Source organism: Nuphar pumila, chromosome 7 (genome assembly GCF_984573655.1).
Source record: "Nuphar pumila chromosome 7, dmNupPumi1.hap1.1, whole genome shotgun sequence".
In the NCBI taxonomy this organism is placed as follows: domain Eukaryota; kingdom Viridiplantae; phylum Streptophyta; class Magnoliopsida; order Nymphaeales; family Nymphaeaceae; genus Nuphar; species Nuphar pumila.
The window spans coordinates 8,487,133-8,559,221 of record NC_143255.1 but is presented as its reverse complement, the minus strand read 5'-3'; the positions used below and the strand labels follow the sequence as shown (position 1 = coordinate 8,559,221).

General features: G+C 37.8%; 2 protein-coding genes across 3 annotated transcripts; one reads left to right on the top strand and one right to left on the bottom strand.

Moving 5' to 3' along the window:
- Positions 1–26,269: 26,269 nt before the first annotated feature.
- On the bottom strand, positions 26,270–38,984 carry LOC149831045 (TMV resistance protein N-like). 2 transcript variants are annotated; one of them, XR_016433258.1, is made up of 5 exons: positions 38,398–38,984; positions 34,479–35,586; positions 31,685–31,947; positions 29,741–31,333; positions 26,270–26,773 (listed from the first exon to the last, which is right to left on the bottom strand). XR_016433258.1 is itself a non-coding variant. In XM_090013633.1 (3 exons), exons 1-3 carry the CDS (start codon positions 38,895–38,897, stop codon positions 31,810–31,812), a joined length of 1,746 nt encoding a protein of 581 aa, XP_089869759.1. In that variant the 5' UTR covers positions 38,898–38,984; the 3' UTR covers positions 26,270–31,809. The 2 variants fall into 2 exon arrangements, 1 of the variants encoding a protein (XP_089869759.1); XM_090013633.1 differs by having other exon boundaries at positions 26,270–31,947.
- Positions 38,985–56,021: 17,037 nt separating this feature from the next.
- On the top strand, positions 56,022–58,870 carry LOC149831044 (uncharacterized). Its single transcript, XM_090012921.1, has 3 exons — positions 56,022–56,433; positions 58,563–58,638; positions 58,753–58,870. Exons 1-3 carry the CDS (start codon positions 56,022–56,024, stop codon positions 58,868–58,870), a joined length of 606 nt encoding a protein of 201 aa, XP_089869047.1.
- The last annotated feature ends 13,219 nt before the right edge of the window (positions 58,871–72,089 follow it).

Genomic DNA, 72,089 nt, shown 5'->3' with positions numbered 1-72,089 from the left:
AAGCAAGAAATATTCTTATCCAGATGAGGGCCCACCAACCGAAAAAATGATTTATCCTATTTCCAATCTCTTCCAAGCATCCTTATCTAATCAAGTCACGAAGCATTCATTTCTCAGTAGAACTTTGACATAGAGACTGGATGGCAGTGGACGGGGGGGGGGGGGCACCTCGCCCCATTTGGAAACGGGGATGGTAGATAAATCAAAATCAGTGCAGGGATGGACTTACACTTTCTTCTGCCTCGCACCCGTCCACATCCCAATCTCCGCCTCCAATTCTTCTTGAGGGATGGCAATGGACCTAGAGAAAATAGGGCTCTGCCCTACCTTGGCCCGTTTGGACTGGGAATGGAAGACATGAAATGGAAATGAGATCGTTAAAATCAAAACCCATGCCGGAATGAAGGCAAAAATAGAGGACGAGATTTTGAGACTGAGCGGGGGTAGAGACCTTGTCCCCCGCCCCTTCCCAGTCCAATTTCATTCCTAAGATTGTGGTGTAAACTCATCTACCATGTTTGAGGTACGTATGATATAGAGGACACAATCAAAATGATCCTGTCCATTGATGGACGTAGGGATCCTCAAAGAAGGGAGGACACGCCCAACTAGGACCTCGTCAGTATTCAAGATATTGATAAGTCATAATTAAGTAGGGGTGTACATCGTCGTGTAGGGTACTATATTAGTCAGGTACTCAAATGGAGATTGGCTAAGTTTGGACTACCTCAGCAGCGTGAAGCCCAACAAATTTAAGACCTAACCCAGTCCAAATGGTACTGACCCCGCTTATTTGTTTGAAGAGCCCAACTCGACTCATTCTGAATGCAGATTGATAAGACTTGGGTTCAACCCAAATCTGACAAGAATCGGGTCAGACTTTTGGCAGCTCAGACGATCCTGTCAGGTCTCATCAGGCCTCGGGCTCAATTAATCAGGGTTGGGTTAGCCCAATCTTCACCATAGTAGTAATTGCCTCATGATCAAATGACGATGAAAAATATGCCACTCCACGAAATGAAATTTATCATCATCATACCTCTCAAGGGATCTTGTTGTTTTGATCAAATTTAACCCCATAAATGTGATCTGCATAGTTTGTTTAATGAAGCAAGATCCGTATTTGAATTGCTCGAATCCAACTTGTGTGTGGTATTTTTGGGTGATTAAAAAATCAACAGCCAAAACAACATGAAATTTTTATGATTAAAATCACGTCTTTCATTGAAAAAACAAGATTCAAGAGTCGATCCCTATGAAGTCAACAATGTCATAAAAATGAGATAGATCTCATTAAAACTCATAAAAATGAGATCTTATGAAAGGGGTATGACAATAAGGATGATTACGGGGATGACTGGATCCCGTTGTCACCGCTCACAGTCTTTTTCCGGGCTGTCCTAATCATAAAGAAAGAGAACATAGGTCCAGACAAAAGGAAAACTGACAAAACTTCTTTTTAACTTTAGAATCCGCTGATTTGCTTTATTAGAAAAAATTTGTCATCCTTGACCGTGCAGTGGATGCAATGTTGAGATATCCAACCACTTTAAGAATTAAGTACTATGCTAAGCCTATGGATAGCAGTGGATCGGAAACGGGTTCTGCCCTGCCTTTCCTTGTTTGGACCGAGGATGGAGAACATGACACGGAGTTGGAGGCGGGATGAAGGTTAAAATCAAAACCCGTGAACGGATGGAGGCGAGGATGGACTTATGCTTTCCCCCGCCCCATCCCGATCCCCGCCTTGGCCCCCCTTGCCTCGTCTCGTCCTCAATCCTTCTTTAAGAATGACAATGGCCCTAGGAGAAATGGATCTCCACCCCCACCTCATCCTGTTTGGACCGGGGATGGAGGACATGAACCGGGAATGGAAGTTAAAATCCAAACCCGTGCGAAGATGGAGGTCTGAATTTTGTGACAAGGCAGGGGTGGAGACCTTGTCCCTCACCCTGGCCTACTGCCATCCCTAGTTAAACCACTTTTTTCCTTTTCCTAATCTTACAGGAGCCATGTCCTTTCCACCACGGCACCACCTTGGGAGCTCCTTTTTTTTTTTGAAAGAAAAATATTGCTTCGTTTCAATTCAGATGAGAAGTATTACATCACAAATAGATCAAAAGAACCGTATGTAAAGAGGGACATTCAGATAAGCTCATTTAAATTTACATCAAGTAAGAAGTTCACTAAAAGCGGCTCTGGCGATGAGAATGTGATGATGGTTCCCCATCCATGTGCATTCTATAGTTCCGCTGCAGTCATATGAGACGCTATAGAATTAAGACAAAACATCGCCAAGCAAAGATGATTTTTTTTTGCCCCGAATTTGGAGATGTGAGGCAATTAGAACCTTTGGAGCTCCTTTACTTCATGATTATGATCTCTGTCTGTGATAGAGACTCTTTCAATTATTTTACTCTGTGACTTAGTAGGTTTTCCCTGACACAACCATAACATATAAAACAACATGGCTGAAAACAAATTGTTCATTGCCAGCCTTAAGGGTTGCAGCACTCGCAGCATGATATTCACATCAAATAAATTTGGGGCGCTAGAAGCATGATATTTAGTCCATGACTTAGTGGGTGTGAATTGTGAATTTGGTACCATTGATTAGAATCTCATTGCTCATGCATGTCTAGTAAATCTGAGTAGAGAAATGGACTCATCATAGTTCATTTACTTTAGAGCACATTCCTAACCAATAAATTTTACTATTAAAATGTATCCAAGGACAGTTCAAAAAGAACAAACTAGATTGTACCAAAATATAACTAGAAAAGAGCTTTTTACATCCAAATTGTTTGACAAAATAGATTTAAACTAAAGAGACCATGTTAAACCCAGTGGGTCTCAAACTCACGTCCCATCAACTCGATAATATTTACAAGCGAAAAGAAAAAGATTACTTGCTATTTGATTATCACTACAAGAAAAATGCTAATTAGCGACATAAATTTGTGACGAAAATAATTCATCATAAATTAACGATGGATTAGCGAGAGAAAGATATTCGTCGCTAACTTTTATGAAATTCATGATGAAAAACATTCTGTCAGTAATCCGTCGCTCATTAGCGACGGATAATCGATGAAATTTTTTTCGTCTCAATATCCATCGCAACTTAGCGACAAAACTTTTTCGTCTCTAGGTCATCGCCAAGTAGCGACGACCTAACTACGAAATTTGGCCGTCGCGAATCCATCGCCAATTTCTCCGTAAATCCCTAATCTGAACCCCTTTCTTTCTCTTTTCTGTTTCGTCTCCACCACTCGACGCCTTCCTTTTTCGCCGCCCGACGCTCCTCGGCCCGCCAGCCATCGCCCCCCAAGCCGCCGCCCCACGACCGTCGCCTAACGCTCCCCTTCGCCAACCTCTCCCTTCACCGACGCCCTCCTCTCAGGTAACCCCTGTCTCTTTTTTGTCGACCTCACCCTTCGCCGATGCCCAGGAGTTTTCGCCAACCTCCCCCTTTGCCGGCCATTACTGCTTTTGCCAGGGAGGGGCCGAGCCCCCTCCCTGTGTTACGGGAGTCGCGGGAGGGGCTTGGCCCCCTCCCTATGTTTTTTTCGTCAGGTAGGGGCCGAACACCCTCCCTGTGTTACGAGAGTGGCAGGAGGTGCTCTGCCCCCTCCCCTTTTTTTTTTGCCAGGGAGGGGCCGAGCCCCCTCCCTGTCTTACGGGATGCCCAGGAGGGGCTCGACCCCCTCCCCTTTTTTTTGGCCAGGGAGGGGTCGAGCCCCCTCCCTGTGTTATGGGACTCACGGGAGGGGCTTGACCCCCTCCTTATGTTTTTTTTTGTCAGGGAGGGGCAGAGCACTCTCCCTGTGTTACGGGAGTCTCGGGAAGGGCTCGGCCCCCTCCCTATGTTTTTTTCGTCAGGGAGGGGTTGAGCCCCCTTCCCGTGTTACGATAGTCGCGGGAGGGGCTCACCCCCTCCCTTTTTTTTTTCCAGGAGGAGCCAAGCCCCCTCCCTGTCTTACGGGAGTCGTGGGAGGAACTCGACCCCCTCCCCTTTTTTTTGCTTTTTTTTCACCAGGGAGGGGCCTAGCCCCCTCCCTTTCTTACAAGATGTCCGGGAGGGGGCTCGGCCCCCTCCCCTTTTTTTTCCCGTCAGGGAGGGGGCCGAGCCCCCTCCTTGTCTTACGAGATGCCCGGGAGGGGCTCGCCCCCCTCCCCTTTTTTTCCCTGCCAGGGAGGAGCCGAGCCCCCTCCTTGTCTTACGAGATGCCCGGGAGGGTCTCAGCTCCCTTCCCCCCCCTCCCCCCACCCACCTTTTTTTTGCCTTTTATTTTGCCAGGGAGGGGCCGAGCCCCCTCCTTGTTTATTTTTTTGCCCTCTGTCTTGCGACATGAGAGGGAGGGGCCAAGCCCACTCTCTTTTTTTTTTTTGCCAGGGAGGGGTTGAGCCTCCCCCCTGTATTGTTTTATATATGTGTTTTGCAGGTACATTGCTGAGCTAATTGTGCGATGCTTAGTACTAAGCATCACATATAATTAAAAATGCAATGAAAAAAAAAAAAAAAATAATGCAAAGGCAAAAGCAATTAAAATATGGTAAATACCCGTGGTGAGTAAGTGATGCAAGCACATCACATGTTATTTAATTTATTAGATACAACACTTTTTTGTTCACACACTCACTTAGTTGTGGATATCTAGAATTGTTTTGATGGAGTTTGAAGATCATGGTGAGCATGATTTTAATGTATGAGAATAGATGTGTTCTTATTTTTAGAGTATGGATTCCATGCTAGGCATGGTAGTAGTTAGCAGGATATTCGAGTGCGTTTGCTGCAGGTACATATTTGATATTGTTTTGATATGAATGATTTGAATGTATTGCAATGTTTGATGTGTCTGTATCCATGCTTACATGAAGTTATTTTTTATTTGATTATACCTTCCATGTGAAATTGTATCATAAATTTTTTGTTCAAATGAATGTATCATTTTATGTAATATGATTTCAAATTTCTAAATATCCTCGTTATGTATATAAATATGATGTAATGGTGTATTGCACACGAAAATCTATTTATTAATTTAAACAAAAAATTGCTCACAAATAATCACCAAACAAGAATTAATAGATAAATTGGATATTTGTTTCATCATAGCATTATTAAGATTTTCTTTTAACTGATTATGATAATATCTGTAATTTTATAGGACAAAATGACAGCAAACTGTGAATGAATGTACCGTAAGATAGTTGATAATGAGGTATCGCATGAATATATGAATGGTGTTGACAGTTTTATTGAATTCGCAACGACAAATGAATGGTGGGCAGTTTGTAAGGTGAAATCTAAACTATATTCCGAGTATGATCAATTACAAGAAGACAAGATTGCTGAAGAGGGTGATTACTATCAATAAGATGATATGTGTGACTTCTCTTATGGTCACGATGTCGCACATGGTATGCATGTCATATCTCCATTGTCCGATGGCACATGAATGAAATAATGTGATCCAAATGATATTCAAAGTGGATGGACGCTAAATGAAGAAGAAGATGATGTCGAAGATGAGGAAGAAGAAGAGTATGAAAGTCAAACAAGTGATGATGAATCATTCACGAGCTAGTGAAATACATCTTGTAATACATACTTGTATTTGATCTGAATGATTTGAATATATTGAAATATATTGTAATGATTTGAATATATTGCATGAACTTATTTTTTGATTTGATTATGTATCTTCGATAGGTATAGAGTTATGAATTAAATTTATTGTAACATGTTTGAATTATTTGAATGTATTGCAATATTTGAATGTCTTGTATGAAGTTTTTTTTATTTGATTATGTATCCATGAAAATACAGAGTTGTGTAACTGATCCAATTGTATTATAAGTTAAGGATAAGTTATCCATGATTAGCAAGTGATTTCATATCTTATGTTTTAATGTATTGCAATATTTGATGTGAATATATTACAATGTTTAAATGTATTGCATGAACTTATTTTTCGATTTGATTATGTATCTTCGATAGGTATAGAGTTATGAATTAAATTTATTGTAACATGTCAGAATTATTTGAATGTATTGCAATATTTGAATGTCTTGCATAAAGTTTTTTTTGATTTAATTATGTATCCATGAAGATATAAAGTTGTGTAACTGATCCAATTGTATTGTAAGTTAAGGATAAGTTATCCATGATTAGCAAGTGATTTCATATCTTATGTTTTAATGTATTGCAATATTTGATGCGAATGATTTGAATGTATTGTATGAACTTATTTTTCAATTTGATTATGTATCTTCGATAGGTATAGAGTTATGAATTGAATTTATTGTAATCTGTTAGAATTATTTCAATGTATTGCAATATTTAAATATCTTGTATGAAGTTTTTTTCGATTTGATCTGATTGATTAGAATGATTTGAATATATTGAATTTTATGTTCATATATACGTTGCAACAATTGTTTGTATCAACATCTCATAATCGCTTATCAACATATATTGTTGGATGGATTTTGCCCGAACTATACTCATTCATATTAGTATGGAGAAACTTCTACTTCATCTGAAACTACAAATGAGAATGTAACTTTTGAAACAAATTCAAGTGATATGCATGACATATTACACGATGCATTTGGAATTCCATGTTAAATTGATCAAACAGATGAACAAGAAGATAAATCTATACATGAATCATTGAGAGAAGGCTGAAATATTTTTACAAGTTATTAAAAAATGTTGAACAAGAATAGTATCCAAGATGCACAAAGTTCTAAAGGATCTCTTTGTGTGACTATTTCATATAAAATGTCTTGGTGGATGGATTAACTCACAATTCACTATGTTACTTGAGCTATTAAAAAAAGTATTACCTGATGGGGAAAAGCTGTCAAAATTATTTTATGACACAAAAAAGATGAAAGGCAATTTGGGTTTGGAACATAAGAAATTCATGCTTGTCCATATGATTGAATGCTTTGTTAAAAATAATAAGTTGATAAGGAGAAATGTGATGCTTGTGGTACAAGATAAAAAAGTAGATAAAAATTGTTCATATCAAGATGAAAATGACTTTGTTTAAAATACTAGAAAGGTTCTTGCTAAGGTTCATCATCATTTTTCTTTGATTCCATAGTTGCAAAGATTGTTCATGTCATAAAAAATTACCCGTTACATGAGATGACATGATGAGAGTCACATTTTAATCATCGTCGATCCAACTTAGATAATTAATTAGAACCCTTTATTTGTTACCAAAATACACACACACACACACACACATATATATATATATATAGCATTTACTACCCTCATGAGTAAGAAACCTCCTAGTTTGAACTCAGCTGAAGATGTTTTGACCAAATCTGGCCTCATGGATGTGTTCAACATGGTCAAAATAAAAAGAATTGACCCTTGGATCAATAGTTTTTTTTTATTTTAACATACGTTTCTTTTGAAGTTTGAAAATTTGGTATGTCCAAAGCCATTGATTTTTTCAACCCTCATAAAATCTAACATATACTTCAGAAAAACATGACCAAAGGTCCGTTTCTAATTACTTAATATGTAAATCACATCTCAAAGGTCAATGCAAATAACTGAAAGAAATAAAAAATATTACAATTTTTTACTAAGAGGTTCCTTACTACCAAAGTAACAAACATTATCCCTATTATATATATATATATATAGTAATGGGTAGGTGCTTACTTAAAAATTCTGGTTTTGCCCCTAAGTATAGACCATCCTAATTCCAAGTCATCTTCCTCCTTAGCCAAGAATATGTTTTTCATTTTTTTTTAAAGAAATCAAGTAAAAACAAGTATTGAAGGAAACCAAGCACACCGGGGGAAACATTAGCAGAGTAGACTCAGCAACGATCAGTCTCAAAGCTTACGAATATCTGGTCACCCTTTATAAAGTAGTACCAAGTACAAGAAACTTAATAGAATACTATAACACAAACTAAAACAAACAATACCTACATAAAGCTAAGACCGATCAGCTTCTAGGGAGCCTACCAGTCACCACCGAAAGGACCCACACTACCCAGTGGGAGCCAAATATGGGACGAAGGGGTCAGCATTTTGTTCCCAAGCTCGCTACCACTTGGGCGACTCGGGCAGGTGTCAAAACAGAGCACCAAATGGATAGTGCAAAAGGCACGGCCAACAAAGAAGCGACCCAACTTGGACAGGCATCCGTTTGCTAGGCGTCATGACCAAACGAAGACAGTTGAACAAAGGCAAGAAAGGCACACGAGCAAGAGTGTGAGCAGAAGCCATTGAGATATCCGTTCAGACGGTTGCTTAACCAGCGATGGACAGTGAGACTAACTGCCAGCTAAGACGTACCAACAGGCACGGTGACAGATTTTTTTTTTTTTTTTGAAAGGCAAGCTGGGTTAGGCTGACCCCATCAGTTACACAACATACCATTGGGTTTTGAACTTGCAAGGTCCCAACATATGGTCACATGCAGTAACAGCTCCTACCAAGCAAGCAGAGTCCCGTTGGTGACCGTGAAAGGATTTGAAAAAGCTCTTTGGAAGCCATCTGACTTAACCATTGTGACAAAGCTTGCCAGATTTATGAAAATCGCTCGAAAATACCGTACCGTGAGAAATTATCTAAAAGTTAAATACAGTAATTTCTTGCGATATTTTTAATTTCTCACTATTTTTCATCAGAAACATAAATATTGTGTATTACACACAATATTTATGTTTTTATTGGCTATTTATCATAAAAAATGTGTGTGTTTTACTTTTAAGTGTTTTTTATTTATATTTCTATAAAATTTATTTTTTATATTTTTAATTAATTTTTTTATTACTGAGATTTTGCTTAAAAATACAAAATTTTCAAAAAAAATCTATTATTCACGAGTTTTTGGCTGTCAATATTTGTCGTTTTTAACTTTTGTCAGTATGGATTTAACATAGGAAGCCAGTAAGAAAAATGTTTTCAATAGAAAATTCCCAAACAAGAAACAAGGCAACTAATTCAGTACAAGTCCAGAGACAAAATTTTACAGCATTGCTAAACTCGTATTCCCTACTCACCCCCTTCCAATTATGACGTTACCCGTCCTCAACTCGTAACCATTATATGTTGTTGAAACCCGTATCATCAAAGGTCCTTTATCTAAGTGAGTATTTATGGTATACTCCAATAAACTTGTTGGAACTCGGAAGTAGCTCCCAGTCTCCCATACTCCTTGTAGCCATGTACCTTGATAGTCGACCTTTCCGTTCACCATGAGTTCGAAACACACATCAATGGGTGATGTCTCGTCAAAGTTTGGACTGGAGCGCGACGCCTCTGTCAAATAAAAAATGGAATTCCGTATGTCGGCCATATCTGATAAACCTCACGGCTTCGGCTGGAATCCCAGATACCAAGTGGGGAACCACACGGAAAACCCGACAAATGATAAAAATGACGCCTGCAAGTCAAAGAGTTAAGGCGTTAATCAGTCCAAATACATATCACGAAATGTGCTACATATACCAATCACTAGGATGGCAGTGGATCCGGGTGGAGGTGGGGGGACAAAGTCTCCAACCCCTACCCCGTCTAAAACTTGTCTTCCATCTCCACCTTCACCTCGGCATGTGTTTTGATTTTAACCTCCATCTCCTTCCTCTATTCTCATTTCATGTCTTATGTTCTCAGTCCAAATGGGGTGAAGCCCAAGCAGGTTATATGTCCCCCTGAAGACGGCCGCTAGCTATATCTCATGTTCGGGGTTTCAATGAGCGCCACCACGTATGTAAGTATGTATAGCTCGTATCCTCATGTTTGTCAGCATCAGAAAGCGTCATAGTTGCAAAGACTTAAATACCCTTTACTGCCATTCTCGTCATGGAACAGACAAAAATGCCCTTCATATAGAAAAGTGAAACGCCGATTCGAGAAAAGGATAAAATTGCCCTCCATCTAGAAAAACTGAAACGACGGTTCGAGAAAAGGATAAAATTTGCAGCGATTTGAATATGGAGGTTGATCTTAAGGATTTAAAAAGTCCAAACATTCCGTTTTCGCCCTAAGCAGCAAAGTCTACCGGAGCACCGTTTGTCGTCGTTTGCTGCTGCCGTCGGAGCATCCTTTGCTTTCTTTTGCTGCCGCCAGAGCATCCTTCTCCGTCGCCTACACAGTGGCAACATCGTTGCCACCATCGACTGCGTCTACCTTCTGGGTGTTTCCCCTCCACTGTCGGATTACCAAAACTCATATCGTTTCAGTGACTTTCGTGTAAGGTTTTGTTATGCAAACCAATCGATTTGTAAATCTGAATGCTAAATCTTACAACTGGGTGGTCGTCTTCATGCTAAATAACACCTATTATCATACAAAAATAAATCGATTTGTACCTATTCACCTTGTGGGCATTGAAAAACTGTTAGCATGATTGGTTCTTACGAAGGCCAAACATTTCAACAATATGTACTTAAACTACAAGAAATCTATGGATTAGTGATGACCTCAATCCGTCACTAAACAATTTAGCAACAAATTAACATCGACTTAGCGACAGATAGCTTCCATCGCAAAATTATAGTCACTAATTAGCGATAAAAACAATTTGTCACTAATTTGCGATAAATGAGCGAATGACATGATTCATCGCAAGGCCATCGTTAATATACGAAGATTTTGGTTTTGCGACAGATTAAAATCCGTCGCTATAATAGCGACGAATTAAAACCCATCGTTAAATTGGACGTCGGTAGTAAATAGCGATGGAAAATATCTGTCGCTAATCCATCGCAAACAAGACAAAAATTTTAAAAAAATTATTTAAAACATAAATATCAAAAAAAAAATCTCATGATACAATTTATATTTCCTGTACAATTTATATTTTTTGTGTATAAAAAATAAAGTACACATAAAAAATACATATAAAAAGCAACTAAAACAATTTATCGATCTACTATAATTTTCGCCAAGTTTTAATTATTTATAAGTGAATATTTACATTTTTGAAACAACAAAAAGGTACAACAAATTCAACACATGAATCTAATCATCGCTAAGATTCTGTGCGTCATCTTCTTCATTCTCTTGATCTGCCCTTTCAGCTCCTCTACACTGATTATCTCCAGCAACCTACAAGAGAAAAAAATGTTAGTATTGATAAACAAAATATAATGAAATAAATTATATGCAATGCACCTAAGTTAAGGCAATCAAAGTAACATGAAATCTAACAACATGCAATACATCACATGAAACTTTCATACCTGAGAGGCACCTGCAAACGAAGTTCTCCTGTCCCGAAAAAAATTGCACAACTCATTATGAACAACGCTGAAAATTGCTTCATGTAAATAGTCACACATTATGTCCTTAACGAGCTGGCGTACACCATCTCAAGAATTAGGCGGGTCAGTCAGATGCTTGGAGCTAATGCTAACAGGAGAACTCTATGAGTCGTGACTGAAGGAAGCAACGATTGGTGAAGTGTTCATATTACTCCCAAACCCGAATACACGACCCTTTTTGGGTTTACCTGTTGTAGTCACCCATGTTGCAGGATCAAAATGTGGATGCTGAGTGGAGTCATCGTCATATCGCTCTACCATCTGTTGCTCATATGACTCCTATAAAGTAATGATTACAATATGAATTAATAATTAAGAATTACAATATTTATGATAACTTGTATATTACAATTTTTATTAATACAATAAATACATACCGTTGTCGTTCTTGCCTTCTCTGATACAAACTCTCTCATGATCTTACGTTTATGTGTTTCAACAAACACATTCTTGTATGGCACAATGTCTCCTTTTTCTGCTTCCTGCGAAGTTAAATGATAAAAGAATTATTTAATAGGTTTGTAACAATACGTATAAAATTGATAATATATAGATTGATGAGTTACCATTTTCTTCAGGTGGCTCCCAAAAGTCCTAGATCCACCTATGTGTAGATAGGCATCGAGCATTTTTGCTCGGTTTTGTGCAACCTTCGCTAAGCAGTTTCGAAATTCATGCCCCGCCCACTTATCACACATTGCATCCCAAACATCTGACCGGATAGTAGGAGGTCCATGGCTTTTCCACTGCAGTAGATCATCTATCCTGCCAGATATTTTTTTTTGCTGCAATCTTCATATTGTGCAACATGTCTGTAAATTGATTGACAGTCACCTTCTGCCACACCTTTCTTGCATCATGCTCTTCCATCGTAGTCGCGAAGCGATTCAAAGCCTACAAATATTTTAAGAAAGTTAGTAGACATGACTATAACAAAAAATTAAATATGAAACACATTAACTATGAGAAATGATTGTGTATCATGAATGAGGACCACAATCTGTCCAACACCTCCATCTGGTACTCTTTCTATTGAGCGACCGATCCTGGTAGATGTTGAACTAGTGAATTTTTTATCTCTCGTATTACTTCTTGTGGCTCGAACCTCGCGTTACAAATGAATTGATACACATTAACTATCAATACACAATATTTATAAGATAAGTATAGGATAAGTAAAAATGAAATACTTATGGTCGATTATCGATATACACTATTTAAATGAGTCTTCTTATGTCCGACTAAGAAGACCCTGCATCTAGCGTTGTCTCGTGACTTGTATGAACAACTAGTGTAGGTGGGTCATGTGCAGACGAAACATCATCTGTAGAAAAATGAGTTAGAAATTCATAGAACGCGTATTTAAATTAATCAAGTATATAATTAGTTAAATGATATACCTATCAAAGCAGCCCGTGAAGATAAAGGTTGAGACTGGCTATCACTGGGTGATCGACCACTGTAACCTCCATGAACCATATTCTAACAAATAAAAAATGTCATGCAATACAATCAAACATTGCAATACCTTCAAATCATTCAAATCATTGTAATACAATTCAATATATTCAAATAATTCAAATCATTCACATCAAATATTGCAATACATTCAAATCATTCAAATATGTTATAATACATTCAAATCATAACTCTATACGTATCGAAAATACATAATTAAAGAATAAAAAATGTTATGCAATACATTCAAACATTACAATACCTTCAAATCATTGTAATATATTTCAATACATTCAAATAATTCAAATCATTCACATCAAATATTGCAATACATTCAAATCATTCAAACATGTTACAATACATTTAAATCAAAACTCTATACGTATCGAAGATATATAATCAAAGAATAAAAAATGTCATGCAATACATTCAAATATTGAAATACCTTCAAATCATTCAAATAATTGCAATACATTTTAATACATTCAAGTAATTCAAATCATCTACATCAAATAGAGGTTTATATTACAAGACTTATTTCACTAGCTCGAGAATTCTTCCTCATCACTTGTTTAACTTTCATATTCTTCTTCTTTCTCATCCTCTTCTTCATCTTCTTTTTTTTCGTCATTGTCCGCCCATCCACTTGGTATATAATTTGGATCACATTCTTTTATGAATGTTCCATCGACCAATGGAGATATGACATGCATACCATGCGTGACATCGTGACCATAAGAGAAGTCATACATATCATCTGATTGACAGTAATCACTCTCTTTAGTTAACTTATCTTCCTGTAACTAATCATACTCGGGGTATAGTTTGGACTTCACCTTGCAAACTGTCCACCATTCATTTCTATCTGACTTCTTTGTAATCGGATATGAAGTATAGTAAACTTGTTGAGCTTGCGAGGCTAATATGAATGGTTCATATGTTCCAAACCTTGATTTATGATTCACCTCCATAATACCTGAGGCTTTGTCGACTCTTGTTGCAGTGGGATCAAACCAATGATACTTGAATAAAGTTACCCTATTATTTATGCCTAAGTAAGTCAAAACAATTATTTCTTCTATAACACCGTAGTAATAATGTTCATTTTCAGCATAGCTGCTACCCTTGACACACACGCTACTATTTATTATTGATTTGTTTACACCATAGTCTTTTGTATGAAATCGATAATCATTTAGGACGTACCCGTTATAACATTGCACAACTTTGGTCAAACTACTTTTTAAATCACATATTCATTGATCTTTAACATCACCATGACGTATCTACAAACATAAACAATGATTATGATCACGACCAATTAAGTAACTTATTGTTGTTTACATTGATACAATTTATGCAATCGTCCTTACCAACTCTTTCAACAATGCCACAAACTTAGTTTCATGTTCTTTTTGTTCTTCTGCATCTGTGAGATGTGAAAGTTCTCTTCGCAACTTCAGATCAAATCGTCTGCACTTAACAAATACTTATATTACTGAACCATGTATGCACATATAAATTATAAAAGGATATATATTTGTGTTGCGTCTACATATACTTACTCGATGTATGGATTGATCGTTGAGCAATTAAAAAGGATATCGATTTATGCTGCGTCTTGCTCTCGATCTTCCAAGAGTCTTGACCGACAACTGTCAAAGGCATGCCCAAGTGGTTGAAATATCGACAGTTTGTCAGCTACAATAAATTGTTCTCCATCATCGTTGCAAGGTAGGCATGTGTAACGTGTTGGAATGTGAGGTTCAAAGTACATAGATGAGAAATTTGAAATCTCTTCTGAAGTGTACGCCTCATAAATAGAGCCCTCTACTCTTGCTTTATTCCAAACCTTTTTTTTAGGTCAAACATACATCTGTCAAAAATATACATCTCGGATTACAATAAATTTCTCAATAGCATTGAAGAGACAAATATAAGAAAATATATACCTTTCAAATAGGTACATCCACCAATATTGCACAGGACCACCAACCCTTAGTTCATATGGCAAATGTATGATCAAATGTTCCATAATATCGAAAAATGTTGGCAGAAATATCTTCTCTAACTGACAAATAGTAGTGACGACAGAATCCTCAAGATTTTTTACCTCAGATACTATGTCTTCCGATGCGCACAATGTTCTAAAAAATCTACTTAACTTAGATAATACCCCCATATAGGTTTGTCTAATATATCATGAAATGCTAGGGGCATCAATCGTTGCATAAAGACATGACAATCATGGCACTTCAACCCATATAATTGTCCATCGTTTATCTTCACAACCCGAGCAATGTTAGAGACATATTCATATGAAAATCTCAACTGTCTCAACCATTGACATACCTGCTTTATTTGATCTGGTCTAAGCATATACCTTACCTTTGGTTTCAGTACTTTGCCATTGTACTCTTTGACTTCTAATTCTGGTCTTTTATATATTACTTTTAAATCCATATGAGGCTTCAGATTATCCTTCGTTTTCTCTTTAACATTCATTACTATATTGAACACATTATCAAACACATTTTTCTCCACATGCATCACATCCAAATTATGTCGTATCAATATGGTTGACCAATATGGTAGTTCTCAAAATATAGGTTTTTTTATCCAATTATGATCCTTCCCAAATCCAAGAAAGGGCGTCGGGCTACTGACGTCAGTCAGTCCATATGAAAAGTATCACAATCTTCTTAAAATCTTTATGCCAGACAATCTTGTGGGTAGACCTTCCATTTCAGTTGTACCTGCTCGAAACACATTCCTTTGTCATTGGAACAGATGGTCGTTGGGTAGAAATCGATGGTGACACTCAAACCAACATGGTTTTCTTTCATGCGTCAATCTAAATGATTTTGTATCTTCCATGCAATACGGACATGCCAACCTCCCATGTGTGCTCCAAGCAAATAACATACCATATGCAGGGAAGTCATTGATTGTTCATAGAACAACAACCTTCATATTGAAATTTTGTTTTTTGTGGGCATCGCACATGAGAACACCGTCATCCCACAATACTTTTAGTTCATCAATCAATGACCTTAAATATACATCAAGATTTTGGCCCGAAGAGGTCAGACCAGAGATCAATAGAGACAAAAAAAGATTTGGACGCTTCATACACAAGCTTGGGGGGAATGTTGTATGGAGTTACAAATACTGGCCAACACGAGTATGAAGTTGATCTACCCCCAAATAAATTAAATTCATTTATACATAAACCGAGCCTAATATTTCTCACTTCCATTACGAAGTTCTGATGAGTACGATCAAAGTGCTTTCAAGTTTTTGCGTCAACAAGATGCGTGATCTTGTCTTCATCATGTCGAACTTTATTTGCATGTCATCTTATGTGTTTAGTTGTCCTCAAAGACACATACAATCATTGCAATCTAGGGGTGAGAGGGAAGCAACAGAGCAACTTGTATGACACTTCTTTTGACCTTATGCTACCATTGTCTCTTGTCTTTGGCTTGAACCAAGGATGCCCACATGACGAGCATGATCTACTATTTTTCTGATCTTTGAAATACAACATGCAGTGATTTGGACAAGCATCAATCTTTTGATATATCATACTTAGATCGTTGATCATAACCTTCGTACGATAGAAATTTTGAGGCAATTTCTCATCTTTGGGCAACATACTCTTCACAATAGAGCACAAACGGTCAAGACATGATTGACTCAAATTAAACTCAGACTTCAAATTCAGTAGTTGAAGAACAACAAACAAGATAGTGTGACTCACAAACATTTCAAAGTGGCTCATCAACATATCTAAGTAAATCATAAAATCTACTAGCTGCATCATTTGGTGCTTCTTCCTCTACTCCAGTTGTTACAACACAGGGACCCATAGCAAAACCCAGTTTTGGTCCTGCAGTATCAAATATCAAATCCATATATGGATTATCGTGCACCACATCCACCTGTGTTAAAATTGTTCCTAAATTCTTTACCATAAAACGTCCAATTCTGATAATTACTCACAAAACCCTCCCTGTATAGGTGATGTCTAACGTCATGAGGTTCTACAAATCGATTGTTCTTACAAATCTTGCAGGGACACCTAATCCGACTTGTGGGATCCACTATACTGATACTTGCCATTGTAAATTCAATAAAACTTTCAACATCATCTATATATTCAAGCGATACCTCATTGCCAACTATCCTACGGTATATCCATTCATGGTTTGCAGTCATTTTGTCGTATGATATTATGAATATTATCCTAACCAGTTAAAAGAGAATTATCAAAATGCTATGATGAATAAAATATCAAATTTATCATGCATTCATGGTAGATGTAATGATTTGATATATATCACACATACAAACACATACACACATATATAATGTTATACAATCACAAAAACTATGATGCATGCATTGATAACTTAATATTTTCATGTGCAAACTATTCATAACACAATACATTCATTTGAAGCATGTTTTCATGATACAATTTCACATGGAAGTCATAAACAAATTGAAAGTAACTTCATGCAAACATGAATACAATTACATCAAACATTGCAATACATTCAAATCATTCTTATCAAAACAATGTCAAACATGTACCTGCAACAAACACACTCCAATATCCCGCTAACTACTACTATGACTAGCATGGAATTCGAACTAAAAAAAAAATACTTCTATTTTCATACATTAAAATCATGTTCAGCATGATCTTCGAACTCCATCAAAGGAGTCCTAGATATCCACAACTAAGTGAGTGTGTGAACAGAGAAGTGTTGCATCTAATAAATTAAATAAATGTGATGTGCTTGCATCACTTACTCACCATGGGTATTTACCCGATTTGCAGTTTTCAAAGTCCTCGTGCGGTTTTCCCCTACCTTGTGAGGTTGCGATGCGCTCGAGTGTCTAGGAGTGTAAATGATACGGGGCTCGGGCCGCAGAGTCAAAAGGCGGATGCTGCGTAAAATTGCAAAAGTGTGAAGTCTTAAAAGGTTGTATCTATACTAAAGAACAAAAAGTGACACGAGTACAACCCCTGTCCGCCATTCTACTGTCGGCCTCCCAGCAACCACAGAGAGAGAGAGGGGGCAGGGGGCCACCCGCCTGGATTTGCTAGGAGAGAGAGTGTCGAGTCCCCCCTCCCACCACCACTCTGCTTTTTTTCCCCTGCCGACCTGGTGCGACAATTGAAGCCGCAACGCACCCCCTTCTACCTCCTATTTTTTTCAGCCAAGAGGAAGCGTCGTCTGACTCTTCCCCTTCTTCCTTCACTTTGTGTGAACATAGTGGCCGGACGCCATTGTCCCTTCTCACAGAAGCCCCTCACCTCTCGTCCCCCTCAATTTTCTTTCTCCCTGATTTATGGCAAACCCACTTGTCGTGGGTCATGCATGTCCCCTAAGTCACCCTACCGAGCTGAGCTCAGTTTGAACCGAGCCCAGCCTGGTTCGCTTAGCTGAAGAGCTCAAGCCCATTTGAGATGGAGCCCTTCGGCAACCACACAGAGAGAGGGGGGCGGGCCCTCCGGCAACCACACACAGAGAGAGGGGGTGGGAGATGCGACAAGGGGCCACCGACCTCCTACCGGCCTCCCATCAACCACAAAGAGAGAGAGGGGAGGGCACAACAGGGGTTGTTGACCCTCCGACAACCCAAGAGAGAGAGAGAGGGGGGCGGGCCCTCCAGTAACCACAAAGAGAGAGAGAGAGGGACGGAAGATGCGGCAGGGGTCGACGGAAGGAAAAAGAAAAGAAAAGACGAAGAAGATAGAGGGGTGGGGGGTCACCTGCGATTGTTGGACGGAAGGTCGACGGGCGGCGGGCAGGCGACGTGAGGTCACGGGGCGGCGGGCGGGCGACAGGAAGTCGACGGGCGGGCGGGTGACAGGAGCTCGATGGGCGGCGAGCGACAACAGAAAAAGAAATAAAAAAGGGGCTTGCATTAGGGATTTATAGGAAATTTAGCGATGGACAAATTCCGTTGCATACTCCGTTGCAACTGTGCGACAAAGTAGCGACAAAAATTTTTTGTTGCTGAGCTAATGTGCGTTTGCGACAGAGTTTGAGAAAAAATTTGGCCGTCGCTAACTCGCGATGAATATTTTTCGCTCGCTAATCCATCACAAACGGACGACAAAAAAACCCACCACAAATATCCGTAGCTAATTGGAGTTTTTCTTGTAGTATTATGAAGGTTGTGATTTATACAACAATTTATAAGTTTGAAGCAACAACGATTTATACATTTAAAACAATAACGATATGCATTTATGAAGTTACCTCGATTTGTACTTAAGTTTGTTAAATCTTACAATGATGTTTACTTATGAAGCCAAATATTACGATGATTTGTAATATTGGTGATCGTTTAACAAATGAGATAATTTGTATTATTATATACTTGGAGAGACGGTTGTAACGTATAATGATGCGGTTAAATTTATATGTTGTGCAGGTTAGCAATATTTGCAGCTCGTCAGAGAAGAAATACCTCAGCATTCTTTGGGATTTCTATTAGAGAAGTTATCCGCCAATCCCATCTATATGAGCGTTATGAAAGGTACCTGTAATCGTCGCGAAATTTTTCCCGTCTTCCCTTCCTTGCGGAAGAGAAAGAGGGAAACGCTTTCGCGCTTCAAACTTGACCGGATTTTGGAAATTGTTTTGAAATAGTCGCCTCCGTTTTGAAAATTGCGGGAAAATCCATGGGATGGGGCTCGACCTGTCGGTACGAGGTTCGACCGTTCCTGCCGCCTTTAACAGGGGTAATCGAACCAAGGACCAAAATTGTGCTTGACTTAGTTAAATCATCAAAATCATGTTTTATCCTAAATGCACAGAGAATTCAGGCATGTGTTATGAAGTTTTGCAAAATGTAACTTGGAAAGACATGATGTATGCTCAGAAAACGGTTTTGGAGTTGGAAATAGTTCTGAGGCAAATGATGAAAATCAATTTCTCAGGAAACTCATGTGAAAGAGGTTTTGAAATCACGAGAAAGTTCATAAAGATGTGGGAACATCATGAATGGATGAAAATCCTGAGAAAATGGAAAGAATTCTTGAGAAAAGGTGATCATTTGAAAAGGGAAACACTTCTCAGAAAAACTTGGACTTTGAGAATTTTCTTAGGAAAATGATGGAAAATTTATAAGAAAACTCATTGGAGAAGAAAAACTGAACTTGGGAAATTGAAATCCTGGAAATCTTACCATGGAAATCGATTTTGATTTTTGAGGAAGATTGGAAATTTCTTTTGGAAAATCTTGAGAAAATAACCCTTTTTTATGGAAAACTGTGAAAAACTTGACTTGGGGAAATTGATTTTGAAAAATTCTCAGAGTTTCTTGAGAAATCGATTTCTTGAGAAGGAAACTTTCTTAAGAAAATCACGAGAAAACCAATGATTTCATGATGCAAATGATATGAGTGAATGAATGCACTTTGAAAGATTTTCTAAGAAATTTGTTGGAAAAATGTGCATTAAGTCAAAATAAATCCTTCACATATTCTGACTATGGCCATGAATATGTTCAAAATTTAATTGATTAATGCACAATACTTTGAAAACATTGGAAATATGATGTGCATTTTAAGATAGCCTAAGAGTGTAGGCTCAATGTGACTAGTAGAAAGATGATGGATTTGGGTCTCGTCTATATTCCGACTAGGGCCGTAAATATGGATCCCACCGAGTCCATCAACTCCCTAAGAGTTGGTGCACGTGCCATTCGTGAACATCCATAGTGCTTTTGAAATAAAAATGCATGACTCATAGAAACAGGATATTGCATGAATTTAAACTATATGATATGCATCCTAGTCTAAGCAGGAAATTAAATTTCTTATTCCAAAATTTACATTATTACATCACTAAATAAATGAAATAAAAGAAATTTGCAGACTTCAGCTCCTCCTTTTGAATGTCCCTGCCAAACTCGAAATGGGGTTAGTTCAAATATGTGGGTTTTTCCAAGATTTTCCAATAATATTACGAAATTATTGGACTTAATTGGATATAAACCCTAGCCTCATGCTTCCTTGATATTTGAAATGATGTAAATGCAGGAAAATCAGTAGAAAATAATTTGAAATTCGGAATTGTGGTCAAAATGACCAATATACCCCTAATTATAAAGTTATACCTTTAAGATTCGGGTTTTTTGAAGGAAAACTTGGTAAAATTGAAATTTTGAAATTCAAATTGAATCAAATGATGATGAAATGCAGTAAGAGGCCTGATGACATGCTGCTAAACACATTAGGACTGTAAAATCTGAATTTGGCATTTTGCAATTTATCCAAAATAACGAATTTCGCTTGTTTTTCGCTTGGATCCGGGTCCTGCGGGACCCTGTTTTGATATTATGGCTGAACCGAACCTCAAATGGATTCCAAATTATACCAAATTCGGTATGAAACCTCTACTTACTCTGATAAACAGCCTAGAATGCTTAAAATCACGAAATGATATGATTTAAATACTAAAATTTAAAGGAATTCCTAAAATGGTGGATTTTGCCTATGGATCCGAACCAAATGCAATGCTTAATATGATAATGCAAAATTTACACCATGGAAACTTCTGATATTTTGCAGACTATTAAAGGACCCAAAATGAAACATTTTTTGTTTTTACAGCCTCGGGATTTGAGCCATGGTGAGTTCAGTAACAGGGATTTAGTTCTGACAGAGGTAAAAATCACCTTAATCTGATGTAAAATGCTAAAAAAATAGAAAACGGCTATGGAAATTTCTGATATTTAACAGAGATACTCACGACACCTACATAAACAACTTTAATGTTTATGACTTCGGCATTTGATCAACAGAAACACGGATACAAATCCAACTTTTCATGCCTGAATTGACAGAACAAACAAATGTGGAAAAACAGGAGATTGACAAGAAAAATCCAAAACAGGTATCACAGCTGCTCTAAAAATCACAAGCTTCCAGATTCAAACAGAAAACATCTCGGGAATAACGTTCACTTTTTACAGTTTTGGATTTGGAGCAATACCCAAAGAGAACCCGTAACCCTAAGTTGATCCAAAATCTCAGAGGCCCAAATCAGGCTCTGACACGTGTCCCGAACTCTCAGATTTTTATCAGACAAAAAAAAAATCATAAAAATCTGAGAAAATTAGATTAAAAACTAGACATTCTCCCGAGTTCAGAACATTTTTCTGATAGAAAATTGGATCTCCTATGAGGGAGAACTTGATTTTACAAATCGGTAAATGATTTTCAAAACGCATCCTGGGTAACAAAACCCGACGTGCCATTTTGAATGTTTACCGCAACAAACAAATTCAAATGCCTCCGGATTTTTGGCACAATTCTAGGGACACATAAGGGCGCATTCTGTGATTTTTTTGAGATTTGTAATAAAAAATAAATGCATGAAATGACGTATGGACTGACTGACAAAAACAGAGAACTACTGAAAATGAGCAGAATTGAAATAAATGCTAAATTAATCCTAATTAATTTATGAAATGTGCTAAATAAACGAAATAAAATGCAAATTAAATCTAGCTAAATGCATGAATGCTAAAAATCATCAAGTAAGCATAATTGAATATTTTTATGTATGTCGTTTTATGAGAATAGCTCAATCCATCTCTCGGATGAGCTCTTTCTTCAAACGACTCCCGAATCGAATCATGAAATCAAATCAAGAAGAAAAGAGGTGCACCTTGCTTCGTTACGCAGCATAGGAGCTCTTGAAAGGGGCGGCTATCATGAGCTTTGTTCGTCCTTCGCTCCGGGCTTCGGATGGTTCACCAAAATCGACCCACTATGCCTTCTTCACCGAGCCAAAGGGGGCGTGAATTCCAAAGTTCAAAATCGGGTTTCTCAAGAAGGTTAGGTCGAATTTCTAAGTCCAAAAAGATGGTCTTCAAAAAAATGGTCTCCTCCTCAAAAAAAAATGGTCTCCCTATGCTGGGCATGGAGCCTTGTTTTTATAGATTTTTCTGGAAATTTTGAATTTCAAACATGCTCAATCTGAGCCCTCCATGTGGCACCATCTCAGGGGGTGCTATCTGGGGGTTTGAAATTCGAATTTGGCTTTTGCAGGGAGCCCTCAGATGGCGCCACCTCATGTGGCTACTTTTATTAAAAATAAAATAAAAATAAAATTTTGAAGCCAAGTGGGACTCTAGATTGGTGCCACCTCAAAAGGAGATTTGAGGTGTAAAGCTGGAAACAATAGGAGCATGCCATGTGGCGCCACCTCTGGAGGCTCTTCACATGTGTCAGAAGGACAGGAGTGGAGGAAGCAGGCTGTGCCACCTCAGAGGAATTCAAATTCTACTTTTCTGCAGGAAAGGAGAGGCTGACATGTGGCATTTCCTCAGAGTGGCTCCTACGATGCCATGTGGCAGGAGAACATAAATGGAGGAAGCAAAATGCGCCACCTCAGAGGGGGGTTTTTCTACTTTTTCTGATGCAGGGAGGTCTGGACATGTGGCAGACAAGTGTCAGCTGTCTAGAGAGGCCTTCTCAAATGGCGCCACCTCAGAAGGTGAATTTGAATTTCAAATGGAGGTTGGCTCTGGAGGAATGAAGGATGGACATGTGGCATTTCCTCAGAGTGGCTCCTACGATGCCATGTGGCAAGAGGGAGGAAAAGGAGGGAAAGGGACACGTAGCACCATCTCACACAAAATAGAAAAGGTGAAGTTCAGGATTTTCGCCACCTAGCCTGGAGTTTGAATATTTGAATTCTAGCTTTCTCTGAAGGAGGTAGAAAGTGACATGTGTCACTTGCTTTTTCTGAGGAAAGCAGAGAGAGACACGTGTCCCTTGCTTTTTCTGAGAAGAGCAGAGGGTGACATGTGTCACTTGCTTTTTCTGAGAAGAGCAGAGAATGACATGTGTCCTTTGCTTTTCTGAGAAAAGCAGAAGGTGACATGTGTCAGTCTGCTTTTCCTGAGGAAATGAGAAAGTGACATGTGTCACTTGCAGGAGACATAATTCAAATGGTGCCACCTCAGAGGAGACAAGCCTACCTTTTTTTTTCTGGAGGAAGCTAGGAGTGACACGTGTCTCCTACTTTTCTGAGAAAAGTAGGGAGAGACATGTGTCAAGCTACTTTTCTGAAGGAGGGAGAGGTTGACACGTGTCCTCTGCAGGAGACACACTTCAAGTGGCGCCACCTCAGAGGAGACAAGCTCCACTTTTTCTGGACAGGACAACCTATGACACTTGGCATCTCCTGGTGACCTTTGGAATGACACATGGCGCATGATAGATAGGGTGACACATGGCAGATAACTGAGATGACATGTGACGGCTTCTTAAGGTAGCCCCACACTGACACTTGGCATGGAAATGGGAGGAGAGAGAAAAGACAAGTGGCACCGATCCAGGGGACAAGGCTCCTATATTTTTGGGTTTTTTAAAAAATCAATTTTTTCAAAAGAAAAGCTTGTGTGACACCACCTCAGTGTGGGTCCCACATTGCTTCTTTATTGAAATAAAGACAAGACAATAAGCCTCTTTTTGGAATTTTCATAAAATCTGGACTAATTGGTAAAACAGGAAATTTTGGAAAGAGTTGGCCCCTGTAGGGTGATTTTGTAAAAGGAAGATATTTGAAATTGTTTGACAAAAGGGAAAAGTCTGAGTTGAAATTTATTGAAAATTATCCAGATTGTTTTCCTGAGGAAATATTTTGAAATTCAGAGTCCTGGGGGTAAAATGGGAAGAATTGATAATTTTGAAGACCCAGGGTTTTGAAATCACTTTTGAAAAGAGTTGAAATTCAAATCTGGATTGAAAATTTTGAAATCAAGAGTTCTGGACCTCGAAATGACATGCTGTGCAGTGCAGTGATATGAGATGCTCGTGCAATGCTATGCAATGCCATGTCTTATGAAATGCAATCCTGAACCGGGCTTTGGGGATTCCCGTCCCCTGTCAGGAATAAAATTTTGAACATCTGAGCTGAAATAGAGAAATTTTGAGAGTTGTAGATGAAATTTAGACTTTTTCAAGGTCCAGGCTCAGAAAATGACCATTTTGCCCTCTGGCGATTTCAAAGGCTGAATGATGATGTTTGGTGAAAATGTCGGGGAGGTGAGTGAAAATTTGGGGTGTTTACAGTACCAAAATATATTGAAGATTGAGAATGATAAAGACAGGGATAAAGTGTTAAAATTATATTATGTGAAGGATTATCCATCAGATATTGAGGCTGAAGATCAAAGGAAGAATAAGAAAGAACTAAAGATGAAGAAGAAGGATGAAGAGAAGGAAACGCAAAGAAAAAAAGAGGAAAATGAAAAGCAAATGCAAATAAAGAAGGCAGAAGAGAGGGAAAGGCAAAGGAAGAAAAAGGAGAATGAAAAGCAAATGAAGGAGAAAGAGGATGAGAGGGAAAGGCAAAAAAAGAATGAGGAGGAGGAGAGTGAAAGGCAATTGAAGAATAAGGAGGAGGAGTTTGAGAAGGAAAGGCAAAAGATGATCAAAGAGTATTTAGCACAACAAAAGAGGAAGAGACAAATGAAGAAGGCAGAGGAGAGGGAAGGGCAAAAAAAAAAAAAGAGGCGAGGGAAACGCAATTGAAGAAGGAGGAGGAAGATAAAGAGAAAGAAAGACAAATGATGAAGATGAAAGAGAAAAGGCAAAGAAAAAAATATGAGGACAAGAAAGAGAAGGAAATGTAAAGAAAGGAGAAAGAGGATGAGGAAGAGAAGGAAAGACAAAGGAAGGAGAAGGATGATGAGGAAGAGAAGAAAAGAGAAAGGAAGAAGTAGGAGGAGGAAGAGAAGGAAATAGAAAGGAAAAAGCAAGAGGAAGAGAAAGAAAAAGTAGGTGGCCACAGGCAGCCCATGGCTGAGCATGTTTGGTTTGGGCCTAGTTTCTGGACCAGCTCCCAGGAACAGGGTGTAGGCCTAGCCCAACTCTCTCTCTCTCTCTCTCAATATATATATATATATTTTGGTTGGTAGGAGCTCACTGCACGTCTTCTTGTGGTGGGATGTTGCAAGTTTAAACCCTGATGGTGGGGGTCTGCCTAACCCCAGCTTGCCTTTAAAAAAACAAACATGAACTCGCGTACATGCTAGGTCACATCCAGAAACAACCCATTTTCCCATGAAAACAATAAGGGCATAGCTAAGACCAACCTTTACTCATGCAAACAAGTACGAATCCACAAATCAAAATTTTGAAACTTTTAAAAAGTGGATGAATGATTCATTTTCATCAAAGTTCCAACACAACCACCTTCCACAGTTGAGAAACAAGAATGCAGTAACTCTCAATCACACACTATGGTCTCTCGTAGGGCATAGCCCTAAACCAAGCAACAAGCAAGAATCAGGGTCAGTCAATCGACCGAGAGACTAACCGATCTGTGTCTTTTAGGTACAAAAGATAGAGCCATTCCCAAGGAACAAGAGCACGGGACTTGACATAAGTAGCCACCCCCAACAACCCCTATAAGGAAAGGGGGGATAATAATGCCTTGACAAAAAAAAAACAAAACAAAACAAAAGCAAACACATAACATAAATCCTTTGAAGCTGCACAAAACTAGCATAATTATAAATCATTCAAACAAACAAATAGTCAAAGGTCTTCAGATGAGCACAACTCAGAAGGATATAGAAGGTGTCGCCACTCAGTGAGGGCCCTAACTACTATAAAATCCTATTTACATCGTCAGTGAATTAAAAGGGTCGTGAGTCCAGTCCAAAGGATCGACTAGATGTTCAAAACGAAGAAAACTGCATTGCAAAAGTCTACTTGCACCATGAATCAGTTGATGGCTAGCCACCATCTCTAGGGGTCCAAAAGTTTCTCATTCAAATGCCCATTGTTTTTGCCGCCTTTATTCCTTGATGTTGAATATCTTCCGGATCTCCTCGGGCATTTTACCACTGATCCTGTCTGCCATCACTTGGCCTAACAAATCCTGCAGCTTCTTTTTGTTGCTGTAATTGGCGGCCTCTTCAGGATTGCAGTCGTTCTTTAGGTAACTGGTGGCCTGAAAAGAGAAAACATTAACTTTTGAGTTGCTCATGCTGCAAGTAAACACATGTAAGAAACTAAAGATAATTTATAATGAAACATGACTTCTTCTCAAGGAGATCAACATATACAGATTAGGATTAGAATAAAAACATATGGGATCCAAAAGTAACCATAGGATTGCCACAAAATTCATCATAATGCAGGAGCCCGATAGCAGAACAGGATCCCCTCACAGAGTCAAGCCTGCAAAAATAGAACTAAAACTTGCATATATCATCAAATTAAATAGGTCAGCTTGCCCGACAACAAAAAAGATGTCCTAGTATTTTCAGTTCCAAAGAACCATTATAGAGGAGGATCATACATCAGAGAGTTATTATTAGGTTAGATCAGAAATACCTAGATGATGCCAATGCTAAACTAAAAAACCTTTCCACGCACTTCAAAGTCAACCTTAAAGCATGAAGGCCTATCATTTTTTGAAATGACCTTTTCCAGAGGAAATGCCTAATTTTTAGATCATGATAGGCAACAAAGAAGACGCCCTAATAGGACCATTTACACTAAAAAAAAGAATAAAATGACGAGTATGAGAATCAAGCAAGCCAATGAAGAGAGGCACCTCATTGATTTCAAGGACAATTTTGTATTGTTAATGCCAATCGTCAATGACAGGAGGGTGAACTATACCATACAAAAACAAGTACTAACACAACAGAAATGTTTTTCTTAATTACAACCATAATTAAGATATTTAAGACAAAATCAACAACCCTAGTATGATGCCGAATATGTGTGATAGCGCATCATCACCTATGTGGCAAATACATTAGCAATAAGGCCATATATGCCAAATTCGTGTGACCATCATTGCAATAGAATGCCACTAAAGCAAGTTTGACAATTTACTCTCTACCAGTAATTCACTAGAAAAGAAAAAGAAGAAAAAGAAGAAAAAGAAGATGATGATGATAGCAATAATAATGTTAGTATGCCACCTCACAATGCCAGAACTGCATGGTACCATTAATACTGATTCAAAAATCTTACATCACTTTTCATTATTAAGGCAAATCTTGATATAAAAAAGAACATGCAGAGGGACACACACTCAACAGAGGACCACAAGAATTTATCCATGCAAAAAATTATTGGAGACACCAAAGTTGGTCCAACTCTTTGATACTGAAATATTAAAAAGTACTACACAAAGCTTTCACATTCCAAAACTGTTTCCAAGACATTTCCTAGTTTCAAACACAAGATATCATGAAACATATGCAACCAAACAAAAATGTGCAAATACTTCTAGATAAACCAACAATGATCAAAGTATGTAGCAAGAAATATTACTTTATGTGCAGGAATATATAGTTAGTGTTACATAATTATACAATCACAAACAATTCTAACCATGCAAACAACATACCCAGCAATTGCACCAGCTTTGAATCATGAGAAAAACATAATGTGCTCATCCAATTCTATAATTACCTCAATATAAATGAGGTTAGGAGGAGCCAAATCTATTGGTCTCACTCTTCCCCAATGTATCTAAAGTGAAGAGCACAAAGGAATAGAACATTCATCCAATAAATTGAAAAAATAGGGAATAAAATGCAAACTCCTAAAATCTTATAATATCTAAAAAAAAATCACACTTAGCATCCATTCACTCAATAAGTTGCAATAATAGAGATTAAAATACAAAATCCCCTAAAATCTAAGCACCTGAAAAAAATAATCAAATTTAGCATGCATTCATCCAATAAATTGAAAAAACATGGGACCAAAATGCATACCCCTAAAATTTAACCATTCCTAAAAAAAAATAGAACTTAGCATGCATTTCATTCAGTAAATTGCAATAATAGTGATTAAAATACAAAACCCCTTAAAGTATAAACGTGTCTGAAAAAAAAAACCTTATTTAACATCCATTCACTAAATAAATTTAAAAAATGACTAAAATGAAAAACCCTTAAAATCTAAGCATACATGAAAAAAATAGGACTTAGCTTGCATTAATACAATAAAATGCAATAATAGTGATTAAAATACAAAAGCCTCTAAAATCTAAGCTTGCCTGAAATCAGATTTAGCATGCATGCATCCAACAAATTAAAAAAATAAGGATTAAAATACAAAACTCTTAAAAATCTAAGCATGTCTAAAAAAAAACAGATTTAGCATGCATTCACCCAATAAATTGTAAAAATAAAGACTAAAATATAAAACACCTAAAGTCTAAGCATACTTGAAAAAAAAACACATTTAGAATGCATTCAATCAATAATTTTAAAAAATATAGATTAAAATACAAACCTCCAAAAAGCTAAGCAAACTGGATAAAAATTTGGATTTAACTTGCATCAATACTAAAATGCAAAAATAGAAACTAAAATATAAACCCCCCAAAAAGCAAAGCAAACCTGATAAAAATTTGGATTTAGCTTGCATTAATAGTAAAATGCAAAAATAGAAACTAAAATATAAACCCCCTAAAATCTATGCATACTCCAAAAATAGGTAAGGTGAACTCGTTAGGGGAAAGATGGCTAAGAGAAACGACAAAGAGAGAGAAAGAGAAGAGGGAGGAGCTGCGGTAATGGCGAAGGAGGAAGATGAATAGCGAGAGAGAAAGAGGTAAGTTTATAAAAAAAGTAGGGCGAATCAGTGAACTTGTTACATTTTTATTATTGTTTTTTTAAGTTTTTGAATTTCTCGTTACGTTAACGAGAATCTAGGAGTGCATCGACGGAAGCAACCAAAGGTCGTGATGGTTAAATGAGTTTAAAACTCATTTGATGCATGACCTGATCGGTTTCAAGTAATTCATACATATCACTAAATGTGTTATACCAATCACTCTAATAAATCTCTGACACATGATGTGTTAACTCAATCAGTAATGTCTTAAAAAGAAAAAGAAAAACAGTCGTAGCCCAGTCTACATACCATGAAGCAAGAAGCTACCTACCTGTAACAATCTTATCACCAGTTCGATAACTTCAAATCTTTCACAGCCAAGCATGTCCAAACTTCGTAAAGACTGGAGGCTGTCAACGCCTGGAACATCAGTGAGATCCTTGCATCCTGTGAGTCTCAATTCCTCTAAATTCTTCAGGGACATTTTTCTCAAGGCAGTACAATATGAGAGATCAATGGTAACAAGAGAATCGGGAAGCCGAGGAAGAGACTCGAGCCTAGAGAGGCCACACAAGGTAAACTGGTTTAATTGGAAAAGGTCACCAATAAAATCCAGATGGAGTTCCTCAAATGCTCTTGAGGATGGCTCAGGAAGGAAATTCAGGTCTTGAACAACGTGTAGCACTTGCAAAGATTTCAAACATCCAATGGAATCTGAAAATTGTTCAAGCAAATTGCAAACCTCTAAGTATAGATGAGTTAGGTTCATTAAGTTTTCAATGAAATCAAGCATCCCTTTTATCGAAGTGCAGACTTTCAGGTTGATCTCTTCCAAAGATTCAAACATTCCAATGGAATGGGGAATTTCATTTAAAGAGTAACAGTCTTCTAGAGATAAACGACGAAGCTTCTTCAAGTCCCCTAACGAATTAGGCATCCCTTTTCATTGAAGTGCAGCCCTTCAGGTTGAGCTCTTCCAAAGCCTCCAACGACCGATGGAATCGGGAATTTCATTCAAAGAGCAACACTCTTCTAGAGATAAACGATGAAGTTTCTTCAAGTCCCCTATTGAATTAGGTATCCCTTTCATTGAAGTGCAGGCCTTCAGGTTGAGCTTTTCCAAAGACACTAACCGACCTATGGTGTCGGGTACTTTTTGAAGTGATTTACAACCATTAAGGATGAGTCTCTCTAAAGATTCCAACATTCCAATAGAGTTTGGTACTTGCTTCAATGATTCACAGCCTTTTAGAGACAACACAGAAAGGTTCTTCAAGTCTCCTAATGAATCGGGTAGCAGCCTTAACGAACTATAATGATCAAGATTCAGCACCCCTAAAGACGTGAATTTTCCGATGAAGATTGGTAACTGTTCCAGTGATGTGCAGCACTATAGAGGCAATTGAGGCAGGTTCTTTAACCCTCCTAATGAATCAGGTATTCTTATTAGGCCAGAGCATCCCTCAAGGTCAAGACGTTGTAGGGATTTCAAGTCCCCTAGCCGTTCTGGCAGAAGAGAAATTGTTATGCAATTTTTAAGGACGAGGACTTCAAGCGAGTTCAGCTCACACAGACGGTTAGGTAGTCCTTTTAGTTCCTCACAACCCTCAAGGTCAAGACGTTGTAGGGATTTCAAGTCCCCTAGCCCTTCTGGCAGAAGAGAAATTCTTCTGCAATCTGCAAGGGCGAGGACTTGAAGCAACTCTAGCTCACACAGACTGTTTGGCAGTCCTTTTAGTGCCCAACACGCCTTCATACTCAAGAAAACCAGCTTCTTAAGACGTTCGATTGATTCATCAATTTCTTCCAGTGACCGACAACCGTCGAGCACCAACCTTTCCAGGCACCGGAGATGAGTGAAATCAGGAGTGCGGACGAGTTCTGTACAATGAGTGAGATCGAGGACCTTTAGGCTTGGAAGCACCTGCAGATCAATATTATTATTATTATTATTATTATTATTATTTATATTAACAAAAACATTATATGCAACAAAAACATATGAGAAACTGGGAGTAAAAGAAAAGGCGACCTTGGTCAATGTTGTTCATCCCTAGGATGGACACACACATACATGCATGTGACTCAAATTCCCATGACCAAATGGCCATCACTCATTCTTGGTACCTTAATCAAAAGGCACAAAACGCGTTGGCTCCGCCTAAAATAGGCATTTGAATCATGGGATGCTTGCCGCTTTTCCATATTTGATTTTGCACACTGAAGATGGAAATGCATGAGTGTTTTTATTCTTACTATTTTTGTGACTACTAACCATGTTACCCATTGCAATTTCTCGAAATTTACTACGACTTAGGTCGAGGACAACGAGTCCCTTAAGGCGATCTTCACAAAACGAAACCCTATCCGAACCACCATAATAATACAACTTCAGATATTTTAGATTCCTTGGGAGATGTAGTTTTCATCAAGGATCTCGAGACTGCTCATTGCTTCAGATGCCTCCTTGCTCAAATGTTCAGGTCTGTTGCGCATATTCGGAAAAGTCATGCCTTGGATGAGAGGGAGCTCGGATCCCTGCACAAATAAGAAAGGAAACAGACCGAATCAAGTAAACAAGAATGCGAGAACGTGCATGTTTGGACTCATCAAGCAGACTTGAGGATCGCATGCACCAACTCATCCACAAAGTTGTCTGACTCAAATTTCTGACCTTCAACCGATTCAAATAGAAACAATGTTGCAAGGGAGACTCTTCTTAAGGGTCTTATGTTTTCAATTCATTTCTTTCTCATGCTAACATATTTGAAGAAACAAGCACGAAAAAATCTAAATACAAAGCAAATGACGTCCCTTTTTTATAGACCTAAGAATCCTTTCTCTTAAAACTTAAATTATTTAAGGATTCTAAGCCATACTTCTGATCTTGAAACTAAAATGTTATTGACACTCACCTACCTTAAAGACTCATTGTACCCTCATACTTAAACCAAAACTCTAAGACTTAGACATTGATCCTATCTTGGACTTATCTTGATCCTCTAGAAAGTTCCAACCCATGTGTTTTATATCAAGACCTTATTGAAACAGACATAGTGACAAAAGTCTTTATCGGCAAAATGTCGTTTTTAAAAAAGTTGCAAGAAATTGAAATTTTTTCATAAATCTCACATTTTTTCGGCAAAATCTTGACAATAAAAAAATAAATTAAAATATAAAAAATATTTTTATAAGAAAATATTAATACAAAATATTTAAAAATAAAAATATGCATTTTTTACAATAAATATCCATTTAAAACGTAAATATCATGTTTAAATTGCTGAAAACAATTTCTGAGTATAATTTTGAAAAACATCATTCAAACATGATTCCTATCAAATAAACTATGTGGATGCATCTATCAAGTCTGATTGAGAAGATGCAACCTGCACTTGTACTTTCTACTAGGTGCTCTGCTCTTATCATTAGGTTTTGTTGGTTTTTTAATGACCCAAAACCTAAAGAACTAATATTTGGGTTCCGAAAGGCTAAACAAAATAAAAACAATAAGGTAGTAATTTTCTAGCCACAAGCTGGCACCTTCTTTTCCAGCAGGCGGCTAAAAAAAGAAAGAAATATAAGCTGACCAAAAAAAAAAGAAATATAAGCTGGCCATTTTCTGGTAAACCACTTGTCAAAAAATAAAAAAACAAAACAATAAAAAAAAAATTAGATGGCTATTTTTCGGCTCGACACCAACCAAAGAATGACCAGGCTGGTGCCTTCTGGCTTGGGCAGCACCAGTTCAGTCATTTTCTAGCCAATGTACAGCTATAAATGGAAAAAAATGAAAAATAGGATAACCATTTTATGGCTGGGCAACCAATATTCGGAGAATGGTCGGGCTGGTGTCTCCCGGCCAGGGTGGCACCAACCCAGCCATTTTCAGGTCATCCACTAGCCGGAAAATGGACTGGCTCGTGCCCTAGCCGAGAGGCACCTGCCTGACTCATTCCGTGTGTACGTGTGGGCTTGGGCGTACAATGGTCATTTCGTCCGTTGACACCATCAAAAATCATATAAAATGCGTTTTTTGGTAAACCTATCCGTATGGATATGATATCCATCTTTATAAAAGATTTCTAAATATGAAGTGAGAACATATTTATTGAACACAGCATGGATGTATTACACTATATATAGTCACAAATATCGTTCTAGAGAATTTCTTGGCAAGTAGAGATTTTGGAAAAACTTTGTTTACATGAGAATTTCTTATAAAAATATAGATTTGTCAAAATTTATTATACATAAGTAACAAACTACCCGCAAAAGTTTATAATAGATACTTAATGGGTGGGTGAGATGATATCTCAATGTGAATAAGATATTGCCTGGATATGAGTACAAGGATGCAAAAAGTAGCCCAATATCGACGAGGAAAAAGAGTCCTTACCTTTTCCAACTCTAGCTAAAAAGGAACTTTTTTTAGATCTCTTTGCTTGGCAACATACCTGAAATTTGAAATGGTTTGCCCCATTCATGTGGGCTAATAAATCTGTCCGTTCAGATGAGTAACAAGCTTAAAGGTATGCTCACATGGAGTTTCCCACGTGAGCACTACTTTTTCGAACATTTTTTTAACTAATTTGTTTGTTGTTGGCGAGGTTTTATCATTTTAAGTTATGTTAATATCGTAATGCTTTTTGCCAAAATTTCACAAAATATTCAGATTATGAGAGATTTTGAAAGCCTCACGATATTAAGAGGATTTTTAGGCTTTGGAAATAAGTCTAAAAAATATTGCGCCATTTTCAAAATCTTGGCATTATATATATTAAGATGGTTAGAAGTAATCCAATATCTAGATTCCATTGTTTGACTGTGAATTTACCAATGCCAATCTAGGCCAAGTTTCTGAACTTTTGACCAAGAAACAATGTTGTCGAATTTATTAGCTCAATATTCACTCAACCTGTGCCTATGAAATCAATCTTGTGTTAGTGACCAACTTTTTAATATTATGAAAAATAAAAGATATATAGAATACGCCATAATCATTCTTATGCCAATATTAAAAGTTCTAATACTATGAAGATAAAGATAGAAATCAGTTTAGATCATACCTCTGCTTTCTCCAACACCTTTTCTATTTCATCCGCATCCCATAGCCTGCTGTAATTTTGAGGTTTGAAATGGCCTTCTTCTCGAACTATAGTCCTTCCCATATCTCGAATTTGGTCATGCATTCTAAAAGAATCATCATTAGCAATACTAATGAGAGACTTGTGTTCGAGAACTTTGAGTGTCAAGCTTGGGAAATAACGGCAATCCTCCCACATGTAAACTGGAAATTGTTTATCCTGTCCAATAAAAAAACATGCTATGTCTAAAAATATGCACTTCTCCCATTGTTCTAGTGAGTCATAACTTATTTTTAACTTTTCATAAATTCCTTTATGTTGAGCTCGTTCCAGTTTTGTCAACAATTCTAGCCATTTTTCTCTATCACTTATACCAAAAAAGTGTGACCCAAGTACTTCAAGAGCTAGTGGTAGGCCCCCGGTTACTTTCACAACTTCCATAGAAAGATATTTAAACTCTGCCATTGGTAATGAATGATGACTGAATAGCTGAAGTGAATGCTCATCGTCCAGTTCTTCAACGGCATAAATTTGGTATTCCTTCAGCCCATGCTTTAGGAGTACGTCTTTGTCCCTAGTTGTAACAATAATCTTACTTCCCGCACCAAACCATTCCTCTTGCTTCAAAGGATTTCGTTTTGCTATAAATGCATCAAGTTGCTGCTTGTCATCCACGTCATCAAGAATTAGGAGAACTTTCTTACTACTCATTCTCTGTCTGATCAAGCTAATTCCTTCTTCAACATCATCGATGTCAACTTTTTCTTTTAAAATGTCAGAAATTAGCTTAGTTTGTAGTGCGGGAAGTCCCTTAAGATGCTTGGCACTTTCGCGAACATCTTTGATGAAGCAACTACCATCATATTGTGTAAATAGCTTATTATAGATGGCCTTTGCAATTGTAGTCTTTCCGATGCCACCTTGCCCACAAATTCCAATAAGACAAACAACATTTGTTTTCCTGTCCAACATCTCCAACACTTTTTCTAATTGAGAATCGATCCCAATTAGAGGATCTATGTCAAATGGGACCTTTCTTAATAAATTAGATACCCTCTTGCATATAAGTGTGATCAGTTTTGCCTCATTACTGCAAATTGATGACAACAACAAATAAGAAATTCCAAAGAACATTATCCAACTTATATATATATATATATATATATATATAGGGTTAATACGGGCTACTAATGAAGGTAAGGAACTACCGAGTAGAAATCACTCTTTTCTTTTCTTAAAAGAATTCTAATTTAACAAACTTAGTTTTAATCATGTGAGTATGACAAGTAATTAGTTTTTTAAAGGGGTTCAAAAGTCAACAGCCCACAATGTGCCAAGGTTTAGTAACTCAAAACAGATATTAGAGGAATAGAGCTGGAAATCATAGATTTAAGCTTTATTGACTCAATTTGAGTATATAGATGTGTTCATCAAGTTTATCTGCAAAGGACCAAAACTTAAATCAGATTATTTCCATCTAAAAATAAGACTTTTGAGTTGTGAACTTTAGTATTGACTTTTTTGAGCTTTTAAAAAAACTACTTAAATGTCACAATTCAATTATTTAAAACTCATTTAATAGCCCATAATGTGTCAAAATTTCAGAACTCAACAAATCATGCTTTACATCAGAAAAATACAATTCAAGGCTTAATCCTTTCTAAACAAACCATATTGAACACATCTACGTAATTAGGTTAATTAGGTTGAGTTGATACATCTCGCACCTAAGATTTTTAGCCTGTTAGTTCATTATATATATATATATATATATATATATATATATATATATATATATATATATATATATATATATATATATATATTGTGTGTGGTGGGAGGATATATGGTTGTCCCGTGTCAAGGTACCATAGGGAGGTACACACTCATGCTAGCAAAGATCTAACCAACAAATAGTAAATTTAATGATAAACATGATTTATTTAGTATATTAGAAGGTTTTGTCATGTTTAATACATCATAAGATTCTATTTTTTTAGATCATGAAAATTAATGGCTCATAAATTATGAAAAATAAGAGTAATTTATAAATGGTATAAAACATCATATTTTAATCAACTTTAACACATGAAAATAATAAATAAAATATATTAAAAATATAGTTCTCGGTAAATCATGGGTGTACCACCATAAGCTAGTGGTACAATATCTCCATAGATGCACCCTATATATGTATATAGGGTTATATAGGGATAATGTTGGTTACCCTCATGGGTTGATAACAATTAGTGAAAAAGTATATTGTTTTTAGTTTTGTTGCACATCTCACCCTCCATATGCTACTACTTTATGTCACATGGGTGCAGTACGGGTGCGACACATGTTTTAAATATTTAAGACACTGAGACACGGCTATATATATATATATATATATATATATATATATATATATATATATATATAACAATAATAAGATTTTAAATTTTAAAATAAAAATAAAAAAAGTAATTTTATTGAATTAACAACACAAATTTACCAAAATATAACACATAAAGAAAGAGGAAGATGATCGAAGATGGCTTTTTTTAGTTTTTATGTCTTGCCTTAAAAAATAGACAAAATAGAATCAATCAAAATTGACCGAGTCAAAAATGTGGATGAACTCGACTCTGGTGCATTGACCGCATCCGACACTTAGTTGATCGTGTCCAGCCCGTGCTCGAAGCCACACCACCCATGTTGGGACGGACCTTTTAGCCAAGTGCGTGTGGCTTAGGTGACTACATATCAAGTTTAGCAGAAACTGATATTTGGATCATGTTTTTCTGACATAAATAAGATTTTATGAAGGTTGAAAGATCAACGGCCAACATTGTACCAAATTTCAAAATCTAAAAAAGACATTTATATCCAAAAACTATGATTTTAGGAGGGTAGCAAATGATATATATATATATATATATATATATATATATATATATATATATATATATATATATATATATATATATATATATAATGAAAACCTACAAAAATAGGCACGGTGCTAAAGGAAACATGTTATTGGGGTTTCGGTGTTTGTTTGGAATTCTGATCACACAGATGTGTTCAACATGATTTTTTTTATTACCCCCTTGCTCGCAGGGAGTAGCCTTGCACAAGGGGGAGACACCCATGAGATTTGAACCTAGAACGAGACTTGGGCCCATCCCACTACGGCAAACCCCTTTGGGACATGGAGTCTCAAAAATTTATTAAAAATACGGTTTGATCATGCATTTTAGATAAAAAAACAGCATTTATTTTAAAAAAATTATAGGCCGTTGATTTTTTCAAAGCATATAAATACCTATTCACGTATTGGAATCAAATGCTCCAGGAAGTGATTTCTATAAAAACAAGCATATAAATCACATCTGTGCTCAGCATTTTGAAAAAACACCGAAAATCCAATTGCATGTTCCATTTAGCAGCCCTGATTTTGTAGGTTTTCATTTTCACACACACATACACACACTTTTTTCTAGTTCTGTCTCGTTAGGCAGCATAGTTTGAAGTGTTTTATAATAAATCTGAACCGTTAGATGTGTTCGGCATGCTTGATTTAGTGGAATCCTCTATTGGATCATATTTTTTGATGAAAAAATGTATTTTTAGGAGCCAAGAAAATTGATGCCTCGTAGCCATTGATTTTGGATTACAAGAAAAACCAGTATACATGTCCGATTCCGATGATCCAAAAATAGGAGGGTCCCACTAAACAAAACCTATAGATCACAACAACACAAAAAACTGTGAATTTTGAATGGGCCTATCAGGCTGAACAAGCCCATTACTTATATATATATATATATATATATATATATATATATATATATATAGAGAGAGAGAGAGAGAGAGAGAGAGAGAGAGAGAGAGAGAGAGAGAGGTTGTTACTGACCCATCTGTGTCAGGGAGACAGTACCCAGAATTCTGCCCAGCTGTTGTCAGGGCGTTTCTCAACGCATTAACATCCAATTCTTTATTGCTCTCGTGCTTTTTAAAAGCGGCCTCAAATGATCCCGTCTGATGCTTGACATCACAAGGAGAAACATCAAAGAACACGGGAATGATTGGCCTGTTTTCTTCAGCGTCTTTGTTAATCTCCACCATCTTGGCTATCTCCATTAAACACCACTTGGAGTCTGCATAGTTTTTTGAAAAAATGGGCACAAAAATCTTTGATCCCTCGATGTACTTGAACAGTTCACTGATTGTTTCGCCCTTTTTCAAGCCCTCACTGTCTATGAAGGCTTTTATGCCATGGTCTTGCAGTCGTTGGTGGAGGTGGCCCGTGAAGCCGTTGCGGGTGTCCATCCCTGAAAAACTTAAAAACACATCAAACTCAAACCCACCACGCTTTGGTGGCATCATTGATGAGTAGGATGCCTTTTCCTCCATACACTTCCTCTTCTGCTCACACAAGCTACTCGATGGTCTTTCTTCTTAGATACAGAGAAGCTATTAAACGGGAGTTACAATCTGCCCAGTCTTAGTCCAACCTCTACCCATCCCTTTATAGCCGAGAGAGGTAACACAACCATAAAGCCTCTCACCATCTTCTTTTAATTCATTTGTTTCTTTCATTATTGAAAGGAAAGCGCGAGGAAGCTTCCCTCCCTCTTGTTTTCTCTTGCTTCGCTTTCTTATGACGTCAGACTAAAGAAAACGTCCTTCAGACCCCCCCCCCCCACACGGTTTCGTTCTTATCCATTTTTAATGCTGCCGTGAAAAGACAACGAACCTGGTCCCACCATCAGGTATGGTTTTTTTTATGATGGGTCCGATTAGACCCGGATCCAAACCCAGTATCATCATGTCAAATCAGGTTTGAGTCTGGTTCTACTTGAGTCTGAACCTAGATGGGCTACCAAAAGTTTGCAAAAAAAAAAAAAGGTGTCATAGTTGCTTGCTGCCACGTGTATATTCTGTCCTATCAAAAAATCTCATTTAGGCATGTCAAGGCCGGATTTAGGCATTACCGAATCTGACTTAATTGGATTTGGAATCTGATGAAAAAAAGAAAAAACTGAATCTGGATCCTACTAGCCTAAAACATGATATTTACATTTAATCGGATTCAGATTTTAGTAGGATTTAGATTTGGATTTCAATGCAAAATCTATACCGAATCCGAATATGATTTTTAATGGGATCTGGATTTAGGTATTACCAAATCTGATTTAATTGGATCTGATCTAATTGGATTCGGAATCAGATGAAAAAAAGATAAAACTGAATCTGGATATGACTAGCCTAAAAACACGATATTTACACTTAATCGTTTTCTGATTTTACTAGGTTTTAGATTTGGATTTCAATGCAAACTCGAATCTGATTTTTAATCGGATCTGGGTATGGCTACCAAATCTGACTTATCAGATTCCAATTCGGTTCAGTCATCGGGTTAATCCGACCCGTTGACATCCCTAACGTCATTCACTCTTTGGAATTAGTTATATGACTGGCATGGCAGCATGGCATGTAGAGGCTTTGAGCTTTGGTTGGACAATTTCATTGTTGAAAAGCAAAGCACAAGGGAAGCTTTCCTTGTCCTTCTTGCACTTGTTTTCTCTTTACCATTATGTCAGACCCGTGGAATACGCGTTTGCAGCTTGCACCTTACTTTCGTCCATCGCTCTTTTGCCTGTAGAGGGCCCCACCACGACCTATACCAGGTAGAAGTAGAAGGAGAAGTGGGTTGCATCCACGGTGACAAAAGCTGAGAATGGAAAAATAATGCCAAGATAATAGCCAAGCTTAGTCCAACCTGCCAAGCTTAGTGCAACATCTACCATTCCTTACCATTCCTTATAGTTGAGAGGAAACACAAGGACTTGTTTCTTTATTGGACCACCTCAACTATTACAAATTTTTTTTAATCTTTCATTATTGAAAGGAAAGTGCGGGGAAGCTTCCCTGGATTTCTCTTTTGACTTGTTTTCTTTTGCTTTGCGTTTGTGTGACATCAGGCCAGAAGAAAAGGTTTTGTTCTTACCCATTTTTAATGCAGAAAAGACAACGAGCCTGGTCCCACCGCTGCTTATAGCCTAAAACATGATATTTACATTTAATCGGATTCGGATTTTAGTAGGATTTAGATTTGGATTTCAATGCAAAATCTATACCGGTATCACTTAATCTGACTTAATTGGATTCAGAATCGGATGAAAAAAGATAAAACTGAATCTGGATCTGACTAGCCTAAATCACGATAGTTACACTTAATCGTTTTTTTTCTGATTTTACTAGGATTTAGATTTGGATTTCAATGCAAGCTGGAATATGATTTTTAATAGGATCTGGATTTGGCTACCAAATCTGACTTATCGGATTCGGATTCGGGTCAGACATCGGGTTAATCTGACCCGTTGACATCCTCGCCCATCTCATCCATTAGTTGCAAGCATGAAGATTTTGTATGACTGGCAGCATGACATGAAGAGGCTTTGAGCACAAGGTAGGAAGCTATCCTTGTCATTTTTTTAGTTGTTTTCTCTTGCTTTGCTTTACCAAGTAGAAGTGGCCCCCACCATGACCTACCAAGTAGAAGTGGAAGCGGGTTGCATCCACGGTGACAAAAGCTTAGAATGGGATAATAACGCCAAGACTTTTTCTTTGTGAGAAATTAAACTTTTTACTTTCGTCATTGTTCATCCACCAATAAAATTAATTAAAATAAATTTCTTGAAAATAGTTTCTGCCATTTTTTGGCCTTTCTATTGGGATAAGGTAAAGAATTATGTTTAATGGGCCTGATTGTGCTAGCGGGTTGGTCGGCTGGTGCTTAAACACCCAACTCCAATTCAATGCTTTTTAATTTTTTTGTTTTTTGAGGTAGAGTATAAAAAGATTTTATTAAGAAGAATTATGCACACTGAAAAAGGTGGGTGAGGAGAAATTACCCAAAAGAAAAATTACTCAACTTCACAATTAATATATTAGAATCTCAAGCACCCAACATCAATGATTGAAAATTATATAGTTGAGTTCAAAAAGCAAATTTGTGTTTGCATACTTAAATTTAAAACAAATTATAAAGTTGAGTTCCTCAGGCAAGTCGTCAAATGATTCGAGTGCAGTCGGTTCCTAAATCATGTCTGTTTTGTGATAAGGTCGGACATACGGCCAAAACATGTCAGCAAATCAATTAGGAGTTCCCTCTAAAATGCAAAAACACCTCAAACTCAAACCGACCCTGCTTTGATGGCATCATTGATGGGTCTGCTGTCTCGTCCTCCATTCACTTCCTCTTCGCCATTTTCTCCTTCTGCTCACACAATCAGAGCTATTGCCTTCCTTCTTCCGGAGAGAAAAGCTAATAAACCGAAGTAACAATTGCTCTACGGGTCTTTTTTGTTGTCAACCTGCCAAGCCTCTCACCATTCCTTGTAGTTGAGCCTATCACCATGACATTTTTACCAACCTAGACACACACCCACACCCACACCCACACCCACACCCACACCTGGTTTCGTTCTTATCCATTTTTAATGCAGCCATGAATAGACAATGAGCCTGGTCCCACCGCTGCTTATAGGATTCAGCCATCTCTCTCTCCTTTCGGTCATCTTTAATCATCTTGTCCATAAAATCCTGGTTGATGTATATGTGATTTTACATATGCATCTTAGAGACCTCTCCTTTCATCTGAACAACGTTCACTCATCGATGGTTTCTTCTAATCCAGTGGATCCTGGTTGTGCTGGCTTTGTTGTTTGTTGCTAGCTGTCTGTAGTTTCTTTTTCTTTAGCTTTTGTTTTCTATTTTGTTTGGTTCATGGGTTCAACATTTTGTTGATCTTCATGAGTATTAATGTTGATCTTCTCTCTCTCTCTCTCTCTCTCTCCTTGATTTACGGGACCGATCTCATCTCATCCAAACGGTTACAAAAAATATTTCTTTCTTGTGGCAAATCATCTTCGTGATTCGTCTGGTACACTGTGTAAATCGTTACACAGTGATACCTACAAACCGCTTTCTATCTACAAATCGCTATATGGGTCAACTCATAAATCACTATATGGTGGCATGGGTTAACGCATAAATCCCTACATGATGGTATCTCATAAATCGCTACATGGTGGTATCTCTCATAAATCGCTATATGGGTCAACTCATAAATCCCTACATGATGGTATCTCATAAATCGCTACATGGTGGTATCTCTCATAAATCGCTACATGGTGGTATCTCGTAAATCGCTATATGGTATTAGAGTGTAGTTGATCTCTGATCATTGCGTTCTTCACTCAATCTTGTCAAGTGTTTCTGTTCACTGTGTGTGTTTTCTCTTTATGGCGAACAGCTCGTCAGGACAACCTCAATCTCCATCATCAACAGAGTGAATCCTCGTTCAGGATAAGGTACCTAATACAAAAATCACATTGATATTATTGAATTGTACAAATTATCTTTCGTGGTTCAAATCAGTTTCTCTATACTTAAGCGATAGATTTAAACTCGGATATATTAATGGAGAAATAACTAGGCCAAGCATAAATGACCCCAAATATCGGGATTGGAGGTCTATCAATGACCTTGTTATGTCTTGGCTTCTTAATTCGATAGAAAATCTAATTGCTGAGGGTTTCTTATTTTTAAACACCGCTCAAGAAATATGGACCACTGCTAAAGAAATGTATAGCGAGCAAAACAATATAGCTCGTATGTGTCAATTGTCCTGCGAGATTCATAACATCAAGAAGAATACTCAAGGTTTCTCTGGCTTTTTCAGAAAAAATGAAGCATCCATGGGATGAATATGAGTCATATACATCCACATGCACGGATATGATTTCTTTAAAAAATCTTCGTGAAAAGGAAAAAGCTTTCCAATTGCTCGCTGGGCTTGAGAATGAATTTGATCAAGTTCGAAGCCAGATTTTGTTATCAACTGAATTATCATCGGTTAACAATATATGATCTATCATAATAAAAGAGGAGAGTCATCGTCGAGTAATGAATGTAGAGAAGTCTCTCCTTGAAGCATCCAATAGAGCTCTTTTTTCTGATGTTGTAGCATGTGCAACAAAAAACTATGAATCATCAGGCCACAAAACAAGAAACATGGTTTCTTGTATCTTTTGTAAAAAAAAAGTTAGACATACCTGGGTTAGATGCTGGAACCTTCACGGTAAACCAGGAACTGCTCCAGCTCGACGTTCTCATGAAATCGCACCATCTAGTCATGTGGCTACCACTTCAAACTCGAATGATAAAGTTAGCTCAGAAGATTTATCTACTCAATTGAAGAATATTGTTGAGCTGCTTAAAACCGTTTGTCAGAAAAACAATCAAGTAGCTATGACGGCCTCCACATCCTCTCCTTCAAATCCAGGTAATATTTCTACTCATCACAATGATAAAAGTTGGGTCATTGATTCTGAAGCAAGTGAACATTTGTGTTCAACCATAACCGATAAATCCAAGCTAAAACCAATTTTCGGTTGCAAGCATGTTGTCATTGCGAATGGAACAAAAGTTGAGGTAACAGGTATTAGTAGATTTTAGCCATTTGATTGTGCAAAAGAACTGGATGTTATGGTAGTCCCAAGCTTATCGGTCAACTTATTATCTGTGTCAAAAATTACAGATGAGCTTAATTGCGATATCACTTTTTCACCATATAATGTGTTATTTCAGGACAGGGCGACGAAGAAAGTGATTGGTGAAGGAAAAATTTCAGACGGTCTTTATGTGCTTAGAAGACACGAAAGGGTCACGCTTGCTAGAAAATATGAAGGATGTCTGTGGCATAAACGCCTAGGACACCCATCAAGCCAGTCATTGAACATTTTGTTTCCTGATTTTCGATTTGATTGTCATTCAGGTGATGTTTATAGATATGCTCGAATGACTAGACTTTCAATTCCTAGATCAGATAATATTGCTGAAAAAACATTTGATCTAATTCATACTAATGTATGGGGACCTTCTCCTGTGATGTCTTATTCTGGTTTTAGATATTATCTAACATTCATTGACGATTTTTCAAAAGCTGATGTAAAGAATCTGATGCAAAGAATCTCGAGGACTCTGTCATCACCACTGTTTGTCTGCTAGAAAAGATTTTTCTGCCAGCATTTTTTGATGTTATGGAACATTTGATCATATATTTGTCATATGAACTAACGGTTGGTGGCCCTGTGCAATATCGATGGATGTACCCATTTGAAAGGTATATGTTTTCTTATATTTGTCTCTTCAATGACAGATATTCTAAATTTGAAATATATATTTTCGACAGATGCTTGTTTGACCTAAAAAAAAAGGTTCGTAATAAAGCAAGAGTAGAAGGCTCTATTTGTGAGGCATACACTTTAGAAGAGATTTCAAATTTCTCATCTATGTACTTTGAACCTCAAATTCTAACATGTTACACATGTCCGCCTCGTAACGATGATGGAGAACAAGTAACTATAGTTGACAAGCTGTCAATATTTCAACCACTTGGGCATGCATTTGGTAGTTGCTGATCAAGGCTCTCGACAGATCGAGAGCAAGATGCAGCACACATCTATATTCTTTTTAATTGCTCATCGATCGACCCATACATCGAGTAAGTATATGTAGGCGCAACATAATTATAAATCCTTTTATGTTCTATACGTGCATACATGGTTCGGTAATATAAGTATTTGTGGTTTGCAGACGATTTGATCTGGAGTTGCGAAGAGAAGTTTCACATCTCACTGATGCAGAAGTACAAAAAGAATGTGAAATTAAGTTTGTGGAGTTGTTGAAACAGTTGGTAAGGACGCTAACATAAATTGTGTATTTGTAAACAACACTAAGTTACTTAATTGGTCGTGATCACAATCATTGTTTATATTTGTGCGTAGGTCCGCCACGGTGATGTTAAAAATCAAGGAATATGTGATTTAGAAAATGGTCCGACCAAAGTTGTGCAATGTTACAACGGGTACATCGTAAATGATTATCGATTCCATACAAAAGATTACGGTATAAACAAATCAACGATGAATAGTGGCGTGTGTGTCAAGGGTAGCAACTACGGTGAAAATGAACATGATTACTATGGTGTTATAGAGGAAATAATAGAGTTGACTTACTTAGGCATAAATAATATAGTAACTTTATTCAAGTGTCATTGGTTTGATCCAACTACAACAAGACTCGACAAATCCTCAAACATTGTGGAGGTGAATCATAAATCAATGTTTGCAGCATATGAACCATTCATATTAGCCTCGCAAGCTCAAGAAATTTATTATACTTCATATCCGAGTACAAAAAAGTCAGATAGAAATGAATGGTGGGCAGTTTGCAAGGTGAAGTCCAAACTATACCCTGAGTATGATCAGTTACAGGAAGACAAGTTAGCTGAAGACAGTGATTACTATCAATCAGATGATATCTATGACTTCTCTTATGGTCACGGTGTTGCGCATGATATGCATGTCATATCTCCATTGGCCTATGAAACATTCATAGAAGAATGTGATCCAAATGATATACCAAGTGGATGGGCAAACAATGAAGAAGAGGAAGAAGAAGAAGAAGATGAATATGAAAGTCAAACAAGTGATGAGGAAGAATTCTCAAGCTAGTGAGCAAAATCTTGTAATACAAACCACTATTTGAATGTATTCCAATACTTGATGTGAATGATTTGAATTATTTAAATATATTGTAATACTTGATGCGAATGATTTGAATGTATTGCAATACTTGACGTGAATGATTTGAATGTACTATAATACTTGATGCGAGTGATATGAATATATTACAATACTTGATATGAATGATTTGAATGTATTGTAATACTTGATGCGAATGATTTGAATGTATTGCAATACTTGATGTGAATGATTTGAATTATTTGAATGTATTGTAATACTTGATGCGAACAATTTGAATGTATTTAAACACTTGATGTGAATGATTTGAATGTATTGTAATACTTGATGCGAATTATTTGAATGTATTGTAATACTTGATGTGAATTATTTGAATGTACTGCAATACTTGATGTGAATGATTTGAATTATTTGAATATATTGTAATACTTGATGCGAATTATTTGAATATATTGTATGCCATTTTTTATTTGTTAGAATATGGTTCGTGGAGCTTACAGTGGTCGTTCATCCAGTCGTAGCCAAGCTCAGCCTTCATCTTCACGGGCTCCTCTGATAGGTATATCATTTAACTAATTGGATGTTTGATTAGTTAAAATGCGCATTCTGAGAATTTCTAACATATTTTTTTACAGATGATGTTTCGCCTGTACATGACCCACCTACACCAGTTGATCATACAAGTCAGGAGCCAACACAGGATGCGGGGTCTTCTTAGTCTGGCACAAGAAGACTCATTCGAATAGTGTATATCGATAATCGAACGTAAGTATTTCGTTTTCACTTATTGCATATCTTATAAATATTTTATATTGATATTTACTGTGTACCAAGTCATGTGCAGCATGAGGTTTGAGTCACAATAAGTAGTACGCGATATTAGGAATTCACTACTTCAACATCTACCAGGACCGGTTGCTCAATGGAAAGAGTACCCAAAGGAGGTGTTCGACAGATTGTGGTCCTCATTCACGGTATACAGTTGTTTCTCATAGTTAATGTGTTTCATATTTAATTTTTTTATTATAGTCATGTCTACTAACTTTCTAAAAATATTTGTAGGCTTTGAATCGCTTCGCAACTACGGTGGAGGAAAATGATGCAAGGAAGGTGTGGCAGAAGGTGGCTGCCAATCGATTTGCAGACATGCTGCACAATATGAAGATTGTAGCAAAAAAAACATCTGACAGAATAGATGATCCACTACAGTGGAAGGGCCATGGCCCTATTACTATCAGGAGAGATTATTGGGAGGGAATGTGCGACAAGTGGGCGGGGGATGCATTTTGAAGCCGCTCAACGAAGGCTGCACAAAATCGAGCGAAAATGCCCGAAGCCCATCTACACACAGGTAGATCTAGGACTTTTGGGAGCCACCAGAAGAAAATGGTAACTCATTAATATATATTATCAATTTTATAAGTATTGTTGCAAACTTGTTAACTAAATCTTTTATCATTTCACCTCGTAGGAAGCAGAAAAAGAGGCATTGTGCCATACAAAGATGTGTTTGTTGAAACACATAAACGTAAGACCACAGAAGAGTTCGTATCAGAGAAGGCAAGAATGACAACGGTATGTATTTATTGTATTAATAATCATTATAATATACAAGTTATCATAAACATCGTAATTCTTAATTATTAATGCATACTATAAACATCATTTTGTAGGAGGCATATGAGCAACATATGGTAGAGCGATATGGCGATGACTCTACTCAGCATCCATCATTTGATCCTGCAGTATGGGTGACTGCAGCAGGTGAACCCAAAAAGGGTTGTGTGTTCGGGTTTAGGAGTAATATGAACACCTCACCAGTCGTTGCTTCCTCCAGTCACGGCTCACAGACTTCTCCCATCAACATCAGTTCCAAGCATCCTGTTCTGGACGGTAATGATGTACGCCAGATCGTTAAGGACACAATGTGTGACTACTTCCATGAAACAATGCGTGACGTTCTCCGAGATGAGTTCAACAATTTTTTGCAGGATAAGGGAACTTCGATTGCAGGTGCTTCTCAGGTATAAAAGTTTCATGTGATGAATTGTATGTCGTTAGATTTCATATAACTTTGATTGCCTTAACTTAGGCACATTGGATATAATTTATTTCAGTACATGAGCATGGTAGAATCACATATACAGTTTTTTGCCTGCCTTAGAACACATATGAGCATGGTATAATCACATATAAAGTGTTTTTACTGCCTTAAAACACATATGAGCATGATAGAATCACGTATGAAGTTTTTTTACTGCCTTAGAACACATATGAGCATGATATAATCACATATAAAGTTTTTTTACTGCCTTAGAACACATATGAGCATGATAGAATCACGTATGAAGTTTTTTTACTGCTTTATAACACATATGAGCATGATAGAATCATGTATAAAGTTTTTTTACTGCCTTAGAACACATATGAGCATGATAGAATCATGTATAAAGTTTTTTTACTGCCTTAGAACACATATGAGCATGATAGAATTACGTATAAAGTTTTTTTACTGTCTTAGAACACATATGAGCATGATATAATCACATATAAAGTTTTTTTACTGCCTTAGAACACATATCAGCATGATAGAATCACATTTAAAGTTTTTTTACTGCCTTAGAGCACATATGAGCATGATAGAATTACATATAAAGTTTTTTTACTGCCTTAGAACACATATGAGCATGATAGAAACACATATAAAGTTTTTTTACTGCCTTGGAACACATATAAGCATGATAGAATCACGTATGAAGTTTTTTGATTGCTTAATCATATATAAAGTTTTTTTTACTGCCTTAGAACACATATGAGCATGATAGAATCACATATAAAGTTTTTTTACCGCCTTAGAGCACATATGAGCATGATAGAATCACATATAAAGTTTTTTTACTGCCTTATAACATATATCAGCATGATAGAATCACATTTAAAGTTTTTTTACTGCCTTAGAGCACATATGAGCATGATAGAATAACGTATAAAGTTTTTTTTACTGCCTTAGAACACATATGAGCATGATAGAATCACATATAAAGTTTTTTTACTGCCTTGGAACACATATGAGCATGATAGAATCACGTATGAAGTTTTTTTACTGCTTTATAACACATATGAGCATGATAGAATCATGTATAAAGTTTTTTTACTGCCTTAGAACACATATGAGCATGATAGAATCACGTATGAAGTTTTTTTACTGTTTTATAACACATATGAGCATGATAGAATCATGTATAAAGTTTTTTTACTGCCTTAGAACACATATGAGCATGATATAATCACATATAAAGTTTTTTTACTGCCTTAGAATACATATGAGCATTATAAAATCATGTATGAAGCTTTTTACTGCTTTATAACACATGTGAGCATGATAGAATCACATAGAAAGTTTTTTTACTACCTTAGAACACATATGAGCAAGATAGAATCACGTATGAAGTTTTTTTACTGCTTTATAATACATATGAGCATGATAGAATCATGTATAAAGTTTTTTTTACTGCCTTAGAACATATGAGCATGATAGAATCACATATAAAGTTTTTTTACTGCCTTAGAGCACATATGAGCATGATAGAATCACATATAAAGTTTTTTTACTGCCTTATAACACATATCAACATGATAGAATCACATTTAAAGTTTTTTTACTGCCTTAGAACACATATGAGCATGGTAGAATCACATATACAGCCTTTTGACAGTCTTAGAGTACATATGGGCATGATAGAATCACATATACTATTTTTTTACTAGAACACATATGAGTACGGTAGAATCACATATAAAGTTTTTTTTTACTGTCTTAGAACACATATGAGCATGATAGAATCACATATAGAGTATAATTTATTTCAGTATATTTTGTTTATCAATACTGGCATTTCTTTTCTCGTGTAGGTTCCTGAAGATAATCAGCGTAGTGGAGCTGAAGGGATAGATCGACATAACGAACAAGAGGATGCACAAAATCTTGGCCATGATTAGATTTATGTGTTGAATTTGTTTTACTTTCTTTTTGTTTCAAAAATGTAATTGTTGAGTTGTAAATAATTAGAACTTGAGAATTTTATAGTGGATCGATTAATTGTTTCAGTTTCCGTTTATATGTATTTTGATGTGTACTTTATTTTGTATTCACAAGAAATATAAATTGTATCACGAGAAATTTTTTCTCGATATTAAATTTTTTTTTTTTTTTTTTTTCATTTTTTACGATGGATTAGCGACAGATATATCCGTCGCTATTTTCTATAGTCGCTAAATTTAGAGACGGAGTAGCAACGAATTTATATCTGTCGTTAATCCAAACCTCCGCAGAGTAACGACGACCTTGCGACGGATTTTGGCATTCGTTAATCCATCGCAAGTTAGCGACGGAACGGGCAACAGATAGATTCTGTCGCTAATTAGCGTCGAAAAATTCATGATGAAAGCTATCCGTCGCTAAATGTTTTAGTGACGGATTGGCGACGGATTTAGGTCATCGCTAATACACATATTTCTTGTAGTGCAAGCACCTCATGACAAATTAGGGGGGCGACCCCCTACCGGAAAACCAGGGGGGGCGAACCCCTGCCAGAAAAGCATAGGGGCGACCCCCCTGCCCCCTACCGAAAAAGCATTGGGGCGCCCCCCTGCCGGAAAACCAGGAGGCGACCCCCTGCCAGAAAAGCAGGGGGGCCACCCCCTGCCAGAAAAGCAGGGGGGCCACCCCCTGCCGAAAAAAGGTTCCTAAAAACTACTTGAGAGTCGTCGGGCGCCGAGCGGGGAGCGAGGGGTGGCGGGAGGCTGACGGGGAGCGGCGGCTGACAGGCGGCAGGGGTCGGGGAGAGGGCGGCGGGTGGGAGAGTGCAGCGGGCGGGAGCAACGAAAAAAGAAAGAGAAAGAGGGTTCTAATTAGGGATTTACGAGAAATTTAATGACGGATTTGGCGATGGCCTACTTCCGTCGCTAAGCCATTGTAAATTTACATAACTAGTTAGCAACAGAATATTTTCGTCGCTAACTGCATTGCTAAGTAGCGACGAAAAACTTTCATCACCAAATTCCTCGCTAAATGTCGTGGATATTACGACAAAAACCTATAATCGCTAAGCCATCACTAATTAGAGACGAATTTTGCGATGGAAGTTTTCCGTCTCTATTTTCGTAAATATTACGAATTTTAGCGACGGATGTGTTTCTCACGTTAATCCATGACTAATTACCGACAGAATTGTTTCGTCGCAAACATTCGTCGCTAATTCCCTTTTTTCTTGTAGTGTATATGGATGATATCATTTTGATAGGTACAGATGATGAAGGCATTCAAGAAACAAAGAGGCTTCTGCATAACACCTTTGACATAAAAGATTTGGATAAACTTTGCTACTTCTTAGGCATTGAAATAGCTCACTCAACAAAGGGTTTGTTTTTATCTCAAAGGAAATATATGTTAGATCTTCTTAAAAGTGCAAAAAAAATCGAGTGTAAGCCTGTTGAAACTCTGGTGGAAAGTGGACAAAATTCTATTATCTCTCCAGATGATATAACTGTTAATAAGAGAGCATACCAGAAATTAGTTGGAAAACTAATCTACTTGACTATTACTCGACCAGACATTACATATGCAGTCAACCTCGCAAGCCAATGTATGCATACTCCTCAGGAGCTACATTGGAAAATCGTAAATCGAATATTGCAATATATGAAAGGAATGCCCGACCAAGGATTATGGTACAAGCAAAATGATTGTCATCAAATTCAAGGTTTCACAGATACAGACTGGGCAGAAAGTTCAGACAAAAGGTCTACCACAGGGTATTGTGTATTTGTTGGTGGCAATATGGTTACCTGGAAAAGGAAAAAGCATGGGGTGGTTGCTAGATCTAGTGCAGAAGCTAAGTATAGGGCCATGACAACTACTGCCAGTGAAATAACCTGGCCAAAACTCTTCTAACAGAAATAAAGATGTCAGTTAATCTACCTATTTCCATGTTCTGTGACAATCAAGCAACAATACATATTGCAACAAATTCAGTCTTTCATGAACGGACTAAGCATATAGAAATCGATTGTCATTATGTTTGTGAAAAGGTTCAAAGAGGCGAGATCTCTACTCCATATACTAAAAGTGCATAACAATTTACGGACGGATTCACCAAAGGACTAAGTCAAGATCATCATCGTGACCTTCTCGACAAGTGGGGTTGTGCAAACATCTACACCGCACTTGAGGGGGAGTGTTGATGATATCCCTTCTCACCTCACTCTCTCCTTGATTTACAAGATCCGATCTCGTCTCATCCAAACGATTATAAGATGTTGCATCTATTCCAAACTAAAAAATCATATTCTTAGTCCCGGTTTGGATAACATGAGGCAAAACTAAGTTTCTTACAAACCAAGATTTGCTTTCAAATAGGTCTGCAAATGGATCGGATATGGTTGGATATCCGATCCAAATCTAACATTTTTTCCAAATATAGATCATTTAAGTAAGATCTGAATGTATATTCAGATGGATTCGAATTTGTTCAATCACATCACTTTCAGATTCGAATTGGCAGTTTAAATTAGATCTAGAATTGATCTGATTCAAAATCTGAACTAATTACATGTTTTTACATGTAAATGGCTTGTTTTTGTTCTAATTTTTTCAGATCAAGTATTACCACATGTATTTCGGATTTAGATTCAATTTTACCTTTCTGGATCTAATTCGGATATGGATTTTGACTCAGATTTGGATCTGCTGTTTACATTTCAAATTCAGATCTAGCAGGATCCAACCCAAGTGTGAACCGTTTGCACCGCTACTTTCAAACGGTGGTTTGCCAAAAATTAGGTTTTGTTGTTTTTTGAATGACCCAAAACCTAAAGAACTAATATTTGGGTTTCGAAAGGCTAAACAACAAAAAATAGTAATTTTCTAGCCACAAGCTCGCACCTTCTGGCCGAGGGGTCATAGGAGCCCCTTTTCTAGTAGGTGGCTGGCCCAAAAAAAAAGGAAATATAAAACCTGCATGAGGGCGTAGCTAGGATTCATGTGAGGGGGGGGGGGGGGGCAAATAGGGGTGTAGCAAAAAAAAAATGGTGTGATAGTCTGGGGTTCGGGGACAGCGCCCTGATTTTTTTTTTTGAGATAAAATAAAAAATGGCTACAATTATTAATAAAAATCTATTTCATATGGACAAATCAAACTATTTGTGGTAGTCAGGGCTGGGCTAGGACTGGGCTACCAAAATGGATAAAAATTTATTTCATATGGAATCAGGGTTGGGCTAGGACTGGGCTTTTAAAAAAAAATTTAACTGGGCCGGGAGGTAGGACTGGGCTACAGCCCAGTTCTGCCCCCCCCCCCCCCCCCCCCCCCAGCTCCGCCTATGTGCCTGACTCATTCTGTGTGTACGTGTGGGTTTGGGCGTACAATGGTAATTTCGTCCGTTGACACCCTCTAAAATCATATAAATTGCGTTTTTTGGTAAAACTAACCATATGGATATGATATCCATCTTTATAAAAGATTTCTAAATATGAGGTGAGAACATATTTATTTAGCATAGCATGGATGTATTACCCTATGTATAAGTCACAAATATCGTTCTCGCGAATTTCTTGGCAAGTGGAGATTTAGGAAAAACTTTGTTTACATGAGAAATTCCTATAAAAATATAGATTTGTCAAAATTTATTATACATAAGTAAAAAACTACCAAAAAAGTTTATAATAGGTACTTATGGGTGGGTGAGATGATATCTTAATGTAATAGTTAATAAGAAAGGATATCCGAGATTAGTTGGAAAACTAATCTACTTGACTATTACTCGACCAGACATTACATATGCAGTCAACCTCGCAAGCCAATGTATGCATACTCCTCAGGAGCTACATTGGAAAATCGTAAATCAAATATTGCAGTATTTGAAAGGAATGCCAGGCCAAGGATTATGGTACAAGCAAAACGATTGTCATCAAATTCAAGGTTTCACAGATACAAACTGGCAGAAAGTTCAGACAAAAGGTCTACCACAGGGTATTGTGTATTTGCTGGTGGCAATATGGTTACCTGGAAAAGGAAAAAGCATGGGGTCGTTGCCAGATCTAGTGCAGAAGCCGAGTATAGGGCCATGACAACTACTGCCAATGAAATAACCTGGCCAAAACTCTTCTAACAGAAATAAAGATGTCAGTCGATCTACCTATTTTCATGTTCTGTGACAATCAAGCAACAATACATATTGCAACAAATTCAGTATTTCATGAATGGACTAAGCGTATAGAAATCGATTGTCATTATGTTTGTGAAAAGGTTCAAAGAGGCGAGATCTCTACTCCATATACTAAAAGTGTAGAACAACTTGCTGACGGATTCACCAAAGGACTGAGTCAAAATCATCATTGTGACCTTCTCGACAAGTGGGGTTGTGCAAACATCTACACCCCACTTGAGGGGGAGTGTTGATGATATCCCTTCTCACCTCACTCTCTCCTTGATTTATAAGATCCGATCTCGTCTCATCCAAATGGTTATAGGAAATATCTCTGTGTATCAAGTTGGTTATGAAAACTGAATATCGTACCTCTATGATTCTTTCCAGGTTAGTTATATGTTGTGTATTATAAATATTGTATCCCTGGATGATTCAATAAGAAGAAAAAAGAGAGCGAGAGTGTTTGCCATGGACGTAGGTCTAATATTACCGAACCACATTAATTCCTTCTTGTGGCAAATCGTGTTCGCGATCCGTCTGGTACACTGTGTAAATTGTTACATAGTGATACCTATAAATCGCTTCCTATCTATAAATCACTATATGGGTCAACTCGTAAATCGTTATATGGTGGTATGGGTTAACACATAAATCACTACATGGTGGTATCTCATAAATTGCTATATGGTGATATCTCGTAAATCACTACACTTCACCTAGCTTTGTTGTTGTGCTAATAGTGACGTAGGGTCCCAAAGGGCTTTAGTGTAAGATCCAATCAAGTAAAGGGCGTACATGTTCAAGAATCTGGGATGGTCACTTGACAAGGAGGACAACTCTTTAAGAACACGTTCCAAATGTATTGGTTCAGAGTAAAAAAAATCACTTGCCCAAAAAGAGGAGGAACAAGGAGGATATCCAGCCTTTAGATAATGCGGTGGACATAAGTTGCCTATCAAACTTGGAGTTTGGCAACTGTGAAAATGTGTTTCATTTAATGGACCACCTCAACTTATATAATTTTTTTTTTATCTTTCATTATTGAAAGGAAAGTGCGAGGAAACTTTCATCGGTTTTCCTTTTGACTTGTTTGCTTTGGTGTTGCTTTTTCATCACGTCAGTCCAAGAAGAAAATGATTTTCTAGACCCCACATAGTTTCATTCTTATCCATTTTTAATGCAGCCATGCATAGACAACGAGCCTGGTCTGATTAGATGCACTGCCTAGCTTTGTTGTTGTGATAATAGTTTGACCACTGTGAAAGTAAGCTTTTTTTATTGGACCACCTCTACTTATACCATTTTTTTCATCTTACCCATCGTGTAACTCTTTGTATTGGGTAACAGTAATGAAAGACGCTCCTCCTCTCTCGTGGATGTAGGCACATTGCCGAACCACGTAATTGTTTATGTGCTTTGCTTGATTGCAGTGAGTTTTTGTTTCTTTCATGGTATCAAAGCCAGGTTCTTCGATCCCCTACAAGCATATGATTGATTGCTGTAACATCAGACTCTCATGGTAGCTGATCATTATGCAATCAATCTAATGTCTCTTATGCAACATCTACTCTGTAAGCCTTTAGTCCATCTCCCTGTTCGTGTAACGGTTTACAACAAATCGTGTAGGGTTTTACAACAAATCATGTAGCGATTTACACGGTGTGGTTGCTTGCCCTGTTACGATTTGCACTTGGCCCATTCTTGGAATTCTTTCATGGTAGACGAACAAGGAGGCAGTTCAGTTGATTTCAATCAGCAACATACTAACTTGGTGGAGAGAGTGAATCCAATCCTGAAAATCACTACAGAGCCTTTGAATGGCTATAACTATCTTACGTGGGCTAAATCTGCAAAATTGTTCTTAAGCGGAAAGACCAAGCTCGGTCATGTGACTGGCATCAAGGTCAAACCGCCTGATGGAGACCCAAAACTTGAAGAATGGAAGTCTAATGATCACATTGTGATGTCATGGTTACTAAACACCATGGACAAGAAAATCGCTCGAACGTTCTACTCTTTAGAAACTGCAAAAGAAGTTTGGGATGAGACGAAGAAGATATTCAGACATCAATACAACATGGTGAGACGTTATCAAGTTATGCAGGAGATTAACAATCTCAAACAAGGTGAGAAACCGCTCACTGAATAAATTGGGGAGTTGCAGGCTTTATGGAACTATTGGGAGTCTTTCACTCCGACAACCACGGATGCTATGACTCACCAAAAGAATCGTGAGCATGACAAAATCTTTCAACTACTGATTGGGATGAGACCTGAGTATAAAAATCTTCGCAGTCAGATTATCATGTCTTCAGATTTACCCAAGATAAATGAAGTTCGCGCCATCATTATGCATGAAGAATGCATAAGGCAAGTAATGAATTCTATATTAAAAATTGATGATTCAAATGAGTCTCAAGTTGCTCTCTTTTCCAAGCACAAAGTTGTAACTTCGACTGATCCCTGCAAAAAACGGAAAATTGTTTTGCACTTATTGCAAGAAGGAGAATCATACAAGAGATAGATGCTGGAAATTAAACAAAAGACACAATAACAGTGGTGGCAGCAGACCTAAGTCTGCTCAAGCATATCAAGAAGATCAAAAGGAGACATCGGCTACCATGAAAAAGCTGGTTCAGATGTTCAAAAATTTCACCAAACAACATCTCACTACCGTGGCATCACGTGATAAGGACGATAACACAGGTAACTTTGGTTTTCTTTCTCAATTTGATGATAAATGTTGGATAGTTGACTTGAGAGCGTCGGACAACATGATGGTAAATGCATCATATCCAACATTGAAACTAGTCCTGAAATCAGACCGGTCACTATTGCTAATGGTGAAAAAAATCATGTTGAAGGGAAAGGGAAAACCTGTTTACTTGAAAACTTAAAGCCTCTTGAAGTTTTATACATGCTTGGTCTAACTTCTAATCTCATGTTTGTTAGCCGTGTGACTAGAGATTGCAATTGCAATGTTATATTTTTGCCATCTAAGGTGGTTTTTTAGGATCGGAGCACGGGGGCGACGATTGGTGAAGGATCGGAGTTCAGGGGACTTTATTACTTGAATAACAAGAATAAGGCGTTAGTCACCAACTTGAATAAGGATGAAGACGATTTGTGGCACTCAAGACTCGGCCATCCATCGAGTTATGTTTTGAGAACTTTAATACCCGAAATGAACTTTGAATGTAGTTCTTGTGAGATTTGTCGCTATGCAAAATTTACTAGACCTTCATTCTCTTTATTTGAAAATATATCTGAGAAACCGTTTGACCTAATTTACTCTAATGTCTGAGGACCAGCACTCGTTGATGCCTATAATGGATTTAAATATTACCTGAAATTTATTGATGATTCTTCTAAAGTCGAATGGATATATTTTCTATGTAGCAAGGATGGAGTGTTTTCAAAGTTTGAAATTTTTCATAACATGGTCATTACTCAATTTGGAAAAAATATGAAAGTGCTTCACACTGATAATGGCACTGAATATTTAAATCAACAATTTGCCAATTTCACTAATAAGATGGGAATTGATTATCAGACTATATGTAGAGAAACATCTCAACAAAATGGCATCTCTGAATGAAGAATCAATATTTGCTGGATGTCGCTACAGCCTTACTTTTTCAAAATAAAGTTCCCAGTCGGTTTTGGAACGAAGCCATCTCTACAACTAATTACATTACTAATCGTCTTCTTAAAAAGGTGTTTGATGGAAGGTCTCCAATAGAAGTCCTTAAAGGCAAGAAACACTCAATCACTCATCTCAGAAAATTTGGGTGTGTTGCCTATGTGTGGAAGTCTCCTAGGCACCGAAATAAGCTTGAGACACGTGTAGTTAAAAGTATATTCTTGGGTTATTCCCCTACCAAGAAAAAATATCGGTGTTATGATCCGGTTTCTAGACAAATGTTTTTTTCTCGTGATGTGTGATTTGATGCGTCACATGCATATTATAAAAATCAACTTCAGGGGGAGTATCCTCGAGAAGATTCAAGTGTTTTTCCTTTTCCAAACATTTCTCCCAGTGATGATGTAATGACTCAAATGGAAAACATAGAGACCGAAGAAGTCAATGAAGCTACAACTGGCACTCATGACAATGTTGCAGATGTTCCCTTGAGACAATCAGAAAGAACTCGGCAACACCCTGTAAGATACATGAATTATGTAATGATGAGCAATGTTAAATATTCCATTGAATCCTTTGTTACATATGATCATTTATCTCATAATTATGCAGCCTTCCTTATGAGACTTTCAGATTACTCTGAGTCGGAGACATTCAAAGAAGCATACAAGGATCCTCATTGGAAAAGGTTATTAATGAAGAGTTAAACGCCTTAGTGAGAAATAATACTTGGGAACTCACTCAACTTCCTGCTGATAAAAATCATGTTTCTTGCAAAATGGGTGTTTAAACTGAAATTTAGAGGTGATGGTACATTAGACAGATATAAAGCTCGGCTTGTAGCCTGCGGATTCTCTCAGACAGAAGGAGTTGATTACACGGAGACCTTTGCTCCTGTAGCCAAGATGACAACGCTTTGAGTGGTTTTATCCATAGACTGCAATTTTAATTGAGAACTATGTCAACTAGATGTAAAGAATGCTTTCCTTCAAGGAGATCTACAAGAAGAAGTGTACATGAAAATTCCTCAAGGTCTCATTCATATCAATCAAGAAAACATGGTGTGTCGTCTAAAGAAGACTATATATGGCCTTAAGCAGTCTTTGCGTGCGTGGTACTCAAAACTGAGCAGCGCCCTAATGGAGTTCGATTATAAGAGATGTATTTCTAATAACTCTCTATTCATTCATCGATCGAAAATGAGTACATGCCTAATGTTGGTGTATGTTGATGACATTGTTGTGATTGGGGATAATAAAACAATGATAGAGAAGACAAAACAATACTTAAATGAGAAGTTTGACATCAAAGATCTGGGCAGACTAAAATACTTTTTGGGGATTGAAATTAGCCACTCAAGGAAAGGCCTATACTTATCACAGAGAAAGTATATCCATGACCTTTTAAAGAGCACAGAAAAAATTGAAGCCAACCCGATAGCTAACCCTATTGAAGGCAATCTCAAATTGGACACCGTGAAAGAGACAGAATACAAGATATTCAACAGTATCAAAGACTCGTTGGGAAACTGATCTATCTCACTGTCACTCGGCCAGATATCACCTACGTTGTTAGTGAGGTTAGTAAATAAATGCATGCTCCTCAACAAGAGCATCTCAATGTCGTTCATCGAATTTGAAGTACTTAAAAGGAACTCCAGGATGTGGATTATTAATGAAAAGGAATGGCCACACGAGTATAGAAGGATTTGTCGATGTAGACTGGTCAGACAATGCTTCTCACAGAAGGTCGACCATTGGATTTTGTGTTACTGTTAAGGAAAATCTTGTTTCTTGAAAGAGTAAGAAACAAAAAGTTATATCGAGGTCCAGTGTTGAGGCCGAATATAGAGCGATGGCTAATGCAGCGGCTGAATTGACTTGGCAAAAAGTATTATTGAAGGCGATCGAGTTTGATCTGACTAATCTCATGAAGCTTCACTGCGATAATCAAGCTGCTATCCATAGAGCAGCAAACTCAGTCTTTCATGAACATACTAAACACATAAAAATAGACTGTTCGTGACAAGGTTCAGAAAAAAAAATCGAGACTCCTTATGTGAAGAGTGAAGATCAATGTGTTGATATATTCACTAAGGCAGTTACTGAGAAAAAAATATCTAAATTTATGAACAAGTTGGAAATAGTGAACTTTTACTCCTCTCAACTTAGAGAGTGTTAGGAAAGTCGATATTTTGAGGAGTTGTCTTATCTTTATCCTTTTCTTTTTTGGGTTATTAGTATATTCTTAAAAAGATATCCTTTCATATTTGTTGGGAAGTTGTATATCGATCTTATATCTTATTCGTATTAGGTAACAGTAATGCAAGATGCTTCTCTTCTCTCGTGGATGTAGGCACATTATCGTGTGCTTTGCTTGATTTACAGTGAGTTTTTCTTTCTTTGGTAGACTTTTTAATGACTTTTTTGCAAAATTGCCCTTTCTTTCAACCTGCTGAGATTTGTCCCATCTTGCTTGAGATTAGAATTGAGATTCTTTCCTTCTAGAGACATTGAGTAGTTGGACTCATTTATGAAAGTGTAGTGATCTTATTACAGCTGTCAGCTCAAGTTGACCAATTGGAATAGCAATGATAGGTGGTTCCAGTTATAATTGGAGGTGGCGGTTACAAATTGACCGATTCAGTTCAGAATCAGAATGGGCAGATTTCTACTATATATATATATATATATATATATATATATATATATATATATATATATATATATATATATATATATATATATATATATATATATACACAGTAAGGGGCGAAACCAAGGGGGGCCATACATACATGAAACTAAGACCATTGCCACGATGAGTCTCAAAGTTTGAGAGTATCTGGTCAGCCGCTGCAGTGGGACAGTAGCGTGGTCAGCCACTAGAGGCTGTAGCATTTTTGCTTGTCATTTTAGACAGAAAACAAAGCACTAAATTTTTGATGATGAAGTTCCCCGTCCAAGTGGGTAATCTCCAGGTGGGGTCACCGATACTTAAGCCTCTAGGGAGCCCACCAATCACCACTGAAAGGACCCGCACAGCCCACCAATGAGTCTGCCGCCTCGTCCCCCATGCTCTTCCTCGTCGCCATTTTCCCCTTCTGCTCACACAAGCAGAGCGATTGTCTTCCTTCTTCCAAATAGAAAAGCTAATAAACGGAAGTAACATATATCTACCATTCCTTGTAGTTGAGAAGAAGAAAAAAAGGAAAGCAGATAAAGATGGCTGAAATCATGAGGTCCACAAGGTCGTGGTGGTCGGAAGTAACAATTGCCCTATGGGTCTTTTTTGTTCTCAACCTGCTAAGCTTCTCACCATTTCTTGTAGTTGAGAAGAAACACAAGAAAAAAACCTCACCATCGTATCTTGACCATTTCGAGAAGATTTTTATTTTTTCTCCTTGCTTGCTGTTGTTTTTTTATTGGTCCACCTCAAATTATATACAATTTTTTTTTTATCTTTCATTATTGAAAGGAAAGCGCGAGGAAGCTTCTCTCGGTTTCCCTTTTGACTTGTTTCCAAGGTCGTTAAATGCGATGAGGCGAAGTGAGGCGTTGAGCCTGTTATGAAGCGAGGCGTAAGCCTCGAGGCGTTGAAGCGTAAGCTTCATGATCAAAATAAAAAAATATATAATATTAATAAAATAATGAATTTTTATTAATAATTTTACCGTAAAACATAGATGATAAACGGTGCAGGCCCTTTTTCTTATTTTTTCTCTTTCCTTTTTTCCTTTTACTTTACTTTTTTTTTTCTTTTTCCACCCTCTCTTATAAACAGTGCAAGCCCTTTGGTTTCCCCCTTTTACGAAAGGGAAAACTAAGAGAAGATGGAAGGTTGGGGGGCCAACGCCATCCTCATCTCCGGCACCATCGACATGCTCGGCCTGCCCCTCTTTAGAACCACCGGCATGGGATGTCCGGTGGGTGGAGGTTCGACGGAGGGGCAGCTTCTGATCATCGATTCAATCTATCGTTCTTGCCCTAATTCGCATCTCCAATCAATGATGGACGCCGCTTCCTTGCTCTCCTGCTTGGAAAATCTTAAAATCAAAAACCTTCGTCCACTACAAGAAAATACGTTGTTAGCGACAACCGTTAGCGACGGAATATTTCCGTCGCTAGTTAGCGATGGATTAGCGAGCGACAAATATTCGTCGCTATAATTAATGAATCTTATGAAAATAGCGACGGAAGATAGTCCATCGCCTAGTCCGTTGCTAATTAGCGACAGATGTTGCGACAGACTGTTTTGTCGTTACGATCGCACCATTTACCGACGACGTTAGCGACGGAATCTAGTCCGTCGCTATTTAGCGACGGACTAGGCGACGGACTATGTTCCGTCGCTATTTTCGCGAATTTGATTTTACGTTGGCTTAGCGACGGAATTAATCCGTCGCTAAGCCGTCGCTAACTTTCGAATAACCCTAATCCCAGGCAGCTTTTCCTTTTCTTCTTTCGTTGCTCCTGCCGTTCGCCGCTCCCGCCGTTCGCCGGTCCCGCTCCCGCCGTTCGCCGGTCCCACCGTCCGCCGGTCCCACCGTTTGCCGCCCGGAGAAAGGTAACTCCCTCCCGTTTCCGGCAAGGGGTTAACCCCTTGCGTTTTCCGACAGGGGGTTAACCCCCTGCCGGAACCCCCTGCCGGAAACGGCAGGGGGTTAACCCCCATTTTCATGCAAGGGGTTAACCCCCAGCCATGTCCGGCAGGGGGTTAACCCCCTCCCGGTTCACACAGGGGGTTAACCCCCTGCCGCAGGGGGTTAACCCCCTCCCGATTCACGCAAGGGGTTAACCCCCTGCCGGAAAATGCAAGGAATTAACCCCCTGCGACCCCTGCCGTTTCCGGCAGGGGGTTAACCCCCGCGTTTTCCGACAGGGGGTTAACCCCCGCGTTTTCCGGAAGGGGGTTAACCCCCTGCGTTTCTTGCAGAGGGCTAACCCCCTGCGTTTTTCGGCAGGGGACCTTTGCCCCCTGCCTTTCCTGTAGGGGGTCGACCCGGGCAGGTGGTCGACCCCGGCAGGGGGTTAACCACCTGCCGTAACAGGCTGGGGGTCGACCCACTGCCCGAACAGGGGGTCAGTTAACTCCCTACGTTCCGTAAGGGGGTTAACCCCCTATGTTTCGTAAGGGGGTCGACCCCCTGCCGGAACAACAGGGGAGTCGACCCCTTGCCAAAACAGTTTTTTTTCCGTGGTGACTTCATTTTAAAACAGTGTTTTTTTGTGCAGATTTTTCAACAGAACTCGCTTGTGCCCCGCCACCCGTGGTAAGTAAGTGACAAAAACAATGCAAATCGGGTAAATACCCGTGATGAGTAAGTGATGCAAGCGCATCACATGTTATTTAATTTATTGAATGTAACACTTTATTGTTCACACACTCACTTAATTGTTGATATTTAGGACTGCTTTGTTGGAGTTCGGAGATCATGCTGAGCATGATTTTAATGTATGAATATGGAAGTGTTCTTATTTTTGGAGTTGGGAGTCCATGCTAGGCATGGTAGTAGTTAGTGGGATATTGAAGTGTGTTTGCTGCAGGTACATGTTTGACATTTGTTTGATATGAATTATTTCGATGTTTATTTTGATGTATTGCAATGTTTGATGTGATTGTATTCATGCTTACATGTAGTTACTTTCAATTTGATTATGTCTTCCATGTGAAATTGTATACTGAAAGCATGCTTCAAATGAATGTATCGTGTCATGAATAGTTTGCACATGAAAATATTAAGTTATCAATGCATGCTTCAAATGAATGTATCGTGTCATGAATAGTTTGCACACGAAAATATTAAGTTATCAATGCATGCATCATAATTCTTGTGATTGTATGACATCATATATTGCATGATAAATTTGATATTTTCTTCATCATAGCATTCTGATGGTTCTCTTTTAACTGGTTAGGATACTATTCGTAACATCATACGACAAAATGACTGCAAACCGTGAATGAATGTACCGTAGGATAGTGGACAATGAGTTATCGCATGAATATATGGATGGTGTCGACAGTTTTATTGAATTTGCAACGACAAGTGTCAGTACAGTAGATCCCACAAGTCGGATTAGGTGTCCCTGCAAGATTTGTAAGAATAATCGATTTGTAGAACCTCATGGCGTTAGATATCACCTATACAGGAAGGGTTTTGTGAGTGATTATCAGAACTGGACGTTTCATGGAGAAGAATTTAGAAACGATTTTGATGCACGTGTGAATGTGGTGCACGATAATCCATATACGAATTTGATATTTGATGCTGCAGGAACAAAACTGGGTTCTGCTATGAGTTCTAGTGATGTAAGAACTGCCGTAGATGAAGAATCACCAAACGATGCAGCTAGTAGATTTTATGATTTACTTAGAGATGCTGATGAGCCACTTTGGAACGGTTGTGAGAGTCACACTATCTTGTCTGCAGTTCTTCAACTAATGAATTTGAAGTCCGAATATAATTTGAGTCAATCATGTTTTGACCATTTGTGCATGATTGTGAAGAGTATGTTGCCTAAAGATGAGAAATTGCCACAAAATTTCTATCGTGCGAAAGTTATGGTCAACGCTCTAGGTATGGGTTACAAAAAGATTGATACTTGTCCAAATCACTGCATGTTGTATTTCAAGGAGCAGGAAAACGACATATCATGCCCGTCATGTGGGCATCCTCGGTTCAAGCCAAAAACAAGAGGCAATGGTAGCACGAGATCAAAGGAAGTTTCATACAAGTCGCTCCGCTACTTTCCTATCACTCCTAGATTGCAGCGATTGTATATGTCTTCAAGGACAGCTAAACATATGAGATGACATGTAAATAAAGTTTGACACGATGAAAACAAGATCACGCATCCTGTTGACGCTGAAGCTTGGAAGCACTTTGATCGTACTCATCAGAACTTCGCAATGGAAGTGCGAAATGTTAGACTCGGTCTATGTACAGATGGATATAATCCATTTGGGGGTAGATCAACTCCATACTCATGCTGGCCAGTATTTGTAACTCCATACAACCTTCCACCAAGCTTGTGTATGAAACGTCCAAATCTTTTCTTGTCTCTGTTGATCCCTGGTCCGACCTCACCTGGCCAAAATCTTGATGTATATCTAAGGCCATTGATTGATGAATTGAAAGTACTGCGGGATGACGGTGTTACCACATATGATGCCCACAAAAAACAAAATTTCAACATAAAGGCCGCTGTTCTATGGACAATCAGTGACTTCCCTGCATATGGTATATTATCTGGTTGGAGCACACATGGGAGGTTGGCTTGTCCGTACTGCATGGAGGATTCCAAAGCTTTTAGATTGAGGCATGGAAGGAAGCCTTGCTGGTTTGATTGCCATCGTCGATTTCTACCAAGCGATCATCCGTTCCGACGTCAAAAGAATGCATTTACAGCAGACACAACTGAAACAGAAGGTCCATCCTCAAGATTGTCTGGCATAGAGATTCTAAAAAGATTGTGATACTTTCCAGATGTATTAACAGATGCCCGCAGTCCTATACCCTTCCGTGGATTTGGGAAGGATCACAATTGGACGAAAAAATCTATTTTTTGGGAACTACCGTATTGGCCGACCCTATTGATACGACATAATTTGGATGTGATGCATGTAGAGAAAAATGTGTTTGATAATGTGTTCAATACAGTAATGAATATTAAAGGAAAAACGAAGGATAATCCGAAGGCCCGTATGGATTTAAAATTAATATGTAAAAGACCAGAATTGGAACTCAAAGAGTATAATGGCAAAGTACTGAAACCAAAGGTGAAGTACGTGCTCGGACCTGATCAAATAAAACATGTATGTCAATGGTTGAGACAACTGAGATTTCCAGATGGATATGTCTCTAACATTGCTCGGTCTGTGAAGATTGACGATGGACAGTTATATGGGTTGAAGAGCTATGATTGTCATATCTTTATGCAACGATTGATATCCCTAGCATTCCATGATATGTTAGACAAACCTATATGGGGGGTATTGTCTGAGTTGAGCGGATTTTTCAAAACATTGTGCGCATCGGAGGTCGTTGTATCAGATGTAAAGAATCTCGAGGACTCTGTCATCACCACTGTTTGTCTGCTAGAAAAGATTTTTCTGCCAGCATTTTTTGATGTTATGGAACATTTGATCATATATTTGTCATATGAACTAACGGTTGGTGGCCCTGTGCAATATCGATGGATGTACCCATTTGAAAGGTATATGTTTTCTTATATTTGTCTCTTCAATGACAGATATTCTAAATTTGAAATATATATTTTCGACAGATGCTTGTTTGACCTAAAAAAAAAGGTTCGTAATAAAGCAAGAGTAGAAGGCTCTATTTGTGAGGCATACACTTTAGAAGAGATTTCAAATTTCTCATCTATGTACTTCGAACCTCATATTCCAACACGTTACACATGCCCGCCCCGTAACGATGATGGAGAACAAGTAACTGTAGCTGACAAGCTGTCGATATTTCAACCACTTGGGCATGCATTTGGTAGTTGCCGATCAAGGCTATTGACAGATCGAGAGCAAGATGCAGCACACATCTATATTCTTTTTAATTGCTCAGCGATCGACCCATACATCGAGTAAGTATATGTATATGCAACTCAATTATAAATCCTTTTATGTTCTATATGTGGGTACATGACTCGGTAATATAAGTATTTGTGGTTTGCAGACGATTTGATCTGGAGTTGCAAAACGAAGTTTCACATCTCACTGATGCAGAAGTACAAAAAGAACGTGAAACTAAGTTTGTGGAGTGGTTGAAACAGTTGGTAAAGAAGCTAACATAAATTTTGTACTTATAAACAACACTAAGTTACTTAATTGATCGTGATCACAATCATTGTTTATGTTTGTGCGTAGGTTCGCAATGGTGATGTTAAAGATCAAGGAATATGTGATTTAGAAAATGGTCCGACCAAAGTTGTGCAATGCTACAACGGATATATCGTAAATGGTTATCGATTCCATACAAAAGACTACGGTATAAACAAATCAACGATAAATAGTGGCGTGTGTGTCAAGGGTAGCAGCTACGGTGAAAATGAACATGATTACTACGGTGTTATAGAGGAAATAATGGAGTTGACTTACTTAGGCATGAATAACAAGGTTACGATATTCAAGTGTCATTGGTTTGATCCAACTGCAACAAGACTCGACAAAGCTTCAGGCATTGTGGAGGTGAATCATAAATCCAGGTTTGGAACATATGAACCATTGATATTAGCCTCGCAAGCTCAACAAGTTTATTATACTTCATATCCGAGTATAAAAAAGTCAGATAGAAATGAATGGTGGGCAGTTTGCAAGGTGAAATCCAAACTATACCCCGAGTATGATCAGTTACAGGAAGATGAGTTAGCTAAAGACAGTGATTACTATCAATTAGATGATGTTTGTGACTTCGCTTATGGTCACGATGTTGTGCATGATATGCATGTCATATCTCCATTGGCCGATGAAACATTCATAGAGGAATAAGATCCAAATGATGTACCAAGTGGATGGGCAAACAATAAAGAAGAAGAAGAAGAAGAAGAAGAAAGTCAAACTAGTGACGAGGAAGAATTCTCAAGCTAGTAAGCAAAATCTTATACTACAAACCTCTATTTAAATGCATTGTAATACTTGATGTGAGTTGTATTGCAATACTTGGTGTGAATGATTAAAAATTTTATTTGAATGTATTGTAATACTTGATACGAATGATTCGAATGCATTGTAATACTTGATGTGAATGATTTCAATTATCTGAATGTATTATAATTTATGCAATTAACAAATGATTTGAATTAGTGCAATACTTGATGTCAATGATTTGAATTATTTGAATGCATTGCAATGCTTGATGTGAATGACTTGAATGCATTGTAATACTTGATGTGAATTATTTGAATGTATTGTATGACATATGTTATTTGTTAGAATATGGTTCGTGGAGGTTATAGTTGTCGCTCATCCAGTAGTAGCCAGGCTCAACCTTCATCTTCACGGGCTCTTGTGATAGGTATATCATATAACTAATTAGATGCTTGATTAGTTCAAATGCACATTCTGACAATTTCTAATGTATTTTTTTACAGATGATGTTGCGTCTGTACACGACCCACCTACACCAGTTGATCACACAAGTCAACAGCCAACACAGGAAACAGGGTCTTCTCAGGCTGGCACAAGAAGACTCATTCGAATAGTGTATATCGATAATCGACCGTAAGTATTTTGTTTTCAATTATTGCATATCTTTTAAATATTTTATATTGATATTTACCGTGTAACAATTCATGTGCAGCACGAGGTTTGAGCCACAAGAAGTAGTACGGGAGATTAGGAATTCACTTCTTCAACATCTACCAGGACCAGTTGCTCAATGGAAAGAGTACCCAAAGGAGGTGTTAGACAGATTGTGGTCCTCATTCATGGTATACAGTTGTTCCTCATAGTTAATGTGTTTCATATTTAATTTATTTAAGCAATGTCTACTAACTTTCTGAAAATATTTGTAGGCTTTGAATCGCTTCGCAACTACGGTGGAAGAAAATGATGCAAGGAAGGTGTGACAGAAGGTGGCTGCCAATCGATTTGCAGACATGCTGCACACTATGAAGACTACTGCAAAAAAAGCATCTGGTGTAGTAGATGATCCATTACTGTGGAAGGGCCATGGTCCTATTACTATCAGGAGAGATTACTGGGATGAAATGTGCGATAAATTGGCGGGAGATGCATTTAAAAATTGCTCTGCGAAGGCTTCACAAAATCGATCGAAGATGCCCGAAGCCCATCTACACACAGGTGGATCTAAGACATTTGGGAGCCACCTAAAGAAAATGGTAACTCATCAATATATAATATTAATTTTATAAGTATTGTTGCAAACTTGTGTACTAAATCTTTTGTCATTTAACTTCGCAGGAAGCAGAAAAAGGAGGCAGTGTACCATATAAGGATGTGTTTGTAGAAACACATAAACGGAAGACCACAGGAGTCTTCGTATCAGAGAAGGCGAGAACGACAACGGTATGTATTAATTCTATTAATAATCATTGCAATATATATGCAAGTTATCATAATGTTATCATTAATTATTAATGAATACTTTAAACATTATTTTGTAGGAGGCATATGAGCAACAGATGGTAGAGCGATATAGCGAAGACGCTACTCAGCATCCATCATTTGATCCTACAGCATGGGTGACTGCAGCAGGTGAACCCAAAAAAGGTCGCGTATTCGGGTTTGGGAGTAATATGAACACTTTACCAGTTATTGGTTCTTCCAGTTACGGCTCACCGACTTCTTGCGTCGACATAAGCTCCAAGCAGCCGACTATTCTTTCCGGTGATGATGTACGCGAGATCATTAATGAATCACTGAATAACTACTTCCAATACACCGTCGCCCCCTTTCTCCGAAATGAGATCAAGGCCGCTGTTCAGGATAGGGGATCTTCGATTCTAGGTCCCTCTCAGGTATAATCACATATATAGTTTTTTTTACTGTCTTAAAGCATATCTGAGCATGGTAGAATCACATATAGAGTTTTTCTAGATGCCTTAGAACACATATGAACATACTATAATCACATATTCAATTTTTTTACTGCCTTAGCACACATATGAGCATGATAGAATCACATATAAAATTGCTTTGCCTGCCTTAGAGCACATATGAGCATGCTATATTCACATATTCAATTTTTTGACTGCCTTAGCACACATACGAGCATGATCGAATCACATATATAGTTTTTTGCCTGCCTTAAAGCACATCTGAGCATTGTAGAATCACATATAGAGTTTTTTTAGATGCCTTAGAACACATATGAACATGCTATAATCACATATTCAATTTTTTGACTGCCTTAGCACACATATGAGCATGATAGAATCACATATAGAGTTTTTTTATTGCCTTAGATCACACATGAGCACATGATAGAATCACATATAGTGTATAATTTATTTCATTATATTTTGTTTATCAATACTGACTGTTCTTTTCTTGTGTAGGCTGCTAGCGATAATCAGGGTAGTGGAGCTGAAGGGACAGATAAAGACAATAATTAAGAAGACGCACAAAATCTTGGCGATGATTAGAGGACTGTGTTGAAGAAGTTCTATTTTTTTTATTTTTCCTAATTGTAATTGTTGAATTGTAAATAATTAAACTTCTTAATTTTAAGGTGGAACGATTAATTGTTGTAGATACTTGTTATATGAATTTTTTTGTGTGGTTTGTTTTTTATTTACAGGAAATATAAATTGTACAGGAAATAGAAATTGTACAGTTCTCGGTAATTAATTTTCAAATAATTTTTTTTTAATTTTTTTTCGTGTTTGCGACGGAACCATCCGTCGCTATTCATATTAATCTAGCGACGACATAGCGACGGAAGTAAATCCGTCGCAAAGCCGTGGTCGCCGTTTAGTACCGGCAGATTGGCGACGGAATATAGCGCTCGTTATTCCGTCGCAATTAGCGACGGACCTGGCGACGAAATAATTCCGTCGCCAGTTAGCGTCGAAATATTCGCGACGTAAGCATACTGTCGCCTCGCTGTCGCTAATCCGTCGCTAACATGGTTAGCGACGGATTAGCGACGGATTAGCGACGGAATGTGGTCGTCGCTAATCTACTACTTTGTTGTAGTGTGGCAGGTTGGGTTCGGGTAAACCAGTTGGCGGGTGGGTCGGGTTCGGGTAAACGAGTTGGCAGGTCAGGTTTGGGTAAATGGGTTGACCCGCCCGCCTAACCAGTTTATTAAACAGGTCAAACGGGTTGGTGGGTTGACATACCCCTAACACGAACCCGACCCATTTAATAAACGAGTTAGGCAGGTCGACGCATTTATGACACGAACCCGCTTATGCCAAACTCGAACACGGCTAAAAAGCAGGTTGGTGGGTTGTGTCAGATTTCGCCACCCCTACCCTCAGGGCATTTAAGCCAATAGTATTTTTTATCAAAATTGATCAGAATCATGCAAACTTGACCCATGAATTTTTTGAAAAATTTTAATGAAATTTTTTGTCAAAGAATGCATTAGACACCTGAGACGAGTCTCTGAATTGGCAAACATGGAAAACCAATCCAATTTTTGAAATTTCTAGTGATTTGTGAAATTTTGTCAAACGAGTAAAACACTCGCGAGATCCTGTGAGAAATAAGAATTTCTTAAAAGAAGTATCCTAAATTCAAAATTCTATCAAAGAAAGGTTGTTATTTTGGAATTTTAGAGATGTTGGCATGTGGCCAACTTCACCTTAATGGGCATGGGTGCACGCTAGAGTGCAGTCCACAACCAGTTCCTTGATGTGACCCCATAAGAAAAAAATTCGTGTTTGTCAGGGGTATTTTTGAAATAAAAATTTGAAAAAGGTGCCTAGATGGGCATGAACTTGAGTGGAGGCTTGTTAGCCGTCTATCTTTCCTTTTAACCCCATCCGTCGATCTTGAAAACCCTAAATTATAAGTACCTATTGAGAAGAGAATGATAGAAAAAAATGGGCAATTTTTTCTTCTCCCTCCAAAACCGTGAAACTCTCCTACCTTGAAGACTGATTTCCTCTTTTGTACTAGAGTGTAGAGCTGGGTACCGATTTAAGGGCTCCTCTCCACTCTTCAAGCCAAGGAAATCCCTTCTTCTCCATTCCTCTGAAAAATCCAATGGTAAAAGGTGGGATTTCGATTATGGCTGTCATTTTTTAGAGCTTAAGAATCTACATGTATCGAGTTCTTGCTCATTTTTCATGTTGCGCACACATACATCGTGAGCATTCTTGTGCAAACATGTATTTTTCTTTGTTTCGTTCTCAGAAACATTTTCTTCTCTAGTGGAGGACCAACGAACATGTGGGTTATTGGAGCATTTGGCCATCCTTGCTGCGTTTGGGCACAAGAGATGTTGGCTTCACCCCCATGTGCAGCTGGACACACCTCACGACCTCTCTATGGCCGTGAGTAGGGGTGGCAATCAGGTTGGGTTAACGGGTCGGGTCGGCGGGTTAGCATACCTCAACACGAACCCGACCTGTTTATTAAACGGGTCTGCTGTGGCAAACACGAACCCAACTCATTTATTAAACAGGTAACCCGACATGACACGGTTAACCC

What these genes read in the sequence shown, in the direction of transcription:
- LOC149831045 (XM_090013633.1), bottom strand. Translation starts at nt 38,897, where the DNA reads ATGGAGGAAAAGGCATCCTACTCATCAATGATGCCACCAAAGCGTGGT. An exon ending in TGTCTCCCTGACACAGATGG is followed by an intron (nt 35,587 to 38,397) that starts GTCAGTAACAAC and finishes ATCAATTTGCAG; the next exon opens with TAATGAGGCAAAACTGATCA. An exon ending in AGGTGTTGGAGAAAGCAGAG is followed by an intron (nt 31,948 to 34,478) that starts GTATGATCTAAA and finishes TTATTTGTGCAG; the next exon opens with GGATCCGAGCTCCCTCTCAT.
- LOC149831044 (XM_090012921.1), top strand. Translation starts at nt 56,022, where the DNA reads ATGGTAGACGAACAAGGAGGCAGTTCAGTTGATTTCAATCAGCAACAT. An exon ending in GATTAACAATCTCAAACAAG is followed by an intron (nt 56,434 to 58,562) that starts GTGAGAAACCGC and finishes ATAATTATGCAG; the next exon opens with CCTTCCTTATGAGACTTTCA. An exon ending in AAGGATCCTCATTGGAAAAG is followed by an intron (nt 58,639 to 58,752) that starts GTTATTAATGAA and finishes ACTGAAATTTAG; the next exon opens with AGGTGATGGTACATTAGACA.